Source organism: Vipera ursinii (genome assembly GCF_947247035.1).
Source record: "Vipera ursinii genome assembly, chromosome: 1".
Taxonomy (NCBI): domain Eukaryota; kingdom Metazoa; phylum Chordata; class Lepidosauria; order Squamata; family Viperidae; genus Vipera; species Vipera ursinii.
The window spans coordinates 289,377,895-289,449,983 of record NC_139512.1 but is presented as its reverse complement, the minus strand read 5'-3'; the positions used below and the strand labels follow the sequence as shown (position 1 = coordinate 289,449,983).

Below are 72,089 nucleotides of genomic sequence, written 5' to 3'. Positions count from 1 at the left end.
CTCCCTTTTTTCAGAATTCCTGCAGACCCGTATCTAAATCCACTACCTGGAACCAATTCTGTAGCCAGCTCGGAACACCCAGGAAAACACATGCCTGGCGTAGATCCTGGTCCAGGCCTGCCCGGAACTGGTAAACTAGGAGATGTTCTGGCCAGGATCTCAGTCTACTGGCCACCCGCTGAAAGTCACAAACATACTCCAATGCTGACTGGCCTTGCTGCTTCAGTGCCAGTACCTCTGCCTCAGCTCGCAGGACTCATGAGACATCCTCAAACCTGGACCACAGGGCCTCCAGGAACAGACTAGCATCGGCCACCTCCCTGGTGTGGTCGCTGTAGAGGCCTGCCACCCATGCCGCTGCTTCATCCTGTAGGCCTGCCATTACTGCCACCACCATTGCCCACTGAGATGGATAGAAGCAGGCGTACCGGTCTCAATGGCTGATGACATGACTGTTCACACCCAGATGCATCAAAGGGATGAAGAACAAACTAGAGGCATCCCCTCATCCTAACAGCATGGTAGAACAACCTCCCCCTTCCCAGCAAAATAGCAGTGGTCTGGAGAGGAGATGGGTTTTTATATGATTTTGGGGCTTTGTGGTTTCGATTTCCAGGTTTGTTGCAAACTGCACTTTAATCTGTAGACGAGTGTATCTTTTAATATTTTAATTGTTGTTGCCTGACTCCTATTATGGCTGAGGGGTCATGCTCCGTTCTTGAGGTTGGGTGGGGAAGTATAAACTTAAGTGTCATTGTTTTTATATCTTTAATCTGTTCAGTTTCAGCTTCTTGTGAAAGCTATAGCCGGTATTGCTTTGCTTATGAATGAGCTGCAGCCCGCAGCACTTTGTTTATGAAAGTCTGGATACTGAATATCTATTCACAAGGAGCACTTTGCCTTTATGAGTGGATCCCCAGCTGATCTTCCCTTTTGGGGGGTCCCTACATAAGAAAGGATCTATATAAATAAGAGTATGCACAATTAATGGAAGAATGTATCTAAAAGCAAAGTGAAGTAGTGAATAAGTTAAGTACAAAAAAGGAAATCAATTTACTGTGTAAATAACATTTAATTTAATGGAAACTATCAGCAAAGTTTGTAAAATAAGGCACCCTCTCTCAGAATGATACAATCTGCTAAGAAGACAAGAAACATGTTTTAGAAAAACAGTGGTGAATCTAGAAATTTACATCCTTGTGTCCACTGTTTCCTATCAGACAGCAACAAAGAATATGTTTTGCCCTTCTGCGGTTAGTTAAGAAATCGTATTCTGTGTGCTGCTGTCTCTCAAAAATGCTGGATCTGCAGTTTTCAATATACAGTCTTTCCTTTCAAATCAGAATTAAGTAAGGACTATATGGTGTGAATCTGGTTTTTCAATCAGATTGCTGTCTTTTATGCCCTTTAGGCTTGCTGGGAGGAATTCCCCCATTCAGGCTCTTCCAGCCGGGATTTTTGCAAATGGCGCAGAGAAGAACAAATAGAATGTGAAGCCCGCTACCAGAAAGAGTGGTTTAATCATGGAGATTAAAGTTGAGTGACAATTCAGCATGAATCCCTGGCTAGCTAGAAAGAGTGGTCCCAAAATGTGAGTTTTTATACCTTTTCTTGGTTTTCAACACTGTCATTTCTGATTCGCGGTTTTAAAACTGTCATTTCTGATTCATTGAACAGTGTCTATTGATGAGTTAATTTATCAGATATTGCTCAGGAAAAGGTTAATCCTTGCCTCCGGAGAGGATCTGATGTATTCTTATTTGTTATCTATTTGTTATTATTACATTTCTGTCCTCATCCTATCGGTCTTCATTGTTGATAGCCGGTCTCACATTCCTGGTGTTTCAGCTTATCTTGAATATTTTAAAATTGTTACTTTTGCATTGGAGTTCTTCTATAATGGTTAATGTAGGTTTGATAAAATTGTATTCTTTTATTGGGGTGAAGGGGGTTTCTCATCAGGCTCATTTTAAACATTGGGAAATTACTGTGTGTACAAGCACAATATGGTGATGAAAAAGGGTATTATATGTGTACATGTATCACAAATCAATGTTGACTCTTGGTATCTGTCTAGACAAGTCAATGCCATGTTATTGACTAGTTTTGTGGAAGTGGTTTGCCCTTGCCTCCTTTCTTTCACCTAATACCTATTCCTTTGTTGTTGTTGTTAGCTGCGAAGTCGTGTCCGACCCATCGCGACCCTATGGACAACATTCCTCCAGGCCTTCCTGTCCTCTACCATCTTCTGGAGTCCATTTAAGCTCACGCCTACTGCTTCAGTGACTCCATCCAGCCACCTCGTTCTCTGTCGTCCCCTTCTTCTATTGCCCTCGATCTTCCCCAGCATTAGGCTCTTCTCCAGGGAGTCCTTCCTTCTCATTAGGTGGCCAAAGTACTTGAGTTTTAGCTTCAGGATCTGGCCTTCTAAAGAGCAGTCAGGATTGATCTCCTCTAGGACTGACCGGTTTGATCGCCTTGCAGTCCAAGGGACTCGCAGGAGTCTTCTCCAGCACCACAGTTCAAAGGCCTCAATTCTTTGGCGCTCAGCCTTTCTTATGGTCCAACTTTCACTACCATACATTGCAACTGGAAAGACCATAGCCTTGACTATACGCACTTTTGTTGACAGGGTGATGTCTCTGCTTTTTAGTGTGCTGTCTAGATTTGCCATGGCTTTCCTCCCGAGGAGCAAGCGTCTTTTAATTTCTTGGCTACAGTCCCCATCTGCAGTGATCTTGGAGCCCAGGAAAATAAAATCTGTCACTACCTCCATTTCTTCCCCATCTATTTGCCAGGAATTGAGAGGGCCAGATGCCATGATCTTGGTTTTCTTAATGTTAAGCTTCAACCCAAGTTTTGCACTCTCCTTCTTCACCTGCAACAAGAGGCTCTTTAGTTCTTCTTCACTTTCTGCCATTAGAGTGGTATCATCTGCGTATCTTAGGTTGTTGATATTTCTTCCGGCAATCTTAATTCCAACTTTTGATTCATCTAGCCCTGCCTTTCTCATGATGTGCTCTGCATATAAGTTAAATAGGCAGGGCGACAGTATACAGCCTTGCCGGACTCCTTTCCCAATTTTGAACCAATCAGTGGTTCCGTGTCCAGTTCTCACTGTTGCTTCTTGACCCGCATATAGGTTTCTCAAGAGACAAATAAGATGGTCTGGTACTCCCATCTCTTTAAGAACTTGCCACAGTTTGTTATGATCCACACAATCAAAGGCTTTAGCATAGTCAATGAAACAGAAGTAGATGTTTTTCTGGAACTCCCTAGCTTTCTCCATGATCCAGCGTATGTTGGCAATTTGATCTCTAGTTCCTCTGCCTCTTCGAAATCCTGCCTGCACTTCTGGTAGTTCTCGATCCACATACTGCTGAAGTCTAGCTTGTAGGATTTTAAGCATGACTTTACTAGCATGAGAAATGAGTGCAATGGTGCGATAGTTTGAACATTCTTTGGCACTGCCTTTCTTAGGAATTGGAATGTAAACTGATCTTTTCCAATCCTGTGGCCACTGTTGAGTTTTCCAAATTTGCTGGCAAATTGAGTGTAGCACTTTTACTGCATTGTCTTTTAAGATTTTGAATAGCTCAGCTGGAATACTGTCACCTCCACTAGCTTTGTTGTTGCTCAGCTTTTCTAAGGCCCACTTCACTTCACATTCTAGGATGTCTGGCTCGAGGTCAGTGACCACCTCATTGTGATTATCAGGGACGTTAAGCTCATTCTTGTATAGTTCTTCTGTGTAATTTTGCCACCTCTTCTTAATCTCTTCTGCCTCTGTTAGGTCCCTGCCATTTTGGTCCTTTATCATGCCCATTTTTGCATTAAACGTTCCCTTCATTTCTCCAATTTTCTTGAAAAGATCTCTGGTCCTCCCTATTCTATTGTTTTCTTCTATTTCTTTGCACTGTTCATTTAAGAAGGCATTCTTATCTCTTCTAGCTATTCTCTGGAATTCTGCATTCAATTGGGTGTATCTTTCTTTTTCTCCCTTGCCTTTCGCTTCCCTCCTTTCCTCAGCTATTTGCAAAGCTTCCTCAGACAGCCATTTTGCTTTCTTGCATTTCTTTTTCTTTGGGATGGTTTTGGTTGCTACCTCTTGTACAATGTCACGAACCTCTGTCCATAGTTCTTCAGGCACTCTGTCTATCAGATCTAATTCCTTAAATCTATTTGTCACCTCTACTGTATATTCAACAGGGATATGATTTAATTCATACCTGACTGGCCTAGTGCTTTTCCCTACTTTCTTCAGTTTAAGCCTAAACTTTGCAAGGAGAAGCTCATGGTCTGAGCCACAGTCAGCTCCTGGTCTTGTTTTTACTGACTGTATAGAGCTTCTCCATCTTTGGCTGCAGAGCATATAGTCAATCTGATTTCTGTGTTGACCATCTGGTGATGTCCATGTGTAGAGCCGTCTCTTGGGTTGTTGGAAAAGAGTGTTTGCTATGACCATCGTATTCTCTTGACAGAATTCTATCAGCCTGTGCCCTGCTTCATTTTGCACTCCAAGGCCAAACTTGCCTGTTATTCCAGTTATCTTTTGGCTTCCTACTTTAGCATTCCAATCCCCCATGATGATAAGAACATCGTTTTTTGGTGTTAGTTCTATAAGGTGCTGTAGTGCTTCATAGAACTGGTCAATTTCATCCTCTTCAGCACTGGTGGTTGGGGCATAGACTTGGACTACTGTGATATTGAATGGTTTGCCTTGGATTCGAACTGAGATCATTCTGTCATTTTGAGGATTGTATCCCAGTATTGCTTTTCCTACTCTTTTATTGACTATGAAGGCTACTCCATTTCTTCTGAAGGATTCTTGCCCACAGTAGTATACCTGATGGTCATCTGAATTAAATTCACCCATTCCTGTCCATTTTAGTTCGCTGATACCTAAGATGTCAATGTTCAGTCTTGTCATCTCTTGTTTGACCACGTCCAGTTTTCCTTGATTCATGGATCTTACATTCCAGGTTCCTATGGAGAAAAAATCTTTGCAGCATCGGACTTTCCTTTCACCACCAGACACATCCACAGCTGAGCGTCCTTTCGGCTTTGGCCCAGTCGCTTCATTCTTTCTGGCGCTACTAGTACTAGCCCTCTGCTCTTCCCCAGTAGCATATTGGACACCTTCCGACCTGAGGGGCTCATCTTCCAGCGTCATATCGTTTTGCCTTTTGGTACTGTCCATAGGGTTTTCATGGCAAAGATACTGGAGTGGGTTGCCATTTCCTTCTCCAGTGGATCACGTTTTGTCAGAACTCTCTGCTATGACCTGTCCGTCTTGGGTGGCCCTGCACGGCATAGCTCATAGCTTCATTGAATTACGCAAGCCCCTTCGCCACGACAAGGCAGTAATCCATGAAGGGGACCTATTCCTTACCAAGAAGAAAAAAGCCAGATCAAACAATATTGTGGAATTTAGAGGATCACACTTAACACCAAAAGCATGTAAATGTAAAAATAAATATTGTACCTTGAATACACTGAAACATATAGATGTTGTGTTTCCTTATGCTATAAAAACATGGAGCTAGGGCACAGATTCAAATATACTTTTTAAAAATATGGTATGCAACAAATCACAGTTAAATCATTTAATATAATTTGTGAAACGATGAGTAACTATGGGGCAATATTTTGGCTGGGGAGTACCTGCGTCTGTGATTGCTGCTGTGCAGCCTATGGATATCTATGAAAATGCATGTAATCTCCTAAATAATTGAGTGATTGAGAAAAACAAGGCTTTGTCCAACCAGGTCCCCTCCAGATGTGAGGCCAGTATGATGGGGCATCAGAGTGGGGGAGGTTATTATCACTAGTAATGGATTGCTACAGTGAGGGGTTTTGTTTTTTTTTTGCTAATTTGATTTAAAATAATTAACTAGTTTAAAATTACTCTATCTTTTGCAGTAGCACAGTGGTAAAAGAAGCTATTAACTTTTATGCTTCCATCCCTGAATAGACTGAAGGTTATTTTAAAAGATCAATGAGGATGTTTCTTTTTCATAAAAAGAATAAACTTTGTTTAACTGTACATTAATTTGAGACATTTGTCATTCCCAGGATTATTTATTTATTTTTTTATTTATTTTATTAATATTTCTATACCGCCCTTCTCCCGAAGGACTCAGGGCGGTTCACAGGGCAAGAATAAAATACAAAGTTACAAATATTAAAAGGAGATTAAATAGTTGCCCGTTAAAACAATTAATATACTACATTTATAAAAACCCCAAAAATACAACAATAAAAATACAAGAATAAAAACTCCACCAATCCCCCATCAGGCCAGGCCGGCTTGTACAAACAAAAACGTCTTCAGATCGCCTGTTTCCTAAATACTCTTATTTGAATGAGTGATGTTTGAATTTATGTGAATCATGATGGTGTTTCTTTGTAAATTACTATTAAATATTTTCAGTATTGCTTTTCACCTAAACTGATCTTTTTTAAACTTCCAGACTAGGTGAAATAACTGTTATGCCAAAACTAACAGAATATTCTGTAATTTCCACTTAATCTAAATATCTATGGAGATTATCAGTTTTTTCACCGCAATCTTGTAGGTGGTAGAATTGATGCTGCTGATAATTGGTATGAGTTGAATTCCCTCTTTGTAGATTTTGGGGTCCATATACACATGGAGTGGCTTCCCCTGGCTAAAGACAGTGTGGCTTGTTAATGGCATTGTCGTTCAGTAGTTGTTGCAAGAAATCAATGACCTTGTTCTTATAAATGCCGTTGGATCTCTCTTCAGAGTCTTATACGTAACAGTGTCCTTGTGAAAAGCGTTCACCTTGGCATTGTGTAGTTATCTGTGTTCAGGATAACTGTACATCTTCCTTTACCAGCCAGCATAGTTATCATATACATAGGATTATACATATGTAAAAAATATATGGGATTGCTTGAAAAAGTTGTTTTGAGAAATATTTTCATTTGTATGGGATTACACATTTTTGTAGTACACTCAGTAAAAACCAACTGCAGTAAACTCATAAAATGAAGTAAACTCAGCAGTTTCTCTCTTTTTTTTATATGACAGAATGTATTTGTTATGGCTGATGGCCTTTCATAATTCAAATTAAATGTGAATGCCGGTATTTATTGTTGCTTCACTGAAAATAAAATTGTGAGGTCCATAAAGAGGCTGCTGCTTTGTTCTGACATATTTGACTCAATTCTTCTTTGTAGCATGATTGAGAAGTTTAAGTTTAACGCATATTATTGTGAAGATTATTAATGAAGAGTGTAAAATATAATGCACATTGATCATTCATGACTTAGACAGGGTATTTAACCTTTTTGGCCCAGGGACAAATGGCTGCCATAGGAGACATGGCTAGTCACAAAACATTCATTTCAAAGAAAGACAGACTAGCGAGGTCTAAAGATTATGAATTGCAACTTTTCTGTGTGTATTGTGCTTTTGAACACTCTCAAGATTGACATCAGAATCAATTACTGAGCAAGGTGCTGCGTTCACGTTTGCTAGATGTGTACAAGCAGAGCTTGAATAACCACCTGCCAAAGATATTTTAATTTGGATTCTTGTATTGAGCACGGGTTTAGGCACAATGACATAAAAGGCCCTTCAGACATTAGGATTATGTAACAGGCTGACCTGCCTATTGGCCCAGCCATAATTACATTAGAATTCTGGGAATAAACATGAACTGACATTGCTTCTTTAGTTAGTGATTGTGTCAATCAGTGCTATGGTTTCATTAAACAGTAAAAAATACTAAAGTTAGGCCACAAGATGAGGAGGCTAAAAGATGATAAAACCTTCAGCATATATTTTGGCTTCTCTTGGGTGATCCGGCCTTCCACAGCAATATTCTTTCAGATGTCTCATCCTGTGTTGTCCCCATATTTTAGTCAAATGCATTTGTGGGAGAATCAGGTTGGAATACAGCCCTGTTTTTTAAAGGATAAAAACTAAGAATGTGGAGATTTATAAAGGTGGACAAATATACCGCCAACTATGTAAGACAAATAAATAAACAAATGGGGAAAGAACAGAAAAGGTTCTTGACTATAAAACAGATCAAGGGGAGAAAAGAGACAAGTATGACAAATATGTCCAAATTCGAGCCCTGAACTATTGTAACTTTCATAGCAGAAGAATACAGTATAGGAACTAGTAATGCAAAATATATGTTGCAGTACCACAAGGAACAACAGAAGTGCAGAAATGCAAAAAAAAGTTCATGTCTGAACACGGGCCAGGACATTTTGAAGGACATGGTGAAGGACAAAATGATATTTTTTACCAGAAAGAAAGAAAATGGTCTCATGATAATTGTAACTTTGCTCTAATCTATGTGCTATTAGCACTGCGTGGATCGGACTGTTTACTCTCATATTCAGTTTCTTCAATCATAATGGTGGCTGCCAATAGATTTTAATTTTAATGTATTATTACACTGATCTCTGTTTTCCTTATTTTCTCTTCTATGACATTAACACATTTTTCTGTTAAAAAATGTGTGAAAGATTAATTTGTAGAATGACGGGATATGTGGGTGCACAGCAGGGGACAGATGGAGGGGGTATAACATGATGGTTTCTTCTGCAGCATCATTTTCATTTTTGCTATTATGAGTGAAGCATATCTAAAATAATTTATTCTCTGAGGAAAACATATTGGGAAATCAGTTGACCTTTCCATCTCCTATGTCATTCTTTTAACCAAATGCAACAGGTCTGAGTTTTTTATCTGAAGCAATGCAACTGTTCATGGTACAGAACAATGGAGTTCACTTCCAATGAATAAACTGACTAATGTGAATGCTGTTAAAAAATAGAAATCCCACTGATTTTTATCAGTTTGTTTTGTAGCATGCCATGTTGCAACACATACTTGGATAAAATTGACATAGATGCATGATTTTCCATTCCCAGTATAACAATTTTCTTTCCTTTAATGTCTGTCTGAAACCAGAACAATTACACAAATCAGAGTGCATGCAAGTTGTTTCAAGCCATGAATATGCAAAGGGACATTTAAATGAATAGAATATGTGAAAGGTAATAGTGGTGATTTGTGGCCAACTCTTAAATACACACATACGTATAGTAGGAGTCGTGTTCTTTCCAAAGAATAAAACAGATGAGGAATTCATTGTCATCTGGTACAAAGACAGTCCAAGAAAAAGTAAAACTTGGGAAGAGAAATTTAGGACACAATGTGGGAGAGAAATATGGAGAATATGCCATTTGAGAAAAGCAATGATGACAAATGGTGATTAAATAATTTATCAGTTTCTTGCCTACTAAAAAAAAAGTTGAATGGATAACAACTGGAAGCAAAGATGGGAAACTTCATTCTCATATGTGAACATTACTATGCAAAGGAAGAATTTCAGATGGGAGGAGTCCGGTTACACTGGTGTGCAGAGTAATGTCGAGTTAGGATATTGGTGAATGTTATGAGCAGTTGTAAACAAATGTTGAATTGGTCTGTCAGCATTTTTCTAAACTGTCCCCCACAAAAAGCCAGCAGACCACAAACCACGTGATTTATCTGACTCCTTATGGGCTCATAGAGTGGTTCTAAGTTGATATGTTTGTTGAGTGACCTGTTCATTGAAAACCAGGCTTCAACAAATTCACGTGCGTGGTGTGTGGTGGCCTGGCCAATGATTTTTGTTCCACCCCAGTTGAACTGGTGCTGCTTGGTGTCAATATGGGCTGAGATCAAGCATTTGTGGTCATGTCGGTTGGCTGCTAATTGGTGTTTGTGGATTCTTGTTTTCAGTTGTCCTGTTTGCCCAACATAGAATTGGTTGCAGTTGTTGCATTTGATTTTGTAGATTGCTGTCGCTGTTTTCTTCTTTCTGTACTTTGTCATTGGTTCTGGACAGCTCTAGTTGGAGTGTATATATCTGTTTGTGAGCCACCATTATTCCCAGTGGTTGTAGAATTTGATGATTGTCTGATGGCAAAAGTCTCCCAGGGATGGGCAAGTTTAAGCAGCTAAATTTATCTAAGAAGATTAAAGTTTATCTGTTGTTGAAATGTAACTTTGGTTATAATGTCAGAAGAATCATGCAGGATCATACCACAGGCCCTTGAAGTCTAGCATCTTATTTCTCAAAGTGGCCAACCAAATACAATTGGAAAGTTCACAAGCAGAATTTGAGGACAACAGGCATTAGAAATGTGCAGATTAATTCACCTCAACGTGATGCTTTACTTATTGCACCAGATGCATGGCAGTTGTACGTCAAACCTACTTTGATTTGCAGATCTGCCACATTGTAAACAGCTTTTGTTCTTGCAATGTGTATGGGCATTGCTGCTTTTGCAGACCAAAGCAAAGGTGCGCCAATCTTTCTCTTCACTGGTTAAAGTAGATTGACTCAGCCAAGATCCAACATAGATTCATATGTGACAGTGGCAAGATTTATTTTATTTCAAGTGTTGGCCCAAAAGGATGGAATTAGTCAAACCTCCCTGGAGTTGACTGGCCCTCCCTTCCCATTCTTTCTAACTATTTAATTGCACGCATATTTTAATATTTTCGGTATTGAAATGCTTTACAGGAGAGGGATGCATATTCCTTAACGGTGATTTTTGTACATTCATACATATTTCAATAGTTTGTGGTCCATATACATTTATTCTCTGCCTACTTTCTCCACCCCTTTGCCATATGGTTATTCTGACTCTTCCGGAGACTGATATATAGTATTATCTTAACTGCCTGCTGAAAATAGTATTAGTAATTAGCTCTGTGAAGATTTTTCTAAATACAAGCAGAAGGAGGGAAAGTCTAATCTTCCTTTGGCTGTTTCTACTAAGAATATGTAGGATCTGCCATTCATAAATTGAAAAAGCGCCAATGAATGACATAAAGATCACACTGTTAACAGCTTTCATTTATATTTTCACACAAAAGGACCACGGAGGAATGGGTTATAAATGTATGTATATATTGTTCATTTCTGCTTTGACAGGAGTTCCATCAATAGAAGAAAATGTGTATCTTTACGTTGCACAGATAGAAAGAAAAGCCTTCCTTTGGAGTGTTCTGTCTCAGGAAATTGCTGAGTTTCTCTATTCAGGTAGTATATCAATAAGATGACAAAAAAGTCAGAATCAAGGAATAAATCCTATTTTATTACATTGTTTTCACCAACCAAATTTAGGATTGTAAGTTTTTCTTATTGCCATTTAAGTGTATATCTATTCACTTGTAGCTTGTTCAACAATAACCAAAGCATATTAATAATCAAGAAAATTAAATAAAATATCTATGAAAGACTATTAAGAGAATGGCATTACAAAGAGCCAAATTCAAATTCTAATGCAATAATTGATTCAGCTAAGTGCTTCTGGTTGTTACAAGCTCTATTTGCACAACAAGCTTACCCATGCAAACATAATCATATTTTACTCTGATTGCTTACTTTTATATATCATAATGAATTATCAGCTGTATAGCCTGAGTTCATATTTTAAGCTAAAATGTGGTTGCCTGATTGGTGGTTCACTTTTTCACACAAATTCAGATCCAATCTTATCAACTAATCATCTTTACAGATAAAGGAAGACCTCCACAAGTGTTGCTTTATGTTTCTAGAGAAAAATTAGGAGACAGCTATGGTTCACACAATAAATAGTTAAAATAACATTAGAATAACCATGAAGTGATTGTTATAATTCAAATATATATTTATCAGTCACAGACAGCTACTTACTTCCCTGTATTTCCATCACCGTGATCCTCTGTGTTAGAGTAGTTTTGGGATTGTAATATGTTCGGGGTCTTCCCATATTATTTATCAGGTTTTTAACATTATAGAAGATTAAACAGGCTGATGTGATCTAGAAGTCCTAAGCAAAGGTTTGATTAATAATCCATACAACTGATTAAATAATCTTTGAGAGTAATGATATATAGAGTACTTAAATAATAAAAAGATAACAGTGGATGAGGAATGCAGCCCCCAAAATTTGAAGATAACATCCAAGCAGTTTGTAATCTACAAGAATTTAGAGTGCTGTTTAACTGAGCAAGGGAAAGGGAAGAAATTCAGAATAGCAGATGAAAAATTTACTGTGTCTCTATACAGACAAAAGAGAGAAAAAAGAATTTTTGCCACCATAAAGATTAGGATTTTGGAATTTCCTACTATAGTAAAAAGAGAAAATTACAAGATCCAGCAAACAACATATACTTTCAACTGCAGAGGGCCCTGGATGATGCGGATTATCTGGACCCTTTTCGGTCTTCGTTCAGGCCAGGTTATAGTATGGAAACAGCATTGATTGTGCTGATGGATGAACTCTGGTGGTCTCAGAATGGAGGTGTTTGTGACTGTCCTGACTGATTCTTCTGTACTGGCTGTGGGGATTGGCAATGGGAGACACAGTTTTTCAGTGATTCTCTTTTCCAATCACTATTGCTGGTAGGGGAAGAGTCTAGCCTAGTCTGTCCTATGATGAGGATATCTCATCACCTCATTAACCGCTTGGTGAGCTCATACAATGACATGGGATGCAATGTCATCAATATGCGGATGATACCTAGCTATACTTCTCTAGCCCTGTCAGGTAGGTGATGTTGTTTCAATCCTGATCCAATGCCTGGAGACTGTGAGGGTCTGGATGGGAAGCAAATGGTTCCAGCTCAACCCTAGGCAAACAGAGTGGCTTTGGCTCTCCCCCCACCCCACCCCAAACAAGCCCAGTGGTGTGATAACTTTGACACTTAGTTGGGAAGCATTGCTCTAAACTGGTATGGAATTTGGGAGTCCCCCCTGCATTGATAAAGCCTGAGGATCTCAATTAGTGATATCAGCCTGAGGTTCACTAATCAGGCTAGGCTGAGCAACATAAAATAACATGAACTCAGAGTTGGTGGCGCAGTGGTTAGACTGCAGTATTGAAGGCTAATTCAGCTCACTGCAGGAGTTCGATCCTCGCCAGCGCAAGGTTGACTCAGCCTTCCATCCTTCCATGGTCAGTAAAAGGAGGACCCAGTTTGTTGGGGCCAATAGGCTGACTCTGTAAACTGCTTAGAGAGGGCTGTAAAGCACTATGAAGCGGTATATACGTCTGCTATTGCTATTGTGCAGAGTTAATGCAGGTTTGTTCTGTTCTGTAATTAAGAACCTTTCATTTCTTGAGATCTTACACAAACGACACTTTCTTGGAAGCTAACTGCTATTGAAATACTTCTTAATATTGTGATAGCCATATTTTGGTGTTTCAAGGATGTATTAATGTTTGTGAAATGCTCAGATATTACAGTAACATTCACAACAGAAAATCCTATGGATCTATAACATTTATGAATATTCGAGCTCCCTGAAACACAGAGAACTGCCAACAGTAATCCAAAAGAATTACACACTTTAGGCCTGAACATAACATACTGTATGCATAACTCACATCAGATCAACCCATATGCTACTGTTAATGTGCCAACTGACACATGTTAAGCCACAAACACAGGGAAGGATTGGAACTAAACTGCATTTTTATATTCGGAAATGCAATACTTTATTTTAAAGAATAAGAATTAGTATAAGACACTTATTTGCCATTACTTCATTGTGGGTAGCAGCATGATGGGCACAACCGGCGGGATTGAGATGAGGCGCTGTTCTGCGAGGCTTCCAACGCGTCCAGCCCCATTCTTCCTTCAGAGACCTGGTGCTTTTATCCAGCCTGAACGGGCTGATTTGGAGAAACGCCATGTCTTTCAAAATGTCTTCCTCCTTTCTTTTCGGTTTGACGGCAGGAGGCTCAAAGAAAGTGTCTCTTTGGGTCACCTGGGTGCTTTTATCCAGCCTGAGCATGCAGTTTCAGAGAAATGACATGGAATCATCACTTGAGAAATCTGACTGGGTGAGTTTCCTCAGCCTGAAGGTATTCTCTTTGAGATACCACCTCTATTCCGGGCTCAGGTCCTCCTCCTAGGTCCTGTTATCCAGCCTGAATGGGCTGATTTGGAGAAAGGCTGTCAAAATGTCTTCCTCTTGTGACTGATGGTCAGTATGAGCCAGGTTCTAAGCCGTAGTCTCCTTGAGACCGAGGCCTTGGCTGAGTTCCCTAAACTCCCTTGACAGCTGAACTAGATGGAAGGAATACTGAGCAGCATAGTTTTCTGAAAACAGAGGAGCTTCCAGGTTTACTGCGAATATGGAATTGATTTTCTCCAGTATCTCAGCAGTCTGACTGGCTGCTTCATTCTTCTTGAGGAATGAGTCGTCTTTCTCCATCAGAGTGGTTTTCTACAGGCTTGCCCTGAAGCCCCCAGGTGCAGCTCCAAAAACCACCCAAAAGGGAAACAGCGGGGGATCCACCCCTCGCTCGCCCAGAATTCTTTTATATTCTGATTATTCTTGGGGTCTACATATTACATTTTATTTGAATGTTGTATTTTCTCCCTTCTTCCTTAAATATTTTGTTTAAGTTACTGCATTTCACACATCCGTTAGCAGAATTCTTTTGGGATATGTATAATATCTCCTGATGATTATATGCTTCAAATGAATTAACTTGACCGCATCAGTTTTTTTAAAGAAAAAACACATGCAAACCAGCTTCTTACAATAACTATATGGGTCCATTTAATTCCAGTCCTAATCACTATTATATTTATTGAATAGAATAGAATAGAATAGAATAGAATAGAATAGAATAGAATAGAATAGAATAGAATAGAATAGAATAGAACTTTATTGTCACTTTAAATGTACATTAATCAGCATACATTAAAATGAGATTTTGTTGCATGCAGCTCAAAGAGTAACCACCTCCAATATATACTGCATAAACATGACAAAAATAATTATGTATATACCCTCATACACACACACACATATGACCCAGACATGACAACAGTCTAGTTTGGTTGTATACATATACATGGTAAGAAAAATGAATCTTGTGAGTTTATCAGACATGACATAGGGAACAAAGCTGTTGCAGAATCTGGTAGTCCTCTTAGAAATACTTCAAAATCTCCTCCCAGAGGGGATCAGACCCTGAAGTGGGTTTGTGGGGTCTCTAACAGTCCTTCGAGCTCTAAGCACATAGCACTTATAAGCATTGTCCTGAATAAAGGGAAGTGAGCTTCCTATAATCTTCTCAGTTGTCCTTATCACTCTCTGTATGGACCTTCTAACTGAGGCACTACTACTGCCAAACCAAACAGTGACAGTTTGTTAAGACGGTCTCAATTGTGCCTCTGTAAAAAGTGGCCAGGATAGAAGGAGAAAGATGTGCTCTCCTCATCTGACACAGGAATTGCAGGTGCTGATTTGTATGCTTCACTAAGGATGACGTGTGGAGAGACCAAGTCAGATTGTTAGTTATCTGCACCCCCAGATACTTGATACTGTTGATCACCTCCACAGCAGCAGCCTTGACACAGAGTGGGGTATGGCTATGCCAGCTCTTTCTAAAATCTACAATGATCTCCTTTGCTTTATCAGCATTCAGAACCAGGTTAATTTTATTGCACCAGTCTACCAGAGCCTTCACCTCTTCCCTATAAGCATCTTCACTGTCATCCTGGATGAGACCCATCACTGCCTTGTCATCCTCATACTTCATAATATGATTCGTAGCAGATTTGGCACAGCAGTCATGAGTCATCAAGGCGAACAGTAACAGACTCAAGACACAGCCCTGTGGGGAACCCTTACTCAAGGAGATGGAGTTGGAAACTTTTCTTCCAACTCGCACAACCTGGGGCCTATCAATAAGGAAATCAAGTATCCAGTTATATAAAGGAGTATTAAAACCCAATAGGCCCAGTTTGCTCGCCAAATGCTGAGGAATGATTGTGTTGAACGCCAAATCAAGAAACAGCATTCGCAAATCAGTATTCTTCTCCTCCAGGTGTGCCAAGCTAAGATGAAGGACACTGGAAAGTGCATCATCTATAGAGCACTTCTTCTGATAGGCAAACTGTAATGAGTCAAATGTAGGGGGAAGGCATGAAACGACATAGTTCTTTACCAATCTCTCAAAAACACTTCATCATAATGGAAATGAATGCAACTGGGCAGTAATCATTAAAAGGCATGTGATTATAGATTTTTGGGGGCATTGGTACAATGATTGCAGTCTTAAAACATGATGGAACCACGGCCTGATTCAATGAAAGATTGAAGATGTCTGTAAGAACAATAGCCAACTGGTCAGCACACTCCTTAATTACTTGCCCAAGGATATTATCAGGACCAGTAGCCTTTCGAGTGTTGACTTTTGGCAGGACCATCCAAACAGTTGTTTAAAACCTGAGCACCTGTTCATCATGAAGGGGAACAGCCTTCTTGCTGGAACATTGTTTGTGGCCTCAAACCGTCCAAAAAACATGTTTAGCTTATTTAGAAAATCTACGTCACATTTACACGTTAGGGAAGCTGGCTTATAGTCAATACTAACCCGAATATCTTGCCACATCCATCTAGGGTATATAAGATCTTGAAAAAAAAATCTGTACCTTCTGACTATGGGCCCGCTTTGTTTTTTTTTATAGTACATCTCAAATCATCTCTTGCTATGATAAGTGCTGCCACATTGCCTGATTTAAAAGCAGCGTTTTTCACCTTCAATATCGCCCAGGCCGGACCTCCTGAGACATGCAATGTTTTTCATTTGCCCGCATAACAATAGTCTTAAGAACACTGACATCCTTCATGCACTTTTGAATATAAGCAGACACAGTAGAAGCATACTTGTTCACATCAGTATGTTGTTCATTCGTTGCAGCCTCTTTAAATATGTTCCAACTTGTGCATCTGAAACAATCTTGTGGAGCTTCCACAGCTCTTGCTAGCCACACTCTCACCTGTTTTCTAGTTGGTCTCTCTCTAATAAACAAAGGCTTATATGCCGGCATAAGCATCACAGAGAGATGATCTGAGGAGCCAAAATGAGGGTGAGGAGCAACCTTAAATGCTTTCTCGTTGTTAGAGTAAGCTAAATCCAGAGAATTCACACCTCTACATAGTAGCAAAATCCACGTATTGATGGAAATTAGGGAGGGCTGCTTTCAAGTCAGTCTCATTGAAATCGCCTACCACAATGAAAAACCCCTCCAGATGGATAGTTTGCAAGTCATCAATAGTGCAATAAAGAGCACTCAGGGCTTCATTCTTGTTGGCACTGGGGGGAATATACACAGCTATGATTAGAATGACAGTGAATTCTCTTGGCAGATAAAAGGGTCTATTCTACATTTAACAGCCAAACATTGGACATCAGCAGAGCACTGGCTGGAGACTACCTTAGCACTGGTACATGGAATCAACCAACCTAGGTCTTGCCACGAAGATAAATCTGGCTCTGATACTTCTTGTAAATCAGCATTGATAACATTAATATTTTTCTCTATTTCTGGGCCAATTCAGGTAAACAGAGCTGCCATTACAGTTTTGCTCAGAGTGATTCCTTATTAAAATCCAGGACTTGGTACAATAGGAAGGTCAGTATTACTTGAAGAGCAGGGGATAGTTTCTGAATTGTTAAAATCATCAGACCTGGGGTGTGATTGGAAATGAGTACTGCACTGTCAGATTGTATATGAGAAAGAGCAACATGGCAGGTTTAATCTGAAAGCAGGAAAAAAAAAGAATAGAAAAAGATGCAAGTTGGCTGAAGACAGACTTGTGGGGAGGGGAATTTATGAGAGGTAGTGAACGTGCTATCCTGTTTTTATTCCAGGGCACAAAATGTCTTTCATCCAGAGGAAGAAAACCTAGTAATGTTACATCTGGCACCACTATGGGTTGTGAGTAAATATAACAGTGCTATAATAAATTTTTGTCTGCTGGGCACATATGTATATATTAATATAAGCTGGCAGACATGCATTAATTTGTTCATCACATACATATCCCATCTTTATTGTAGTTATTTGCAAGCTTCACTTCCTAGGATTCTTTTGGAGAAAAGTTGCCCATTAGGCTATGAAAACCCTAGTATCTCAGTCTGGTTCCCAACTACCCAACATATGGGGTCAATTCAAATGAGTTTGTGCCAGCTTCTTACCTTTCATTTTGCAAAGTCCTAAAATGTTACTGGGTGTTTGCTTTGGCCAGGCAAGATGGATTTTTTTGGTGCACTACAAAAAATATTCCCTTGCACAAGCATGTCCTTGTGGGGAGAACTGAGTCAAGGCCTTGAGCTATATGTTTTTTCTTTTTTTTTATTGAAAAGTTTTAACATACATTTTATCTTTAACAATCCCCCCTCCCCCTCCCCTACCCATCCCTCCCTACCCCTCCCCCCCCCGACTTCCCAGAGCTAAGTACAAGGTATAAAAACAAAAAAAAACCACAATCATAAACATCCATTTGCTAACAAACATAAACTCTAAAATCTATCGCTCTCTAGCTCATATAGGATAACTACAAGCACTATTAATATTAAATATAAAAAAAAGAAAAAAGAAAAGAAAGGAAGACTTATTCAAATGCTACATGAAACTTTTTAGTCCCATATTTGTTCTGGATATACTCAATCCATTTTCTCCACTCCATAATATAACGTTCTTGCGAGTGATCTTTCAAATAAGCCGAGATCTTCGCCATCTCTGCCAGGTCAGAAATCTTTAGAGTCCATTCTTCTATAGTCGGCAGTTCCTCCTTCTTCCAATATTGACCTATTAAGAGTCTTGCTGCTGTAATTAGGTTCAACATCAACTTAATGTCCACAACCGTAGCATCTGTAATTATACCCAACAAAAAAAGTTGCGGACAAAACTTTATCCTTTGCTTGAAAATCTTCTGCATGTTCCACCAAATTTTTATCCAAAAGGCCTTAACCTTTTTACAAGTCCACCATATGTGAAAATATGTTGCATCTTCATCGCCACACCTCCAGCATTTGGGCTGATAACTCGGATACATACTTGCAAGCTTTTTAGGATCTAAATGCCACCTATAAAACATTTTATAAAAGTTCTCTCTTAAGTTTTGAGCTTGTGTAAATTTTACGTTCCTCACCCAGATCTTTTCCCACGTGTCCATTGTAATAACTTCTTGGATGTTTTGGGCCCATTTTATCATACAATCTTTAACAAGTTCTGTTTCTGAGTCAATTTCTATCAATGCAAGATATATCCGTTTGATATGTGCTGGACCCTGATTTCTAATTTGCTTTATCAGATTTTCATCAGTCATTGTAAAACCAGTTTTCTGATCTTCTTTCCACCTGGCCCGTAGCTGAATATATTGAAACCAAGTTTGAACAATCTTCTCATCTCGCAGGAGGCTGTATGGTTTCAGACACCAGACATTTCTTTCCAAACTTAAAATCTCCTTATATGTAGTCACATCATGTTTAAAACCAACATTTATATTTTCTATTGCGTGTTTTGGGATTGCCCACAATGGTATCTTACAATCTAACTTATGTCTATACTTCTTCCAAACTCTCAACAATGCCTGTCTTAAAATATGCACTTTAAACACATTATCTACCTTCTTATCATACAACAAATATGCATGCCAGCCAAATAACAAGTCGTGGCCCTCAAGATTTAATAATCTCTCTTGTGTCAAATTAATCCAATCACTTATTCCTGCTAACGCAGCAGCTTCATAATATAATTTAAGATTGGGCATTTTAAGGCCACCTCTTTCACGAGTATCCTGCATAATCTTAAATTTAACTCGTGGCCTTTTCCCTGCCCAAACAAATTTATTGATACCTCGCTGCCATTCCTCCAGATTAGAATCTTTCTTAAGAACCGGTATCATTTGAAATAAGAATAAAAATTTAGGCAGGACATTCATTTTCACTGCTGCGATTCGCCCCAACAAAGACAATTGCAATTTTTCCCAGCTCTCCATTTCTTTTCCCCATAATCTTTCATAGTTATTTTTATATAACTTTGTATTAGAGGGTGACAAAAACACCCCCAAGTATTTGACCCTCTTGACAATCTCAAATCCAGTTAGTCCTTCTAAAAGAGCCTTTTGCGATACTGTCATATTTTTGGCCAGAATTTTAGTTTTTTGTGCATTAACTTTAAATCCAGAAACCTTCCCATATTGCATTATTATCTCCATCAGGTGCACAACAGAGTTCTCTGGCTGGGTCACCGTAACAACCAGATCATCTGCGAATGCTCTCAATCTATAATCCTGATCTCTAATTTGTATACCCTTAATTCTTTCCGAATTCCGTATTTTTACCAATAATATCTCCAATGTTAACACAAATAACAAAGGTGATAACGGACACCCTTGCCTTGTGCCCTTCTCAATATTACAAGCTTCAGTCAGACTATTGTTAACTATTATTTGGGCAGTTTGTTTTTGATATAATGCCCTAATTGGTTGCAGAAATTTATCCCCAAAATTCATTTTATCTAAAACCTTCATCAAAAATTGCCAATTCAATTGATCAAAAGCTTTTTCAGCATCTAAAAAAATTAGCGCCGCAGGGATCTGGTTGTTCCTTTCCAAAAACTCTAACACATCAACTATATGCCTCACATTATTTTTCATTTGCCTACCACTAATAAACCCAGTTTGATCCCCATGAATCACCTGTTGCAGAACCCTCATCAGTCTATTAGCCAACACCTTAGCAAATATCTTATAATCTGTATTTAAAAGTGATATCGGTCTATAATTTTTTACTTGAGTAGCATCTTGATCTTCCTTCGGAATCAAAGAGATAAAAGCAGTTCTCCAAGATGGAGGCACCTTTCCCCCTCTCTGAATTATCTGGAACAGTTCCTTTAATGGTTTTATCAACTCCATTTGTAAATTTTTGTAGTAAACCGCAGTCAAACCATCCGTACCTGGCGCTTTATCCAACTTCAATTCCTTAATTGCTGTAAGAATTTCTTCTTCTGTTATCATTTGGTTAATCTCCTCTTTTTGTGACTGCGTAAGAACCGGGATGCTAGCATTCTCCAGATATACATCAATATCTTTTTCATTAATCTTCTCCTTAGCATATAATTTAGAATAAAAGTCCAGAAAAGCTTCCTTAATAAGATCCTGTTGAAACACAACCTTTCCCTTATGTTCAATTTTATCTATATTAGAAGCCCTTTGCTTTTTCCTTAGTCTATATGCTAGCCATCTACCTGGCTTGTTAGCATTGCAAAAAGTATTATGCCTAGCAAACCGCAAATTAGTTGCCACTTGATCAGCCATTAATTTGTCAAATTGTCCTCTTAATAGCTTAATAACCTCCTTAGTCCTCACATCCAATGGGTTCAAAATCAAGGCCTTTTCTTTTTCCCTAATTTCATTCTCCAATTCTTTCCTTCTGGCTTCCAAAGTACGTCTGTGTTTATTATTCATATATATCAACACCCCTCTCATATAGGCCTTGCTAGCATCCCAAACCATGTCCATAGAAGTATCCTTGTTCATATTAATTTCAAAAAAATCCTTCATCCGCTGTTTACATTCTTCCAAATTTCTCTGATTTCTAAACAAATTCTCATTTACGCGCCACGAGCGCCTATCTCTATTGTCCTTATTAATCTCTAACCAAACTGGACTATGGTCAGAAATAGCTCTTGCACAGATCTTTACCTTCTTAATCCTAGAAAAAAAGTCATTAGTCAGCAAAATAAAATCAATCCTGGAAAAAGATTGATGTCTATCAGAAAAAAAAGTATAATCCTTTTCATGCAGGTGTGTGTCACGCCAAATATCTCGCAATTCCAAATCGTCCTTCATTTCAAAAAAAGATTTAGGCAATCTGGCATGACTCGGAGCATGTTACTGGGTGTTTGCTTTGGCCAGGCAAGATGGATTTTTTTGGTGCACTACAAAAAATATTCCCTTGCACAAGCATGTCCTTGTGGGGAGAACTGAGTCAAGGCCTTGAGCTATATGTTTTTTCATTGCCCTCTCTACACAGCGTCCCAGATGACTTTTATATTTTATTTACAAATTTCTTCTACTTGGCAGTGCTCCTGATCATTGTTTAGATATCTCTTTCCAGGTAGACCAGTTGTGCACCACTGTATGTGCTATCTACCTCTTCTTGACTCTAAAAAAACCTATTAATTTATTTCTTTTTTAGCTTTATATATATTTTTTAATTTTCATCTATTCTACTTGTATCTGGCTATAATTTGGATTGAGTTCTGTCTTTGCTTCAGCAGCAAAGGCAGTATGCATGCTATTCCTTCTTCCAATTTTCCCTCATTAGCACAGCCCCACGAGAAAGGCTGGACTGAGAAATAGCCACCCAAAGTTATCTGGTAAGCTGCCACGGCAGAGAGTAGACTTAAACCTACATTTTCTGTTTCCAAGTCCATCAACTCAACTTACAATACTTTATCCTTAGCATTCTTGTGATAGACTATGCTTTGCTAGGCTTTCTAGTGCAGATGGGCTGGTACATACAAAACTGACTTGTGCTTGGGGCCAGCCAGCCTGCCTTTCATATGGCAGCAGAACTGAATGTCTAGAGAACTAAAGCTGGCAGCTTCCTGGATATTTAGCCTAACTTGGTAAGTTTATACGTTTTCATTGGCCAACTTTAATGATGGCCAGAAAGTTAAGGAGAGAGATAAACTTTGCTTCAACTTGGACAAATTTGAAAACAATTATTCTAAATGTTAATCCTCAATTGCAAAAATATGTACTTGGAATTAATAGTGCATCTCCTCCTTTAATGTGCTCAGGGTTATAGATTTACAATCTTTTCTTCCTCTTAATTTGGTTTAGTAAAAATTGTGTTAGAAGCTGATGGCACTATATTATATGGTGAGGAAATATTATATTGTATAACAAGCTTATTTTACATTCTCCAGTTTTAGATTGGATCTAAAATGTAGATATAAACCATAACCTGATTTTTGGTCTTTTTTAGTTTCTCCCTTCATATCCTGCTTTTCAAACCATCTCATTTACTAAAGAAGTCTGGGTTAGTTTTAATAAAGGCATTCCTTAATTAAAGATTCCATATTTTGGGTTTTTCAGATCAATGAAAAACAGAAAAATCAATCTTCTTTTATTTCATTGCAATACATAAATATCCTATTCCTTTGTTAAAGCATTTCTCCATCTCTAGATAGCAGAGAGCCACTGTGAGGCAAAACTGCTGGTTGACTCAATTCTCACTGAAGAGGAAAAAGGAAATAAATAATTTTGCCAGAGAAATGTTTTAGATATCACCTATTGTATTATGTCAAGAACAGTATGATCGAAAGAAATCGGAGGTATAGCTGTGCTAGTTGGCTATAGCAATAAACAAAGAATCATATGCACATTAAAGTTTAACAGATAGCCACAACAGTTATGCTACAATAGGTTTATTAGTCTTGAAAGCACCACAAAACTCATTTTTAAGAAGAGGAGTAATTCTTGAGAATGAAATTGTATTGCTAACTAGTGCCAATAATGAAACTATGCTGAGAATAGATTGCTCAAGCAGTTCTGTTCTTAATAAATTCAGAAGAAAAATGGAGGGATTTATGGATTACTATGAAGAGAAATTCAGATGAAGGATAACTAAAGAAACTGAATGTATTTAGTCAAAAGGGTAGAGTGGGGACAGTTGTTAATCTTGTCATTTTCTGACTAGACAGCAACAGTGGGTTCAATTACATGAATGTAGAATTTATCCTCCAGGCTGGGAGCATAAATCTTGGTTCCTTCACTCTTAGAATTACAGCATGAATCCAAGTTAATGGATAAGCTTTGGAAGTTTCATATACCAAAAGACTGAGTTTGCATAACTATGAAGAAACAATTGCAGAGAGAAATAACTTCCATGGAGATTAGTGGAGTTGTGTCCAAGTATGGTTTGGGATTGAAACCTTTATTGTAGAAATACCACTCTAATTCCATCCTCTTGTTATCCTTATTGAAATTCGTTGGTCTGAAACCCTGTATCTAGAAATACAATTTGGCCTGGACTGTTATGGATTAAGACCTTCATGCTGTATTTAACACAGTTTTCTGAATTAGAGTAGATAGCATATCCAAACCTCAGACTTCAACGTTCCTTTAGTTGCATGAAAATTCATAGCACTGCAAACAAGTGCTAACATATGAAAAAAACGGTATGCAAAGAAACAGAGTTCATGTCACGATAAACAGTTGGAACTTTGATCCAAATGAGCATTTTCAGTTTGGGAATAATTATCAGAATGACAGGTTTTTTTTCCTTGCAACTAGCTTTTACTTTACAGTTTTCCTACAGGAAATCCTGCAATGTTTAAACGTCTGCCTCATCAAGTTCAGTGCTGTTTTAAATAAACTAATGCCACCAAGCTGGCATTTGAACGTCATGCACCTATATAATCATTACAGTGAAGCAGATGCAGAATATAAGATTGCTTGAACAATAAGCACTGCAATTTCCACAGTAACATTGTTTTAAATCTAATTGGCGTTTGTGCAGATCCCTTACAAAAATATGAAAATTACACGAGGATATTTAATGAATTTTGTGCAAAGCTTATCTGCATAAAATCACATTTCAGCAGGGGGAAAAAAAAGCCCCAAGTTCAAATGCTATTTGCTTAAGAGCCAAAACATAGTGAATTTTGCCCACTCTGTTTTAGCCTTGGTAGGCTGGCTTTCATATTTTAAATAAATACTACAAAGTTAAAGCTTCCAGCTGCAGAACCACCCATCTGTACATGTTGTTTGGGATATTTGGCAGTTCTAAAAGATTATTTCTCTTCCTACCAAAAATAACACTGGAAAAAAAAGATTTATTAGCCAAACAAAAACTAAACACACACACATACACACACAGACATGCACACACAATCCTCCATACCACCTTCTAAATGGAAACACTTGTTAGCCAAATTACGGAAACCTTAAAAGTGCTTATAGGAGTCAGTTGACAGGACTGTTATTACATCAAATTCTCCTCTCTCCCTGGTCTGGCGTTTGAATATGGTGAGTTTCTAGGTCCAGTGGAACTACCTGCACATTATCGTAGATATGCATCAATAGGAGGATGATCACCCTAACAAATCCACGTGGCATTCCATCTGAAAAGCTGGTACCAGAGCTGCAAACTTTTCCATCCAAATATGTTAAATGGGGATTCCTATTAGACATACAATTCCCCCCCCCCCCAATGTATAAACAAGCTCTTTCTCTATGTAGGGCTTGCATATGCTAGCAAATATGTGCTTGGCCTGACTGATCTCTCTCTCTCCCCCCCCCCATTTCTTTTTGTTTCTTTTCTGTCCAGCAGAAAATAAATGCCATGGGGTAATTAGTTCCCCTTGGTTTTTTTACAGACTGCAACCAAACTGTTAATTTACGGGGGAGGTAAAGTTTTCTACCATCATTTTTTCGACACCCAGTTCTAGTGAAACAGTTCGGCCTTGTATATAGGTTTGAGTTTTAGCATATGTTTGCCTACATTAAGGAAGAGAAAAGGAGTGGAAACTTCAAGCAAAAATTGTGGCTACTGTGAAAGGGGAAACAAAAGGACATCTGTGAAGTAGGCCACAACTGGCAGAAGAGTTATTTTACCTCCAGCGCCAGCTGCTAGGGAAATCTATGCTCACTACCCCCACAAAGACATCTTTGTTTTACAACATAAACTCTGGAGTGACTGGAAACTTCTTAACTGATACAAATCAAAGGCTGAAATCTTGCTTCACATATTTATTGGAGCTATTCTGCTTTCTTTATCTGATTCTCACTTCTTTATTCAAAATGGACAGGGCCGCTGTTTTTTTTTTGAAGGTTTTAAGGAAAGTTCTAGTGTAGCAGAGAAGGGTCATTCATTCATTCACCATGGTGGACTGTATGCTTAAAAACATTTGATTTCTCTGGGAACTATAAGCGAACACAAATGCTATTCTAATGTTTTCTCTTCTTAATCTGCCCTGTAGTTATTCTTGGTATTAGCCTGATCCTTTTGTGCTTTTGCTGCTGATACATTTCAGAACATAGCACTTTTAACGTTAATGGAATGTTATTCTTTTTCCCTATTATAATCCTCAGAATGGTGTCCCTTGGATTAGTTCTTGTGGCAACAAAGAAAAGTAGAATGTACTTATTTGGGGCCTTCCTGGTCCAATTTTGCAGCCTCTATGTACACTTCCTCATTAATATGTAGATTCATATTGATCTAATAGTAATCCCTTCTCTTGGAGATATTCTTCTTGCTTTTATTAATATTTTACTTATATGAATTAAGCTCTGGTTGCTAAACAATTCGCTGGGCATTTGCACAAAACCAACTTTACCTCATTTATCTTGTGCTGCTGTTTCATATCATGTTAGTGTCTTTGCTGCTGTTCCCACGCTTGGATGGATGAGGAAGCAGGAGGATGGAAGAGTCACTGAAGAAATAAGGTAGAGTTAGGATTAGTGTTTCATTTCACAGTGGGAGACTATATTGGGGTGGGTGGGAGCAAACAATCACCCTTTTGATTCCTTGTGTAGAACTGACAGACATGGGGCAGAAATCCCAGATACTGAGCTAGGGCAAGAGTTCCTGCCGATGCCCCACAACAACAAAGAGAATGCTGAAAAAATACCTTTGCAACATTTCCTCTGGAGCAGGGGTCTCCCATCTTGGCAATTTTATGACTTGTGGACTTCAACTCCCAGAATTCCTCTGCCAGCCATGCTCTAGAGCAGGAATGTACCCTCTGTCCGCTCAGCTTCACAAGTCCCCTGCAGGCCACATGATGCCATTGGGTTAAGGGGCAGGTTACTGTTTTTAGATCCATATATGCAAAGGGCCTCAATTATTCTGAAAAATGGGTAAGGCGAATTCCTCAGCAGAACAATTTGTTTATATTTCTCTCTTCGCATAATTTTTGAAATATATTCCCAATTAAAAGTTTGTTAAGCAGAAATATTGTGGTATTGACCTATTGGACTAAAGTACAAATAACATTTAAAATCTATGCAGAACACTCTTTTACAGTTCTCAGCTCAGTCATCCATTGTTAAATGGAATAATAGGCAAGATAGGCAGCAAGCAAATCAAATCAATCAGTCAGTCAATCAGTCTTATTAATTTGATTCAGTTTTGGCAATGCCCAACTGTAACTGACTTTGTGTGGCTTACAATATAAAGAACATCTAAACACAATGAAAACTAAGTACAATAAAAGAAAAGCAAAAATGTACAAATAATACAGAAGCATATGCAACCAATATGAAGCACAACAACATTTAACAGCATTAGAAGGATTGTGTTTATTTCTGAATATTAGCAAGCAAGGCTCTTGGAGACTCAAGAACTTTGAAAGATCAAGCCGTAGTCAACATTTATTATATGTTGTTGCCATAAGAATACATAGTAAGAAAAGTCAGGCCCAAAAGCCAATGTTTTCTTTCATTACTAAAATTACCTCCATTGAATCTTACTACTGGACAGCGAAATTTTCCTACATTGCTTTCCACCAGTTCTCATTTCACTTCAAGGAAGTGATTTTGTTCTATATAAGATTTTAAAGTAGAGAATTTTGGAAAAGTCTTACGGGTAGACTATGATTTTTCTTATTTAGTTCTGAACTGAGTGAATAACTTGTCTGTTTTGACAATTATCTCTCCAGTGGACTATAATGCTTCTGTTCTACCCAATGGCTTCCAATGCTTCTATTAAATCCCAAAGGAGTAAAGTCCTCCTAATGTAATTTCTCATTTATTTTCTATTTAGAAAATAGTTAAACTATATCTCCTTCTCTATTGTACCCAATTTCTCTGCTCACAAATTTGGTGGAAAGTTAGGCCATTTATGACCAGATCTAATAAGCCCAACTGCTACTTTTCACCACCAAAACAGCACCAAAATAGGATATATGTGCAATAAAAATCCAAGTATGAATATAGAGCAAGTTGTTTAAAACAAAATTGCCAATAGGATAAATAAGCAGTAGCAAACATTTACTGACATGTGCTAGTTTATTGGAAACTAAAGACATAGTTTTTTTTCCAACCTGAGACATTCAGTAGCAGCTGCTGCATAGAATTCACCCACTGGCGTTTGTCTTTCTGGATATATGTATGGAAAAGGAGGGGGATGAGTTTATATTTGCAGTTGCTAAAAGGGATAATAATGCCAAACCTAGCACATTCCAGAAGTTGACTGACTTGCTGAAATGCAAATGTCATTGTGAGAGTTATTGAACTAAATCTGACTTTGCGAACTTAGTTTTTCACTGTGTTTCCGAACCAGTAACAAAGACCGTTGCTTCTCTACGTTCCAGAGATTGATGAAGAAGAGGTAGCACTCTAATTAGCTGAGGAATGTGATTAGGCTGATATTCCTGAATTATCTGCTAAGCTACCCTATCTTTTCATTCAAATAAATAAATTCTGCCAATCTTTATCAGAATCTATGCTGGGTTTGACTGCCTGTATGAAATTTCTTCAGATGTTTGCTGTACCCCTTGATTCCGTGCAACGCCAAACATTTTTATTGGTCTGAAAGAGCTATCTGAGCTGTTCCATTAGAGCAAAGTTCCATAAAAATCATCCTTTGCTTACATAACAAACAGAGTAAATTATTGACAGACATTTGACTATGGCAGAACAAACGTAGGTAGGCCCAGGGTTTTGGGTTTTGCTAGATATTGCTGATTCGTTTCTTTTTGTCATGGAAAAAGTGTCTAAAGTCTATTTTGGAGTTTACTTGATAGTCTTTTAGGATGTTGGTTTAATGGAGGACTGGTCTGCAGGTTGGGAATGATCTTGATTCATATACTACTGCTGTAAGGATGAAAAATAAAATATAGGCATTAAGCACTATGTAAATGTAAGATTATAATAGAATAATAGAATTCCTCTGTGGTATCTGTCACAAGAAGGTTAGGCTGTTGCCCCTGGAAGGTCATACAGCAATAGCACTTAGATTTATACACTTTACAGTGTATACTCATAGTGCTTTACAGCACTCTCTAAGCGGTTTACAGAGTTAGCGTATTGGCCCCAACAATCTGGGTCCTCATTTTACTAACCTAGGAAGGATGGATCAAACTCCAGGCTGTGGGCAGAATTAACTTGTAATACTGCATTCTAACCACTGTGCCACCAGGGCTCTTATGCATTGCAAAACATCAAAACCTCTATGCCAGCAATAAGTGAGAACTTACTATGGCTCTGATTTGATCTGATATCTGTGTTTTGGCTGTTTAGTTTTCATTCAACTTCAGCAGAATGAAAATATAACATCTTACATAGTGTTTTGGCTCTGTGGAGTATTTCTTCAATGATTACACAGAGCTAACGTGCGGCTCTGATTAGTGGTTGTTAAATGCCAGGTCCGTGGTTAATAAGGCTCCCCTTGTGCGGGATTTGGTGGAGGGTGAGCATGCGGACCTGGCTTGTATTACCGAAACCTGGTTGGGCCCAGAGGGTGGGGTCCCTTTGGTTGATCTTTGCCCACCAGGTTTCCGAGCGTTACACCGGCCCCGGGCTCATGGTAGGGGCGGGGGAGTGGCGGTAGTTATTAGGGAGACCTTATGCCCGCGGGAGACCACCGTCCCTCAGATAGTCGGGTGTGAGTCTCTCTTTTTGAGGTTTGGTTCGGGGGCGCAGTTGGGCTTGCTGCTGGTGTACGTTTCGCCTAGTCACACAGCGGCAGCCCTGCCTGAGCTACTCGATGTCCTCTCCGGTTTGGTGATTGAGTTCCCCAAACTTTTAGTTTTGGGTGACTTCAATCTACCATCCCTGGGAGGGTCATCTGAGTTGGCTCGGGAGTTCATGGCTTCCATGACGGCCATGGACCTGACGCAGGTAATTTCTGAACCAACTCATGAGGGAGGCCACACCCTGGACCTAGTTTTTTATCTGGACGTTGGCTGGATGATCTTGGTGGGGGCTCTCCATTTATCATGCCCCTGTCATGGACGGATCATCACCTCCTGCGGCTGGTCTTCCGTTTTACCACCCCCCGCCGTGGGGATACGGAACCAATTAGATGGTACCGCCCCAGGCGCTTAATGGACCCTGATGGGTTCCAGGCAGTGCTGGGATCCCCACCTGCTTCCGTTGCTCACAACTCGGCGGATGCCTTAGTGGAAGCCTGGGAAAGGGCGGCCACTGAGGCACTGGACCGAGTTGTACCCTTGCGGCCCCTGACCCGGCGCAGATCCCAACGAGCTCCATGGTTCTCCGCGGAGCTCCGGGAGATGAAGCGTCGGAAACGGGGCCTAGAGAGCTGCTGGAGGTCCAGCCGATCCGAATCCGACCGATTGCGGTTAAGAACCTATATTAGGTCTTATCTCGCTGCGATGAGGGTGGCGAGGTGTAATTACTTCTCCACCCTCATCGCGTCCGCAGATAATCGCCCGGCCGCCCTGTTTAGGGTGACTCGCTCACTTCTTAATCAGGAGGTGAGGGGGGATCCCTTACAGGGTCGTGCCGAGGAGTTTGGTCAGCATCTGTCGGACAAAATCGCTCGGATTCGGACCGGTTTGGACTCCAGCTGGGCAGAGTCTGACGATCAGGACACGGGCGGTCTTGTCAATGTTATCTGGGAGGAGTTTGATTCTGTGACCCCTGATGAAGTGGACAGGATTATGGGGAGGCTGAGCTCCACCACATGTTTATTGGACCCGTGCCCTTCCTGGCTGGTTTATGCAGCTAGGGAGAGGACACGAGGCTGGTTCCAGGCGGTGATATCTGCTTCTTTGAGTGAGGGTAATTTCCCCACCGTCTTGAAGGAGGCGGTGGTGAGACCCCTCCTCAAGAAGCCTGCCTTGGACCCAGCTGTGTTGAACAACTTTCGTCCAGTCTCCAACCTTCGCTTTCTTGCGAAGGTTGTTGAGAGTGTGGTGGCGCACCAGCTCCCTCTGGTCCTGGATGAAGCGGATTATCTGGACCCGTACCAATCGGGTTTCAGGCCCGGGTACAGCACGGAGACGGCATTGGTCGCTCTGGTGAATGATCTCTGGAGGGCTCGGGATAGGGGATGTTCCTCTGTCCTAGTCCTATTAGACCTCTCAGCGGCCTTCGATACCATCGACCATGGTATCCTGCTGCGGCGTCTCAGGGGATTGGGAGTGGGAGGCACGGTTCTTCGGTGGTTCTCCTCCTATCTCCTGGGACGTTCGCAGTCGGTGTTGGCAGGGGGGCAGAGATCGGCCCCTAGGTCTCTCGTTTGTGGAGTTCCTCAGGGGTCGGTTCTCTCGCCTCTCCTGTTCAACATCTACATGAAACCGCTGGGTGAGATCATTCGTGGTTTTGGAGTTGGGTATCATCAATATGCTGATGATACCCAACTTTTTATTTCTACCCCAAACCACCCCAGTGATGCCCTCGCTGTGATGTCCCGTTGCCTGGAGGCGGTTCGGGTCTGGATGGGGAGGAACAGACTTCAACTCAACCCGGACAAGACTGAGTGGCTGTACATTCCGGCATCCCGGGACATTCAAATTGTTCCATCTCTTTCTATGGGGGGTGAGCTGTTACCCCCCGTGGATAGGGCTCGCAACTTGGGAGTCCTCCTAGATTCACGACTTACCTTGGAAGATCATGTAGCAGCTGTGACTAGGGGGGCTTTCGCCCAGGTTCGCCTGGTGCGCCAGTTGCGGCCCTATCTGGACCGGGATGCCCTGTGTACGGTCACTCATGCGCTCGTGACCTCTCGCCTTGACTACTGTAATGCTCTCTACATGGGGCTTCCCTTGAAGACCACTCGGAAGCTCCAACTGGTACAGAATGCGGCCGCGAGAGTTGTCTTGGGAGTTTCCCGGTACTCCCATGTTACACCTTTGCTCCGCGAGCTACATTGGTTACCAGTTGTCTTCCGGGTGAGGTTCAAGGTCTTAGTGACGGTTTTTAAGTCCCTACATGGCATGGGTCCGGAATACCTCGGGGACCACCTGCTGCCGGTGTCAACCCCCCTCCGCCCTGTGCGTTCCCACAGAGAGGGCCTCCTCAGGGTGCCTCCAGTCAGAGAATGTCGGCTGGTGGCCCCCAGGGGGACGGCCTTCTCTGTGGGCGCCCCGGCCTTATGGAATGAACTGCCGGTGGAGCTCCGGATGGCACCGGATCTCCGCTCCTTCCGGCGCGGGTTAAAGACCCATCTGTTTGAACAAGCTGGCCTGGCCTGATGGGGAGTTAATTTGGGTTTTTAAATATTTGTATATTTTACTGTTTTATCTTGGGCATTAATTTAATTCTATTTTAACTTTTGTAGTTTTGTACTTTTATTATCTGCCCTGTTCACCGCCCTGAGTCCCTAGGGAGAAGGGCGGTATAAAAATTTAATAAAAACTAAACTAAACTAAAAACTAAACTACATTGTGTCAAATGCTTATCATGATTATCAGAGGGAATTTTGGTGCACTGAATCTTTCTACTCTATATGCAAGGCTCTATCAGCTTCCTACTGGATCCCTGGCCTGTATAGGGAATATATACAGGCCTTAAATCCTTGGCATTCTTATTTTCTTAATTTTAGGGCTACTAGAGCCAATGTGAGGGATGCGGTAGCTCAGTGGGTTAGGACGCTGAGCTTGTCGATCAGATGGTCGGCAGTTTGGCGGGTCGAATCCCAAGTGTTGCATAACAGAGTGAGCGCCTGTTACTCGTCCCAGCTTCTGCCAACCTAGCAGTTCGAAAGCACGTAAAAATGCAAGTAGAAAAATAGGGACCACTACGGTGGGACGGTAACAGCGTTCCGTGCGCCTTTGGCATCTAGTCATGCCGGCCACATGACCACGGAGACGTCCTTGGACAAGCGCTGGCTCTTCAGCTTTGAAACGGAGATGAGCACCGGCCCCTAGAGTTGGAAACGACTAGCACGCATGTGCGGGGGAACCTTTACCACTTTTAAATGTGGATGTCAAAAAAATAATCTACACTTGCCTCCAGAACTTGTGGGTGCTCCAACACTGGAGGTTTTTAATAAGAGATTGGACAACTATATGTCTGAAATGTTATAGGATTTCCTGCTTGAGCAGAGAGTTGGACTAGAAGACCTCCAAAGTCTCTTCCAACTCTGTTATTGAGTTGTTTTGAAACCGGGTCCTTGTTTTGTGTCTTACTACTACTGCCAATTAGCACATATCAGCAGTCACCTTCTGATGAGACGGGTACCAAACAAATTTAATAAATTTAATAAATAACTATCATTAGGATGCATTGTGAATTGATGGTTGTCTAGGCCAGAGGTTTGTTTCACTGCGGGCCCTTAGGATTCACTGAGAGATCAAGGGCAAAAGGCAAAGAACAAAAAAGTCCATTCATGTACAGCCAATTTTCTTTTAAGTAATGTATTCCACAGCCTGAAAGAAATTGAAAACCCTTAATCTAGGCAGTAATAACCAATTTCTTCAAACCCACTTGAGATTTCTTTAATGAGAATATCCTATGAAGCTTAGATACATTTTAAATGAATTCACCTAAATGTGCTGGGTCCAGTCTTTTAAAGGTGTTACAATCTGCCTGCCAGGCAGAAAGTGCTGGATCCAGCCTAAACCAACCATGCGTTTTTCTTCCTGAATAATGTAAATCTCATTGAAATCAATAGAAATAAAGAACCACCAACAAAGTCTGGATCTAGCTCCTAGGGGCCATATGTTAGATTTGGATGAAACTTTTGAGAACTTCCATATAATATCATCTAATTTATTTCTTCAGCCTGCTAGGAGTTACTTGTAATCTTGTAAAGGAACACTCCTTTTTCTTAATTTAAAAATAATAATTTTTCTGCAGTAAAGAATAAATCTTCATATTGCATGTAGTTCCATTTTTAAGCAAACAGGTAACATATTTTTGGCAGAAGTAATCAAATGCTATTGTGTTCACATTGGTGATTGTCAGCCTCCATTTAATTACTAAACACTGTGCTTTAGGAGAGTATAGGAAACTATAACCCACCAGTTTGATTGTAAACAAGCTCTGGCATTAAAACAAAGCTTGCATTAATCTCTACAATCAGGATATAGAACTGAGTATGTTTTTCAATAGAACTCTTATAAAGAAATCCTGTCCATGATTATTAGCTGTATAAGAATTTAAAAAGTCTAATTGCCTTCTATTAAATCTGTATTTATCAATTGCATCTTTCTCTGGGAAATTATAATGTGCAAAAATATTCTGCATTCCAAGCTTTAACAGTTGGAGGTAGATGTCCTTAAGGATAGGGGTGGGGGGAGTTCCTTTTCAAATGGCACATTTACTAATTATAAAATGCTCTTATCTCTCTGCAACCAAAGCCAAAATGAACATGTGCCTTGCACTAAGAAATCCCAGGATTGTCACAACTTGTGCCAGCTGTTGAGGTTATGACACCTGTGCCAGCATCGCCAGCTCTGCCCACTGTCATCTGTTCCAACTGTTCCATCTGCACTGTTTGTACCAATTCTCCCATTTCTGCATCTGTACCTTCTGCAGAAATGGTTCCAACAATGCCAGCTGTGTCATTGGTGCCAAATATGCCAGATGTTCTATTTGTCCACCCTGGGCCAAATCAATGTAGTTTTGTGCTCATTAGTTTTAGCCGGTGGATTCTATCTTACTTTTTTTTAAAAAAAAAAAAAGATGAAATCATTACTAAATCACAACTATAACTGCTTAACATCTATTTAACCATCTTCTATCTTGAAACACAACTTTTGTCACTATGCATTCTTTTGATCATATTAACCTATGTGAGATGATTGCAAGTTCTGTCTCCGTGATTTTTCCCCCTTCCTAAAGATTATATAGATCACTATGGGGTGATGGGTAGAAATAAAGCTACAGCATGTCATAGGGCTTGAAATTGTTTTAATGATTATGTAGATTTTTCACCAATATTTATGTAACATTTATGTAACTCTGGAATTATTCTAAGAAAACAGACAAATTTACACCAGGACAGTCTTCACTTAAAAACTGTAATGCTTAAGTGTTGGAATCATAAGGCATTTTAGACTGCCTCATTAGATATATCATTTCCAATTTTTAGGAGAGAATAGTTTCTATCTCTTCTATCTCTATCTCTATCTCTCTAAAGTTGTCTATTCTGTTCCGAGCACCACATTTCAAAATGATCTAAACAGAACCTGGCTCAAATAACAGCAAGAATGACAGACAGAATGAAAACTAACTCCTACACTGAGGACTGGTATATGCCGCCTTGAAAAAAAGAAGGGAAGAGATTCAGTATATGATAGTATTCTTAAAACAGTTGAAGGCGTACAGTAATATACATAAGAAGTTTAAGATGTATACTTCATTCTAAAATGCAAGATACAAATAAAAGACTTGTTAAAAGAGCAAATTCTGTTTGAAAGTTAGAAATGTAAGCCGCCCAGAGTCACTTCAACGTGAGATCAGTGGCATATCAATTTAATAAATAATAAATACCTCCCTAACAGGAAGAACAATTTGGCAAGAGAACTTAAGAGAAATAGACCTAGATAAGTAGTGAGTGCCTTCTCACTAGATGAGTTTAAGCAGAGGTTGAACAATAATCTTTTGAGATAACTGTAATTCTTGCCCCACAGGGATAGCTGTAATTCAAGTACTATGGCAGGAATTATTTATAAGAAAAATTGTTCAAGGTGAGTGGGAAATCCTTGAAAAGGTGACACAATTGTTTATACAACTGCAAACAGTTCTGATTTAAAAAGAAACACATAACCAGCAGTGTGAGTACATGTCAAATTAATGATTTGAAGAGAATAAAGGAGACATATAGTAGGTGAAAAGAATAGGTCATCAAGAAAGAATGCATACAGGTAGCCTTGAATTATGTAGAGTTAGAGAATGCTCAGAACAAGCTGAGTAGTGAAGAACATGAACAAAGGAATCCCCTTGTTTTAATATATTAAAAGGATGAAAGAAAAATCTATTGTCAACTCTACAAAGAACCTGGCAGAAGCCATCTTGCTCATTCTAGATTGCCAGAAGAAAGGGGTGCTGAGAATTTTTGCTAGTCTAAACAATTCTGGCTCCCATGGGAACCAAGGTCAATCTATCAGTTAGCTTGGAAGGCTGGGCGTCTTGTTAGAAAGCTTGCCAATCATTCTATTGGGGAACGTAGCCAATTGCATAGTGCTGGAGTGGGAAGTTTGACTCTGTATTAGTGTAACACTTTGGAGGGAATTTCAGACTTGGTTTCACTTTTGACCATGCCAATATTTTGTAACTAATAAACATATTTTTGAGGAAACCTGTAGCCTCAGAATTCTGATTTTGTTGGTTGTAGCATTGGAACCTTAACATTGCTTGATGAAGAAAGAAACACAAAACTACTTTTTGGGGGACCCGAATTATTAACTAATTGTTAAATTAAGCTAACCTGTCCTATTTCGGCTCAATCTTGTCTGCACAGAAAGCTTGTGTTCCATTAGGCAATTGTGAAGAGCAGGATGAAGAGCATGGAATAGAAATTTCAGGTTCATAGAACAATTGTCAAAGAATATCAATTTGCTTCTTGTATATTTAAATCTCTGGGCCCAGATAAAATATATCCTAAGATGTTGAAGTGATTTGCTGATGATTTATGGGATAACCTGGAAAATGGATAAAACATTGGGATAGATCTTCTTCTTCTTCTTCTTCTTGTGCCATATCCATTATCGGATGTTGGCGATCATGTTGGCCATCCTGTTTTTAGCAGCAGCCGCACGAAAAAGTGCTGCTGAGTTTTGTCCAAACTAGTCCCTTAGATTTTGAAGCCATGATGTTCTTCTTCTGCTTGGACTTCATTTGCCTTCAATCTTTCCCTGGAGGATTAAATTGTTGTGATTCAGGGTCAGCCTGTGGGTTCGGCAGTTGGGTCGGATGACTCAGATGAGGGGGAGGAGGGGGGTGTTGAAGAACTTGCTGATGATGGCTTTGAGGCTCCGCAGAGCCCCCAGCCAGGCCCCTTCTACCTGGTGGAGACCCAGCTGTGTGAGCCTGACAGTGTGGATGAAGATGACCCACAGCTGGCCCTGTTCAAGGACGCCTGACGCAGGAGGCAGTCAAGTAGGAGCAAGCAGAGGAAGGCTGTGGGGCTTCTCGGAAGGAGGCAAAGAGAGGCCACGCCCTGAACTCTTTATAAAGGGAATGTTTGGGGAGGGCTGGTTTGCTGAAAGCAACCGCTCCGATAGTGTTTCAAAGCTCCTGTATCTTGGTATGTGTTTTGTTTGTTTTTGTAATAAATTTGGCAGACGTATTCCAGCCTCTTGCCGTTTATAAAGGGGTTGCCTTTTCTGCAAGGCCGGTAGCAGGCTGGTACAGAACATAAATGGAGTATGCTGTATTTTTCTGGGTGTCGCATCACATGTCTGAAATATTCTAACTTTTGTTTTTTAATTGTTTTGATGATTTCCCTTGGCTTTCCCAGGTGGCTTATCACCTCCTCATTTCTGATCTTGTCAACCCAGTTTATACGTAACAGCTGCCTGTAAATCCACATTTCAAATGCTTCTATTCTCTTCAGGTGGCCTTCTGTCAGAGACCAACTCTCTACTCCATAGAGCAGGATAGAAAAAATATAACATCTGACAAGCCTGAATTTCAATTTTAGGCTTATGTCGTGACTGCAGAAGACCTTTTTCATTTCGAAGAATGCTGTTCGAGCTTTCTCTATCCTTGTTTTACTTCAGTGGTCGTGTCCCAGCTTACATGTAAATTAGAACCGAGGTGTGTGATCCTTTCAACTTTTTCTAATGATATTCCTTCCGAATTTATTGGTGCTAAATTAACGGGTTGTTTGCTGACAACCATGATCTTGTTTTTTGAGGTGTTAAGCTTCAAGCCATATTTTTCAGATATTTCTGTAACTCTGTTGATGAGGAGCTGAAGGTCTTCAAGCTTACTGGCAAGCAGAACTGTATCATCAGCATATCTTAAATTGTTGATCCAAACACCGTTTACTTTGATGCCAGCATCGATGTTCTCCAGTGCCTCATTGAAGATTGACTAAGAGTAGATATTGAACAACAGTGGAGACTCCTCTTCATATTTCTGCATCAGTTGAGTATTTTTGGCTTGGTCTCACATTTGCTACCTGATGCCAGTATAGATTCTTTATGATTTGGATGTCTTTGTCATCTAGTCCCCCCTTGTTTCAGGATTTCTAATAGTTTGCTGTGTCTTATTTTATCAAATGTTTTTTCAACATCAATGAAGCACATGTAAACACTGCGATTGACATCTCTACAACGCAGTACAAGAACTTGAATGCTGAATAGCGCATCTCGTATACCAAGATTGCTTCTGAAACCAAATTGTGTGTTACCTAGATGCTCCTCAATTTTGTTGTATATTCTTGTGTGAATTATTCTCAGGAATATTTTCAGGGCATGACTCATTAAGCTTATTGTTCTGTGTTCGGTACACTTCTTTGCATTTATTTTTGGGGGGATTGTCAAAAAGGTTGATTTTAGCCAATCATTTGGTATCTTTCCTGTTTCATATATTTGATTGAAGAGCTGCAGTAAAAGATTCTTCCCATTGTCTTTCAGCAATTTAAAAATTTCTACTGGGATATTATCAGGTCCTGTGGATAGATGGAAAAGAAAAATGATTGCTCCTATCTTCCCAGACAGGGGAAAAGAGAATCTTGAAGAATCAGTCAGTCTGATGTTCCCTCCTGGAAAGATTCCAAACCAGCTCATGAAGAGATTGATCAGTAAGTATATTGAAAACAATGCAACAATTGCTGGGATTCAGCATGGATTTGTTAATCTTTATCTTATTTTTATATATACAGTAGCCATCAAATCATAGGGCTACGTTCCTCTTTGCTCTATGCTGATCATCTCTCTTCTTCTAGACACTATTATATTTATTCTTAGGCCTGAAAATCTTTGAGAATGATGCAAACAAACAGGAACAGGATTAATTGGGAACTAGAACTAAATCATATCATAAGAGAAGATACTGGAAACAGTTATCTTTGGGAAGATTATACGATAGTACTTTTTAAATACCCCCAAATACGTCACATAAAAAAACATCAATAAAATTATGAAAGTGGATTCCAACAGAATGTTGGGAAAATTCTCTAAATTTTAGTGCAGTTCAACACTATAATCATTGTCTTAGAGAAGTAATAATCTCCTATACTGGAGGTGGTTGGACAACCATTTGTCAGGGATGCTTTTATTTGGATTCCTGCACTAAGCAAAAGGTTGGACTTAAAAGTCCTTTTTAATTATAAATGCCTGTAATTTAGGGAAAAGTCATTTGTCAGGGTTAAAGTATCTGATTTGCAGTTTGATTTAGTGTAGGACACTTCTCATATTTCTATTAGAGCATCCTACCTGAAAATTTACCAGATAATTATCTCTACATAAAGAAATACATTTTTCAAAATAGTAAGTTAGTTATCAACCCTCATGCACTCAATGCCCCCCCCTACTTTTCACCTTGGCTTGAAATTCTAGAGATGTTGCTATCAACCAAAATGGCTAAATGAAATTCTGGATCTTTGTTCTTTCAAATTGTGGTGTTGGGAGATAAGAGAAAATATCTCTCTTAGCAACTGCATATAACTTCTTGTGGAGTTCTGCCTCACACTTTTTCCATTACTGTTTTTGTGGCATTTTCCCCAGGGTAAACTACTTTTAACCAAGTTAGCTGCCATCTGCCTTCCCATTAGATCACACATAGTTCTTAAATATCCCCTGCCTAGTCAATCACACTTAGCTATAGTGAATTGCCTTTATTGCTAAAGCTATGCCTATACTAGATCTGTAAGTACAACTGGTTCCAAATCACCTCTTTCTATATCTTTGAATAAAGGGAATTGTAGACATAAGAAGGTGCTGGAAAACTCTACTAAATCCCATGGAACCTCAAAACAATGCATATTTATTCAGAAACAAGTCCCATTATATTGAGTGAGGCTTACTTCCAGGTAAGTAGGCATAGAATTGCAGCCATAAAATAATGAGTTTACTTTCAAGATACAAAGGAATTAAAGAATGGAAAATTTTCATCTTTCAATACATGCATATGAATACAGTGGAGATTTTAACCCATGCTGGAAATAGTGATTATGGAAACAGAAGGTGGTAGATAGTTATATCAGGTTAATTAAAACTGCTTGCTTGCTGTTACAGAGAAAATTAAGAATTCACACACAAAAAAATACACACTCCAAAGTATTTTGAAGATAAACTGTGGTTGCCATACGTTCATTAAACTGGCTGTGGTTAAATATATATTTAGAGGAAAACTTGCAAATATCACAGAATAGAGTTACTAATTGTACAAGGCTATGCGCTATGAATAAGTAATTCAAGCATTGGAGTAGCCTCATCAAAGCCAATAGCATTAAGTTTTCTGAACTGGCATAGGTCCCAGATCCTAGTAGAATAATGCCCTATATGGCATAATCCTTTAATTCTTTTCCTATTATGATTTTAATCTTTCCATTGATTCAAGGGATTCCTAAACTATTTATCAATGCAAACCTGAAAACAAACATAACAAAATACATTTGCAAATATTTCAAAAACAGATGATCTTGACTAGAAAGAAACCCATTACTACATAATTTGGGTGAACAGTACAATCAGTCCAAAGCTATTAGTTATTTGTATCACAAATTCTTTTAAAATCCATGCCTTATTAGTTTGTACCATGTTCCTCAGATTACTATAGAATATATTTGCCTGATCCTCTATGTTTCTTCCCGCCCCCCCTAGACTGTGAACTATGTAGGCATATATATCTATGTTTACACCTCTAACAGTACAAACTAATAAGGCATGGATTTTAAAATAATTTGGTAGACAGAAATATGAATGCCTCTCAAGAAGTTCTACTATTTTTCTTAAAGAGGCATATTTATCTTTTTCCCTCCTAAAAAATAAAGAATTAAATATTTTTGACTACAGAAGTTTATATCACAAAAGTTATTTATCAAATTAATAAATAACTCTGCTAATTAATAAAAACAATGCTTGCAATATTTTACAACCTTTGATAGGCATTTATTCTCATTTTTAAAAATGATGCTGTAGCAGGAAAGGTTCTGTCTTGTATTTACATCGAGTGAATCTCCCCAGATGATGGGACATATAACATGGAAACTGAAAATTAATATATAAGGGGATTCATACATAGTAGGAATGGAAAGTGACATATGTTGAATATGTTATTACCTGGGGCTATAATAAAAATATGGACTTGACCACTTGATGGCAGCAAAGAATTGCTGAAAAATTATGTTTATTCTCCCACCTAGCTGTGAGCTAGGATTTTGCACCTGAACTATGCTATACTTAATATTATCCAAATTTGTTTGAATATTGAAATTATTTAACAACCATTATATTTAACATAAAACTAGTATCATGTAATTTAGCAAAAAGCTCAACAAAGAGACCAGTTTGATGGATGCAATCTGAATCAGCTGCATTTTCTACAATTGATTCCTCAGGCCCAAGCAAACCTATGTAAAGCACATGACAGCAAACTAACCAAAAGGTAAGCAAGGTATGGATATGACTGTGGTCAGATGCATCTTTCCACAAAAGAATTGTAACTGATACACCAGTCGTCCCCCCACCAAAAAAACCCCCACAATCCCCACCCCAAAATGGCCTCCTTGGTCATAGCAACTATCTGAGTTCCCAGAAGCGACGCTAGATCTGGACCATCCCAAAAGTGCAAGTCTGGTGATATTTCTCTGGGGCATTGTACCCACTCTCAATTAGGCTCTAGTTTCTTTTTCAGATTAGCTCTGTTATCATTTCTTAGTATAGTGGAAACACAAAAGTCCACCAACTTCAAACAAAACAGAAGCAAAACAAATTCATATATTTTAAGAATGCTATTCTACTTGAGTGGCAATACCAAAAAGCAGGTTAAGTGTTTCTCAAGTTCAAATTGTGTACTGATAAAGGCCGTTTCAGCGCTTTCTTCCTTCTCTGCCATGTTCTCCCATCTCTAGTTTCTTTCCTGGAGGGGGGAAAATAATAAACATTCTATAATAGAAGGATTAAAAGCTATCTGTCAGACTTCACCTTTTCTTATACAGTACTGACATTTTCCTAACAGGCAATAAACAGGCTATGACTTAGTTGGTGAGTGCTCACTGAGAACGGAGAAGTCTGACTGCTTCAGTGTTCCATTCAATAATTTTGATCGAGTCATTATCTCTTAAACAAAGCAAACAAACTTTTGCAGCAGTTTTGAAGCTCTTTAGAGAAACAGTAATCTAAATATGAATTTTAGATGTGAATGTCACATTGCATACTTAATAAAAATGTCTTCTTTCCTACATGGTACAACTCATCAAATTAAGAATAAAGTAATATTGTGACTCACTTCACAAGCATTATCTGATAGATGCAAGTAACATTTGTTCTGATATCTTTCTTCCCTAAACTGATTGGCTGTTGTAAACTGTATCACCTACCAGTAGATTGAGCTCAAATTCTGCTCCCTTTTGCTTTTTTATACTTATGGCTTTTGATTCAGTCCATCTTTAAGTCTAAGTCTTTAAATTACTGTTTGCTGAAAGAAAATTGCATTGTTTTAAAAGTTTCATATCTTGGCTTAAATGTTGAGAACAAATAATTAAAGGGAAGGAATAAAAATTGATCACCCGCAATAAAAGGACAACAAATGTGTCTTTATTTATATCAAGGATACAATATATTTCCAAAGGTTTTGTGAAATGTTGTGTTTACTTAACAACTTTTAATATTGGAGTGATTGTAGAGAATAAGCTTGTACATTTTATCCAGATTCTGCAAACAGTTTGCCAACATAGAGACATAATATTGTATTGTGAATGAACAAAAACGTTTGTCTAAATGCATCCTGCAATTGCTTCAAACCTGTAGAAATCAATAGAACTAACACCTTATCCACAAAAGAATCCCAGTGAAAGAAAACAAATAAGCAGGGAGATTAAAAAAGGCAAGATTTTTTTTAGAGTTAATGAAGAAACCAAAAGATAGAATATGGAAAATCAGGAACTGATTGAAGTTATGCCCTGTTTTTAAGCAAATACAGACTCCATTCCCCAAGGATATGGTGTGGAGAAAAATATGGATCTAAACAAGGGTGAAGCCTATTCTTTTCAGTGCCAGGAAAATTGCTGAAATGGAATGCTGTTTATCTCATTCTTTTGTGGCAAATGCTTTACATGCAGAACATGCTAGTTTCAGTCCCTGGCATCTTGACACGGCAAGAAAAGACTCTTGTTTGAAACCTGGAGAGCTGCTGACAGTGTGTGTTTATAATGTGTGTCTAAATGGATCAAAGGCTTGAATTATGTAAGGTAACTTCCTCTGTTCCATCTAAGCATATCTAGAGAAAAAGGTCAAACCTGTTTGAGTGCTGAAACTCTATAGACAGATGTAACAAATATTTTCTTTTTTTAAAAAAAAACCCTATATTTTATGTTTCAATTTCTTCAGTGCATCTCTTACAACTCTCCATCCTAAAGTCTTTTTGACCTTTCTTGGATATACCTAAAATACCAAAAATAAAATAAAGGAAGAGTCTTTTGTGTAAATATGCTGGATAATTATTTTAAAAACTAATAATAGGTAGGCTGCATGATCATGAAACTACTCCTCTAGTGTAACAAAAACAAAACGAAAACAAAAAAACCTGCCCATAAATCAATCATTTAAAAAAATAACTGTTAATTATGCACTCCACACATCTACATAATCTTATGTTCTTATTACTGCTACACATGCCTTCTCCTCCCTTTCCCTCCTACTGTCATATGCCACATCCACCTGTTATGTCTTACTAGTATTTAAATTAAGTTATCTGAAGGACCAGTCCCTAGCACAACACATGGAAAGAAAAATCATAGTTCAATAAATGTTAGGACTACTTCATTTAGGTTGGAAAAAACTGAATGACAAGATGGCAAATTGAGTTATTTCTCTTTGCTGAAAATGAACTTCTCAGTATTTCCTGCCCCGACATATTAATCCTAGGTCTAGCAAGGTTGAGTCATGGTCAGCAATGTAGAGTGAGTCAGGAATTGTACAATGACTAAACAAGAAGATTAAGACACACGAGTCAATTTAAATACAGCTTGTGTCAATGTCATAAGTCTTTCTGTATTTGGTTCTATAAATGTTTTCAATTATTAACTGTTAAAAATCTGCATTCATTTTTTAATAGACAGAGATATGTACCTGTCTGTCTGTTTGTCTGTATTACACACAGACATTTTTAAATGTAAATTCCTCTTGGGATACAATTTTCCTAAATATACAGGCATTTTTTTAGCAGAGAATGGCATTTACAAATGCTATAGATTCCATTCATTGCTGCCCATCTCTGCCATGGTTGAATCTCTCTGGATGGATCATGCTATTTCAGTCTTACTGATATCTTAAAGCCAGAATAACAAAGCAGAAAGCAGAATCAGAGAACAAATTGGAAGCAAGGGCACACAAAACAAATTAATAGATTAGTAGTTAGGACTGCAAACCAGGACCAGGCATATGTGCTAGAATTCAGTTAGACCTTTCTAATTCTTCACAACTTTGTTCCAAGAGATGGACGGAGACAAAAAATAAAATCAGTGTCATGCTGAAGGGTGCTTCATCATGATGTTGCACACACATATAAAAAAGTCAGTGTTGATGGTCTTACACTATTTTGTCGTTTTGATGAAAGTGGTAGATCCTCTGAACCTTTTGGCTAGGAGGAGTCAGTAACATGTACTGAGAACAAAAGGCATACAGTCAAGAGAGGAAAAAAAATCCTCAACTTAAAGACAAAGCTCCAGAGAAGAACAAGGAAAGATAAGGAAATATGATGCAAGAAAAAAATTGAGGAAAGCAAACATATGGGAAGGATAAGGGACATTTCATGCAAAATGGTATGATAAAGGACAGGAAAGACTTCTGTAAGAAATAGGCTATAAAGAGGATCTAGCATGTATATATAGCAGAATTGTATGAAAACAAACCCAGAATTATTGATGTGCACAAAGTTTTAACTGCTGAACTAGAGCAGTTGAAATTAAATGGGTCCTAGAAAATATTGATAACAACAAAGCTGCAGGAATTGATAAAAATACCAACTAAAGTGTTTAAAATATTGCAGCATCATGCTATTAAGGTGCTATGTGCAATTTCTAACCAGATATGGAAAAAACAGCAATGGCTGAGGGACTGGAAAAGATCAATTTATACCAATCTCAAGATATGCTGCAATCCAGACTTTAACAATACAAGAAACAACAGCTGCCAGTTGTACAAGCTAGATTCAGAAGCAGGACAAGACTGATAACATCTGATGGATAATGGAAAAGCAAAGGAATTCTAAAAGACATTTATTTTACTTTATTATTACACTCACAACAAGCTGAGGATAGATCTTAAAAATATGGTTGTATGTCGTCTGATCTGTCAATGAAAGTCTGATGACCAGGATACAGCAGTTAGAGTGGAACATGGAATGATTAATTAATTAATGATTAATTGGAAAGAAAAAGAGCTGATGTTTCATATAGTTATCTCACTAATTTACACACACACACACACACACACACACACACACACACAAACACAGAGAGTGAAAAATTCTGTATTATACGAAATAGACTAGGTGTGAGAAACTTAAACAATCTCTTGATGAAGGGGAAATAAGAGATATAAAAGCTAGCCAGCTGGTCAATACTAAATATATATATATCAACAATCCAAGGAAAGTATATAGGGAAGAGGCTGAAGTAGTTACCGATTTTATCTACCTAGACTGAAAAATTCAAACAGATGTTGATTATAGAGCTGAAATAAAGTAAAATCAGTTACTTGAGAGAAGTCTAGACAAGGTATTAAATGCAGAAATACCAAGTGACAACAAAGTTAATTTTGTCAAGGGTTTCCCCAGTTGTAACACATGGCTGTGAAATGTTGAATGAAGAAAAATGGATGCTTTTGAATTATAGTGCTGGAGGAAAAATGTTCAGAATATTTTCAATTTCAAGAATAATCATTCAGTACTAGAGAAAAAAAAAACCAATTTCCTCACTGAAAGCACTAATGCTGAAGCTAAAAGTAGGATATTTTGGACATAAAACGTTAAGGCAAGAGTCACTGGAGAAGATTCTGATGCTTGGAGAAACTGAGGGCAATAGAAAAAGTGACTTACATAGAACAAGGCAAGTAACATTTTGATGTATCAAAGATAAACTTATAATAACGCTGTTATGTGCCAAATCCTGGAGCATTGGGGAACTACCAGAGGATTGGAAAAGAACTGATGTAGTTCCCATCTTCAAAAAAGGAAAAAAAAATGGATCCAGGAAATTACAGACCTATCAGCCTGACCTCAATACCTGAGAAGATTCTGGAAAAGGTAAACAAACAACGAATCAGCGAGCACCTAGAGGCAAACAAAGTCATTACTAAAAGCCAACATGGGTTTGTCAAAAACAGATCATGCCAGACAAATCTTATTGCATTCTTTGACCAAGTGACAAAATTAGTAGATAAGAGGAATGCTGTGGATATAATTTACTTGGACTTCAGTAAGGCATTTGATAAAGTAGATCACAACCTTCTACTTGATAAGATAGAAAAATGTAGGTTAGACAGCATCACTTATGGAATCGGTTGCCGGTCGAGCTCCGGATAGCGCCCGACCTTCGCTCCTTCCTACGCGATCTGAAGACACACTTATTCGAACAAGCCAGCCTGGCCTGATGGGGAGATGGGTTTGGGATTTTATTGTTTTTTAATATATGTATTTACTGTTTTAGTTTGGGCATTGTATTTAATTCTTTTTAACTTTTGTATTTTTGTATTTTTATATATTTGCCCTGTTCACCGCCCTGAGTCCTTCGGGAGAAGGGCGGTATATAAATAAAATTATTATTATTATCACCACCAGATGGATTCGTAGCTGGCTGACTGGCCGTACTCAGCATGTGGTCCTCAATGGAACCGCATCTATATGGAGGGAAGTGTGTAGTGGGGTGCCCCAGGGCTCTGTTCTGGGCCCAGTGCTCTTCAACATCTTCATCAACGATTTAGACGAAGGGATAAATGGGGAACTCATCAAATTTGCAGACGACACCAAGCTGGCAGGAATAGCCAACACTCCAGAAGACAGGCTTAACTTACAGGAGGATCTGGACAGACTTGAACACTGGGCGCTATCTAACAAAATGAAATTCAATGGTGAAAAAAGTAAGGTTCTACATTTAGGCAAGAAAAACCAAATATACAGGTATAGTATAGGGGGTACCTTGCTTAATAGTAGTAACTGTGAGAGGGATCTCGGAGTCCTACTGGACAATCACTTAAATATGAGCCAGCAGTGTGCTGCAGCAAAAAAGCCAACACAGTGCTAGGCTGCATTAACAGAGGAATAGAATCAAGATCACATGAAGTACGTGAATGGCGAGGGTCCGGGATATCTGAGGGAACACCTGCTGCCGGCATCAAGCTCCCTTTGTCCAGTGCGCTCCCACAGGGAGGGTCTTCTCAGGGTGCCGATGGTAAAAGATTGCCGGCGGATAACACCCAGGGGGAGGGCCTTCTCAGTGGGTACGCCTGCCCTTTGGAACCAGCTGCCAGTGGAGCTTAGGACTGCCCCCAACCTCCGTTCATTACCCTGGGACCTGAAGACCTGGCTCTTCGAGCTCTCTGGCCCAGGCTGAGAATTTTAATTTTAATTTTAACTGGGGTTTTTATTTGTTCAGGGATTGATATAATTTTTTAAATTGTTTTTAACTTTTGTATTTTTCATTTTAATCACCCTGTAAACCGCCCTGAGTCCTTCGGGAAAGGGCGGTATATAAATATAATAAAATAAATAAATAAAATAAATAAGTATTAATACTTTACAATGCCTTGGTAAGGCCACACTTGGAATACAGCATCCAGTTTTGGTCACCACGATGTAAAAAAGATGTTGAGACTCTAGAAAGAGTACAGAAAAGAGCAACAAAGATGATTAGGGGACTGGAGGCTAAAACATATAGGAACGGCTACTGGAATTGGGTGTCTAGTTTAATGAAGAGAAGGACGAGGGGGGACATGATAGCAGTGTTCCAATATCTCAGGGGCTTCCACAAAGGAGAGAGTCAAGCTATTTTCCAAAGCACCTGAGGGCAGGACAAGAAGCAAAGGATGGAAACTAATCAAGGAGAGAAGCAACCTAGAACTAAGGAGAAACTTCCTGACAGTTAGAACACTTAACCAGTGGAACAACCTGCCTCCAGAAGCGGTGAATGCTCCAACACTGGAAGTTTTTAAGAAGAGACTGGACAGCCATTTGTCCGAAATGGTATAGGGTTTCCTGCCTGAGCAAGGGGTTGGACTAGATGATGTCCAAGGTCCCTTCCAACTATTATTATTATTATTATTATTATTATTATTATTATTATTATTAATAATAATTATTATTATTATTATTATTATTATTATCATCATCATCATCACATTGACTTCTAGTGACCACAGAGATAGATTTGCTAGTAAAGAATCCTAACAAAATGAGGGCCATCAGATCATGAATAGTCAGAAGTGAATGAAGAATTGAACAATATTATGGAACAGAGGTCAATAATAATTGACACAGTGGTTTCAACTGTAATGTCTTAACAATTTTAGATATAGGATATCTAGGCTAAGATAGTTCTCAGCTGAAGACTGAACTATGTTTAGTTTTTAAATCAGACTACCTGAAAATAGCTTTTGATGTGCTTACGCCATCATTTCTCATGTCCTAATTCCTATTCAAGTAGCACATTTTTCATCCATTTAATATTGAGGTGATTAGAAAACTGGAAGTAGTGAAGGATTAAAATCTCACAAGATATTTCACTCACTCAAACACACATACTATAAAATAACAGCTGATCCTAGATTATTTTAAAAAACAACAAACTATGTTGATCTATGAGAAATAACGCAAAACTCATGGCTGAAATGATGGATTTATTAATGAATAATGAGTCTTCAGAATCCTTTATTAGATAAGCAAGGGTTGGAGGAAAAACAAAAATCCAAAAAATTAGGTGAGATGCTGTATCCCTTTCTGAATACATGAAAGCTTACTGTATTTATTTCTTAGGTAAACAAATGTTGATAAATAAATCTGAGGTTAAATATTATATGTTGCATTTTATTTGCAAAAACTCAACTGAAGCTAAACACTGTTTTTTTAGTGACTGAAGGATTCTCAGGTGATATAAAATTCTTTCTATCTCACTGAACACTTATATTCAATAGTTTCAAGGCATATCAAAACAAGAACAACCATGTTCATTCATGAAAAATCCCCTTTCTGCAAAATCCATGGTTGGGAAATATTTTTATTAGGCCCAATGAGCTTTAGTTCTAAAGTAGTTTTACCTTAATTAAGCTATGGGATTTCACAATGATATACATTGGCAGAAGAGATTCACTAATGTAGAGTGTGCAGGCATGAACATTTCTATTTTTCACTCTAGAGAACTAAATTTGAGATCACTTGTATTCTTCAGAGAAAATTATTTGCTGGCATAAGCAACAATGCTAAATAGTAGAGCTCTATTGGGGCTGCCAATACACTTTCCAAAATATTCAGATGCAATAGATTGTGGAAATTAAATGAAGCTATGAAGTGATGAGAATGTGGGGAACAGAAATTTATTTTGTTTCTTGAATTTGTACTTCACATTTCACCCAGGAGTTCAAGGCAGCATACGCAGTCTCTTCTCTCTTTCCTTCCCCTGTCCTTTGGTTATCTTAATGAAAACTTTCTTTGGTAGTTTAAGCTAGAGATAACAACTGGTCCAAAGTGCTTCATAACAGAAACAGGTTTTGAAATAGGTCTCAGTCCATCATTTAATCATTGTACTTACGCTGGGTCAGATTGCATGTGAATCGGTGATAGCAATTTGTGCAAGGAGATCTTCATGGTTTTTTTCTCATCAGAAAAACTTTGGAATAAATTTGTTGATTGAAGTGAGAATGTTTGCCATGGTTAATTCTCAGATTCTTTTGGTCATTAATCTTGATCGATTCTGTCAAGTTCTACTTAATATGTAAGAAAAAATACCTGCTGCAAGAAACAACCTGCTTCAAAGGAGAAATTATTTACTGTCCATTTCTGTCAATGTGTATCAAGAATAGCATATTTTTAATAGAGAAACTTCCTTTTACTTGACAAAAGTTATGCTGGCATGGAATTCAAGAATGTATTGTGCGATATATGAGGATGGTATTTATTAGGAAGACTTACAGAAGAGTTGCATTGATGTCTGCATATGTTAAAAGTATCTGTAGTCTATCTACACTAAGTTCTTGCTGAACTGCCAAAGAACATATGGATGGTTGCAGAGCTACTGCAGACCCATTAAGCACAGAATATGCACTTAGAAGTATTGCAATGGGAATCTGAATATTTTCCCTCCAGAGATAATTTTGGCAGAAGGCGCTGGCCTCCTCACAGAACTGAATAATGTACACTAAACAATTATAGCATGCTTGAACAAATGTTCTGAATACAGGTTCTTCTTATCTCTGTGTCAATGAACAGGTATTAATAACCAACAGCACTTGAAATTTCAAGGAAGAGAAAAGGTGTATCCTTCGATGAAGAACATTTGTACTATTTTAGTTAAAAAAGAAAAGAATAAAGAAAGCATATTGTAGAATGGCTACAAATGACTGAGTGAATGAAATTCTACACAGAACCTTTCAATTTATCATGGGTATAATGGTTCAAAAATTCAAATAATATATTAATGATTATCTGCAAACACTGAGCACATTTATTCATTTATATCCTGCCTTTATTGTTTTTTATAAATAACTCAAAGCAGCAAAAATACCTAATACTCTTTTCTCCTCCTGATTGCCCACAACAACCCTTGAAGTGGGTTGGCTGAGAATGACTTCCCTGAAATCACCTAGCCATCTTTCATGCCTCGGGTGGGACTAGAATTTATGATTTCTCAGTTTCTGTATTGCCACCTTGAATTATAGTAATTGCATACCTCATAATTCTTTTATTACTTAGAAATGGATGATTTCTCCCTAGGAAAGGACAGGAGTTCTGAGATACTAAATTTTTCAGTGACTAGAAACTCTCTCTCTCTCTCTCTCTCCCCCACCCTCTGTGTCTTATAGAGAGAAGAATAATGGTTTGATAAATTTATTTTTAAGCATGGGCTACTGATCATTGTAAAGTTCATATGTAATATAATAAAGATTATCCCTAAACCAAATCTAAATTGTAGGTCAGAGTATAACCAAATGAATAATAACTTCTTAGTTTTTAATTTATTTTAAAATAATGATGGCACCTGTGTTTTTAAAGTAAAATTTTTAAAGTAATGGCAAAAATAATGTTTCTAAAGTAACATCCCTGAACCAAATCTAAATTTATAGGATCCAATGTAACCAAATGAATGAATGAATGACAATGAATCCTTGATTTACTGTATGACTATAATTGAGCCTGGAAGTCATAGCAGTCATAAATCAACACATCACATACCTGGAGCCAATTTTCTGGCATTTTTTGCCACAGTTGTTAACTGAATGCCATTGTCTTTAAGTGAATACATTTTACTCAATGGGCAGTATCTTCCAGAAAGCAGAAATAAACCCTGAAAACTGCCAATATATATATATCACACTCTAGTAATCATGAGCCCCTGCAAATGGTTTCCAAGCACCCAGAGTCTAATCAGGTGACTCTCTCTCTCTCTCTCTCTCTCTTTCTCTCTCTCTCTCTCTGCTCTCTGTGTGTGTGTGTGTGTGTGTATAGTGATCATAACTTTGAAATCAGGTTGTAAGTAGTTTTGGGAGGATCTGTTGTAACTTTGAATGGTTGCTAAGTGATTGGTCGTAAGTTGACCACTGCAAGTTGACCATAATAACAACAAATGAATCAATAACAACTTTCAACTTTTCAGTTTTCCAGTTATACATACACACACACACAAACATATAGATACAAGTAATGTTTTGCCTTGACCTCTAGAAATTTATTTAACTCTTTTGAAATCTTTTCTATCAAAAACCCCTATTCACTTCTGTGATAAGTACTTTCCCAAGGCATCCATGAATATTTATTTTCAAGACTTATTATGTTTTAATTTTAAAATAGGTTCAGAATTTCCATCACTTTAATGCTAAATTGCTACTATATTATGATGAGTCAAGTGCTCTCCAAGGTACTGAAATATTGTGATACTACTTAAGCTTTGTACTTGGCATTAATGTTCACAAACCAAACCAAGAAAAAAAAACCCTAACAATATTTTGTTCATAATAAGGCAGCCAGTCTCAAAATAATTCCAGATGTTTTTTCTTTTGTTTTAGTGGAACAAGCTTCAAATACATTTGAGTTTTCCATCATAGGAAACAATGGGAGCATGAAAGAAAACTTGTATTTCCTTATTCTTCAGCCTAAAAAAGCAGGTATGCTGGTAGATCAAGCTCAATGTAACCTATCATTAAGTTTACATAATAATTGGTAAGGAGATGTTTTGTATAAGATTTAACTTCTTATATAAAGTAATAGAAGGTGAAATTATGTTTTTTGCAATCAGTGCCTACCTAAACAGCAATTGTAAAACTGAGAACAGCTAAGAATTAATAGACTCATTTCAGTCAAACATGTCACCTTATAAAACAAATGTTAAAAAGAAACCAGTTTCTAAGCATTCACACATATGCGCACACATGCGCGCACACAGCATGTTCTTCTGCAAAGCTTACATAACAAGTATTCTGCAGTAAGAATGTTACTGTATTCAGTCCCTTTAGTGAAAAATGATTTTACTATACTAAGATGCATGTCTAATGACATTCTTGATATAAGATGCAGACTTAGAGAGTGTGTGTTTACCTTATTCAGTCCTTTAATGTAATGTTAATGTATATTTACATGTAACTCTTTGGACAGCACTTCATAGCAAAGACAACTGCATTGTTTCAAAGGGATTTACTTACAATCAACTTTATCTGAATTAAAGCTCTAGCACAGGGGTGTCAAACTCAATTTCATTGAGGGCCGCATCAGCATTGCGGTTGCCCTCAGGGGGCTGGGTGGGCGTGGCCTACTGGGTGGGCGTGGCTAGAGTGCGTATGGCCTACTGGGTGGGCGTGGCCAGCTCTACATGGTTCGCATCAAGGGTGCCTATGGGGGCCTGGGCAGGAGTGGGACAGATCTGAGGGTCTCTGGCAGAAGGAGGGTCTCTGGGCCAGGGCCAAGGCAGGGGGGGGGCGTTCCCTCACTGTTTCCAGGATGGCTTCGCGGGCCACATGAAACCACTTCGCGGGCCGGATCTGGCCCCCGGGCCTTGTGTTTGACATGTCTGCTCTAGCATGTGTGATCCTAATGAGAATTCCAGTAACAGTTTCAAGACATGAATACTAAAACTACTTTTATTAGAAGGTTACAGTAACATAAACTTGCAACTCTGAGTGTGCCCCTCTCCTCTCTATCTTTATCTTAAACAGAACTAGGGAGTGTCAGTCCTGAGAGCTTTCCCAAATGACATTCCTGCTTTGGGCTGAAATTTCTCTTATGTCTGTTGCCTTGGCTGCAATTCTTGCAGGTATGTAATGAGCTTGCTCACACAGCTCATTACGTACCTTGAGTTTCTTTGGTTTACTGTTTCTTGCCCCTTTCTGTACTCTTCAAACCACTGCTTATTCAAAAAGGGAACAGCCTTATGGTTATGTAGGCATGTATGTTATATAATAAATTATATTGAAATAGTTACATAATTGAAATTAATATTTTCTTTTAAAAATACAGGTCTGTGGCTCACATTTGCCTAGAAAAATGGACAATTTTCATATAAAACATGTAAATTCAAATAAAGTGGAAGACAACACAATACAATAATAAAGATGCTTTCAAGGGAAATGAATGTACTGAGGATGATGATGATAACTTTATTGTCACTTTGAATGTACACCAATTGGCATACATCAAAATGAAATTTCGTTCCATACAGCTCTCAAAGGGTCACCACCTCCGATATATACTCCTTGTTCGGGGCCCGCTCAAATTTCACATTGTCCATTTTAGTCTCTAGGGAGTGAACGATGGCAAACAGGACAGATGGAAATGGGGCTCCATGTGGATTAGCCCTCAAATTCGCTTGTATTCTGACAACCTCGCCTTCTTTCCTTTTTCTGATCCTAACTCTTCCACCCTTTCCTTAAAGAGGCCTTGCTTCTTTTCGCCCCTGGAGCACGCTGCTGCCGCCACAACCAACTCCTCCAAAAGCCTCTCTCTCTTCCTCTGGACCTGCCGACAGCCTCATCCAGTTCCTTCACTCCATAAGCTCCAGGACCTCTCCTCCTCTGGAAACAGCTCTGATTTGCAGTAGAATCCATCACTGGGCCAGCAGTCAGATCTTGCTGCTGGCAGAACAAATTCAAACAGCGCCAACGACTTTTAACGGTCTCACCAACAGTTCCAAAACAACTAGAAACTCGCCAGGCCAGCAAAGATTGTCGGTCGTATGTCATATGTTACCTTAGTTCCACCATGTTGCTCAAACACGTTGAAATCTTCCTGATCATGTGGCCTATAGCCCTTACTATCCCTCCCAAAACTATTCACCTTCAAGAGCCAATGCAGCCACAGCCATTCCAGGCGCCGCCATCTTAGAACAATGATGAACAAGCATATAGTTTTATACACCTGGTCGAAAACGTGGAAAGAATGAATACAATCAACAAGAACTTTTCTGGGCACTTCTTCATTAGGAACAGTTAACACATTGGAAAGGCATATTACTGGCTAAGAATATTCACCATCATGAAATTAAGTGCAATTGGGCCAAAGTGCAATCAGAACATGTTTTATGAGATGACATAGACAATATTTGCTGTATCAAAAATCATAATTACTTCCATAATTCTAAAACTAATTAAAAATCATTTATTAACCCTAACCCTCTTTAGAAGCTGAAGTGGATAAAAAGAAAAAAAAAAAGAAACATATAGATCTACTGTATTTGTAAAAAAATAATAATGCAATATCCCAGAATAATACATTCATTATAATATGGGATATTTCTCACCTGCTTATCTGCTTTTTTGCTTTGGAAATGACACAAATGTTTTCTCCTTCAGAAGAGAAGAAAGGATTCCTCAGTTTTATCATTTTTTTTCTCTCACCATACATCTTTGGTGAAAAGGTTTTAAAATTATAACTCTGCATTCCAAATATAAAGTACATCTGGTCTGGAACAGTCTGAAAGATACATATTTGCAAAAAGAAATGTCTACCCAACCTTGTTATTTAGCTGAAAATGAAGGAAAATTAGGAAACTCTCTCCAACCCCAACAAAATCTATTGGGCTGGAGCTAACATTACACAGATTATGTAATAGGATTTAGTTAGCTATAGTTACACTAGAGCAGGGGTGTCAAACTGCCGGCCCGTGGGCCAGTTTCATCATACTGAAGCTTTGCCCACCCCATTTGCCAGCAATGCAAAAAGAGTCACGATACGTTGCGAGACGTGATGTGGCAAGTTTGACACCCATGCGCTAGAGCTAACATTACATACAGTTCATATGAGTTCCATTATGTCTCCTATTCTTTCCATTTCCCCATATTCCCCCCAAATCTGGTTCCAAGAATTCCTTAATATTCTGGAACAGACTTTAGAGATGCGCTGGCAGTAGACCAAGATAGACCACTGGTAGATCTTCACCCATCAGTACAGACTTACTGTTTCTAGAAATTTAGATTGCTGCCCAACCCTCTATCCAATCTAATAATCCAGTACTACAGCATCCCTAATGGATAGCCATTCAGTCTCTGTTTGAATACCTCTAATTGATTCTTGAAGCCGTCAGTTCAATTGTAGTATTATTTTTTGTCTTTTAATCAAAATCAACTTCTTTGTAATGTAAACTTTCCTGTATTTTGAAACAATTGTGAAGCCTATATTCTATATGGCAGCATTTAGTTACACGAAGACAGTTATGTTTCCCTGTAGTATTCTCTTCTGCAGATTGAATGTACCCAACTGTTCCTCATATATTTTTTTCTTTGAAGCCTGTTATAATCTTGGCTGCATACTCCAGTTTGTCAATGTCCTTCCTAAAATTTTATGTCTAAAACAAGATGCAACAATCTAGATGAAGTCCAACTAATACAGAACTGAGAGGAATAATAATATCTCTGCATTTTATTGATGCAGCCTAGAATATTTGCTTTTTTTGTAATTGCATTATATTGGCTCACATTTTGTTGATGATACATCAAGACATGTAGCCATTTTTTTACTAGAATTTCATGTCATAATTTGCTGAAATCAAGGTATACTTTGTTCATTGCATTTAGATAAAGTAGATATGACCAACTAGCTGGTGCAAATACCAAGATGGATGCAAGTGAAGTGGGGCTGGCCCATTTAGTATGATCTGCTGCACATCTTGATCATATTTCATCATGACTGAGCTGTCTCTTAATTGGGTTCCTGGCAGAGCCGGGTGGTGGGGATGGTGTCAGAAGCTCAGGATCCTTTGAGGGATGGAATCAGCTGAGCTGGTTGCTTTTTCTAGTAGTAGCTTGAATGGGTTTTTTTCCCCCTGAAAGCTTGCACCAATTATTTAAGTATAGCCTCTCTGCACAGCACAGCGTCTTATTTTTTTTTGTAAGTACAAAAAGTGTTATGAGTGATGCTTTGTTTCTCCCTCATAGTCATTCTCTCCAAAAAGATTGGATTAGTTTACTGTAATTTATTCTGTATAAATGCACACTGCTTCTACCAAACAATGCATTCTTTTCTAAATGGCCACAAACTAAGCATTTAGTAAACTACTCAAGTTTTGCCTGGTATAAGCTTGAGAGATAAAAACTGACACCAACTAGTATAAAGTAAGGAATAAAGAAAGAAATCAAATAAAAAGTAAAAAGTGCAAGAAAAGAAAAACAACTGAAAAATAGAAAAGAAAGAAAAAAGATATATAGAAATGGCTTCTATATATGCTTCACAGCAGCCAAAGGGACAAATATATTCTAATTTCTCCTTCTAAAGTGATATCATTTACTCTTCTTTCTATAATCTATCCTATATAATCATCAAATCATCATCCTATCTAATAAAACCATACATCACAAGAATCTTTGCATCTCTGTGCTTACAGCAATTTTGCCACCGTGACCATATATTGAAATACTCTTGCATAGCTTTTTTCTAATTGTTTATCCATTAATCCTAAAAGGAAAATCAATTGAATATTGATCTTTAAAATTACCTGTATCAAATACGTACTTGAATCCATTTTTAAAGCTTAAATCCATTTTTTAAACTCCAAGCATAATAAAATGCCCTTTTGTTTTTCATATTGCCAACTTGTATTTGAACATATCTAGATATTTTTTCTGGCATCAGGTACCAATAATATTACCTTATGAAGGTTTTCCTTCAGATCATAATGCAATGTTAAATAATATTTTATATGTTCTTCTTGATTTTACTTATGTATTTTTATATATTTATTAAATATGCCACTCATCTGTGGGCAACATAGAATTTTAATTGTACGCCTCCCAGAGTCACTCACTCTGTGAGGGAGATGGATGGTTTCTACATTTGATAATAAAATAAATAAAAATAAATAAAGTTCAACCCTTTTAACCACACATTTCCCATTGATCCATCTATATATTATAACCAAAATTCTTAGTCTACTTTATCATACATACTTTAGCCTGTTCTTCCTCTGTTCAAATTTCAACAAAAGTTCGTACATTTTTAATCTGTGTATGTAACGGTACTCCTCAAGCAATAATCACAACTGAGTCCAAAATTTCTGTTGCTAAAGGAGACATTTGTTAAGTGAGACTTACCCCATTTTATGATTTTTGTTGCTACATTTGTTAAGTGAATCATTGCAATTGTTAAATTAGTAACACAGTTAAGTGAATCTGGCTTCCCCATTGACTTTGCTTGTCAGAAGGTTGCAAAAGCTGATCACATGACTCCAGGACACTGCAACAGACATACATATGAACAGGTTGCCAAGCATCTAGAATTTTGATCACATGACCAAGGAGATGCTGCAATGGTCATAAATGTGAAAAAAGTCATGTCACTTTTTTCAGTGCTGTTGTAATTTTGAACGGTTACCAAACAAACTGCTGTAAGTCAAGTTTACCCGTACATTAATACATTTTAAATCTCTTTTTGAACACAGGGGGGGAAAAAGGCTTTTCTTAGTCCTCTAGCATTATGCTTGGCCTTCACAATTCCTCAAAGGTCACTGAAAAGATGTGGCAAGTTGATAACCAGAAACTCCTTCAAAACTCTTGAATGTAACTGATCTGGTTCTGGAAACTAACTCATTCTTGGTAACCTGATACTCTCCACCTATCATTTTACTTTGAATTGCCATTCACTTTTACCATCTGTTCTGTTTAGGACCATTTGGGATAAGACTGAAGCAAAGTACAAGCTGAGGAGCTAAATACTCTCCCAGTCATCTGTTTCTCTCCTGTCACTCAATATCTTCTCACAGGAAGTCAGAACAGACAGATAAAAATGGAGGCGTGTTTAAACTTCACCAACGAACAGATGGAACCAGGGGAAAGGGAAGAGGCTTCTGGAAGAGATGAGGAGAGATTGAGAATAGAGAGAAAAAAGCTATGATGGTAAGCTCTGGAAGGTGAGACACAAGGAGCTGGAGACCAGACATAACCATTTTGTAAAAAAAACAAAACCAAAAGAAGGCAACTTGCCAGCCTGAGAAAAGGAATATAAGCAGGATGTTACAAAAGGGCAGGAGAAATAAAATCAAATTTTAAATGTGAGTTTACATGTTTATATGTGCAAGTGTGTTGTGTGTGTGTGTGTTTGTATGTGTATTGCTTCAGATTCTTAACCTTTGTAGAAGTTCACTGTTACTAAGGTTGCTTGTATCTGCAATAAAGTATATTATCTACTCCAGGGGTCTTCAAACTTGGCCCTTTTATGACTTGTGGACTTCAACTCCCAGAATTCCTCAGCCAGCTTTGCTGGCTGAGGAATTCTGGGAGTTGAAGTCCACAAGTCATAAAAGGGCCAAGTTTGAAGACCCCTGATCTACTAATTTTGATTGTGGCCACATAGGAGAGGCCAAAATTTGAAGTACATATAAAGACTGTCTTGCAATCCCACTACTGTGCATCAGAATTCAGAGGTAACCCAGGTAAACCAGAGAGCCCAGACAGTGAACTAGTGAACCTGAGCAGGAAGAACAAAATCCAACACAACTAGTGATCCCTATACTAACCCTTCCCCAAGATTCTGTAAGCCTTGGTGGAGCAGTGGGCTAATGCCTCCTTAAGTAACACCAGCTGCCTGCAATTAGTGCAGGTTCGCATCCCACCAGGCTCAAGGTTGACTCAGCCTTCCATCCTTCCGAGGTAGGTAAAATGAGGACCCAGATTGTTGGGGGCAATTAAGCTGACGTTGTAATAATGCCGCTTGGGGTGTGTGTGAAAGCCCTAACAAGCAGGCATATACATAGAATGAAGGCTACTGCTAAGCTTGTAAGCCGCCCTGAGTCTTCGGAGAAGGGCGGGATATAAATGGAATTAAAATAAATAAAATAAAATAAATATTGTTGAAGTGCTGTAGCTCTCCCATATGAATAACTTCTATGTTCAACAAGTACAATGGGAATCTAAGCAAACTTACTGCTTTCCTCACTGAGTGTGAACAATGTTTCTCTGAGACCAGATGTCTTCCTCACTGACTGAATACACACAGAATTTCTAATTAACACAAGTGAATAAGCTGTGAAATGGGGCAATTCCACTTCTGATTCATAGCCTAGACATGTATAACCAGACTAATTTTATGGCATGCCTGAGAGCTCACTTTGATGATCTAGTCAAGCAAATGACTACCAGCCCTGAAAACCCATTGCCTACAACAATGTAGACATCTGTATAAGAGTATGCCGCCTCGTTTCAGTTGGTAATACAAGATGTGGCATAATGATTAGTTCAGAGATACTATCAGATGAAATATGGGACACCTTTATCAATTAAGGCACCCTAGAAGTTATGACAGTATTAATCAGCATCTGCTTAGGCACTTATAGTATGGAAGACTGAAGGGAATGCAGCAGAGTATTTTTCTGATTGGAAAGGAAGATGCCTGATTTTTTTTATTGCTCCTTTTTCCTCTATCTACATATGTGAAGTAAAAATTACTTGTTTGTTTGTATCCCATCTTTATTAGTTTTACAAATAACTGAAGGTGGCAAATATATCCAATACACTTTCCTCCTCAAAGCTGAACCCATGCATTTGAGTTACAACATATCCTTGAGAAAAGTTGTAGCACGTAAAGGCTATTTATATTGTGGAGAACCTGACCATTTTGTATATGAGTGTTAAGAAACATGCAAACACAGACACCCAGAAATTAAGACATATCTGTGGGGAAGGAACATATTTTGCAAGCAAAGTCCAAAATGCTCCAATTCTGACTTGTCTGGAAACAAGGCAGTCCAGCTCCCAATGGTTCACAAGCAGAAGAAATCAGAAGTTGCAGAGTCCAGTCATATAAAGGTATATACAGCAACACATCAATGTTTAATCTTTCCTAATGCTTTATAAATCTGGTCTGTTCTTGAAATATAGGCTCAGGCTTTAGTTAGTTGGGACTCGGTGGCAATATCATTGAATTCTCTGTTATGCCTACTCATCATATCCAACTAGTGATACTTTCCAACAAGTAATTAAATTCACAGCACAAATTATGAAATTAAGCATTTTTTAAAAAAAGAATTATATCTTACTCATGAACTTATTAAAACAATTAGGCGAAGTGCATAATTGTTAAAGGTCATATACAAAGGTTTTGTATACTTATATTTCTTGACATTTACCTGTATTTATTTTAACACATCTTCTTTTTAAAATCATTTAACATTGTAATAAATCAAGGAAGTAAATAACAGGCATTGAAGATCACCAAATTAATGCTTTAGTCTGTTAAAGCATCTGTTGAGTGCCCTATTTGAATGTTGGCATTACTAGAAGATGGCTGAATCTTTTGTATTAATTGTGCTAGTTTCAAATATCTATTCTTTGCTAAGAAATACTCCTTATTTTAAGCTATGAAGGAAAAATATTAAAAAGATTAATAATTGAGCCAGCTTCGGCTGTCATGAAAAATCTGTGCCAAAGAGACTGATACACGTTGGCAGAAAACCTTACTTTTTTATGTGACTCACACACTGTGCAACCTATTACAATATACAGTATTATATATGGAAGGATAGTTGTATGTTTATATAAGAATGTGTCGGCATCACAATGTAAGTTCTGTTAATTCAGAACTCCTGCAAATTTCACTTAATTGGCCCAAGTGGAGCTCAGAACTGCCCCTGACCTACGTTCATTCCGCCGAGACCTGAAGACTTGGCTCTTTGAGCTCTCTGACCCAGGCTGAGAATATTAACTGAGGTTTTATTTTCAGGGATAATTTAATCTTTTATTTGTCTTTTAACTTGTATTTTGTATTGGTATGATTTTAAAATGCCCTGTAAACCGCCCTGAGTCCTCCGGGAAAGGGCGGTATATAAATCTAATAAAATAAAATAAATAAAATAAATAAGTGATATAATGCAGCTGATATCCCACAAAAACTTAACAGCCACCTATAATTTATTGATGGAATTTTCTTGACATTATTACAAATCCTGACTAAAGAAACCACTAAAACAATGATTTTTTTTTCTACTGATAAGGAACAAAGAAATGAAAGTTATCTACCTTCAGTATATTTACTCAAGTTCTTCAAAGGCTTTATAAAAATTTTAAAAAGCTAACAATTAAAATCAATGAGTGTCAATCATCAATTAAACATTGAAAATTGCATAAGTCCTCAAAACTTTCACTGTATAGGTCTGCTATTTTAGGAATAAAGTTCAAAAGGGCTATGTTTAATAACAAAGCTCAGTCTTGAGTAAAAAGTGAATACTGAACCAGTCTTTCTAACATCACAATGTTTAAGGTTTGTTTTTTATTCTTATTAATTATGCTATGTAATTTGCCTAACATTGCATTTATATTTACAGTGACACAGAAGCTGATTAAGTAAATAACCCTTGCTGTCACTTGGAGCAGGCAAATGATAGCCAATGTGCACAGGAAGATTCATGTTGTAGAAAATATTTAACAAGCCATGAATATTGAATTAGAGTCATGATTACGTATCTTACTTTAGAACAATAAGAAGTGGGAAATGAGTTGACATAAACGCATAAGTGATGAGTTCTGCGCAAAAGAATTACTTGGAAAAGTCTGAATTATAATGCTAAAATGTTAAGTATGCTGAACATGCACATCTTTAAATGATCAGTCTTGACTTATTTCCAGCAGTGACAGTGTAATAGTATGTGGGAATGACCTTGAGGGATGAGGGGAAGAGATGCTGCCTAGGAAATAGATAAAAATATGTGTGTGTTTGTGATGTGTAGCTTGCAGCTGCATAATGGATAGAGAATGTAACTTAGAAGGGTCTGTCCCAACTTCTTCTCAGACTGTAAAAAGAGAGATAGGAAGATTTGTACCTTCGTACTTGTAAGAGTCTGTTAATTAATGTAGCTCCACAATAAAGTAGACTTAGATCATATGGTCCATTTCCTGTCTGGTCTACTGACAAGCTGACAGACATTCACACAAGCTGTCCTGCTTACTAGCAATCATACTTCTCTCACTATCTATGTGCTACTTGTAGGCATAGGCATACCACACTCTTTCCCTTGCTATCCAAATCCACCAGATCATGGATTTATTCCTAGTTTATGGCTAGGGGCAGTTGGAAGAGGAGTGTTGTGCAATCCTGGTCTACAGAGTCGGAATTGATATTGATATACAAGCACTCAAAAATTTCTCATAAGATATGCAGAAACAAAAAAATATCTAAGAAAAAGAAAATGTATTAGCTAACAAAACTAAATAGAATTCTACACAGTCATGTAATATTCACCTTACACACAAACCAACTTCCTATAACAGGTTGATCAGGCATTGCTTAGGGGGAATGAGAACCATCAGATCTTGACACAAAATAAAGCATTTGGACATAGGATGAACCAATGGATAAAGAGACATTTGCTTTCTTTCCAGGCAGAATTGAAGGAAACTTAGCCCTTCCAAAATCCTAGCTTTTATATAGTCTGTATTGTTGGGTAGACTTCTGCTCTTGGCACGCAGCTAAGGATCCTGAAGTAAAATTCCCTTGGCAATTTTAGAACTCTACCCAGAAATTTCAAGATGTTACCTTAAACCTTATTTGGAACCTTCACATCCCTGCAATGTCACTGATGAAATTTCCTCGCCACCTCTGTGCCTGTATCATAGTGGTTTTCAGACTATTTTTTTTATCACAAAACTAATTTTTATCAACGTACTATCTTATCAGCTGATTCTATGATAAATCATTTAAAATACAAAGATCATGTATACAGAAATAAAACAAATCACAAATATCTCTCATTAAAGAAGATTTTCAACTTGGTTTTGAACCATCTCAGAAGCAAGGGAATTCCAGACCTACGGTAGATAGTTCTTCAAAATATTTTTATATCACATAAACAATATAGTTAGAAAAGTTATCTCAATGGGGCACAAGTGAGAGTACAGACTACAATATATGAAAAGTTTAAGTCTTCTATGTAATACCTTGTGTGGAAGTGCTTTGTCAATAGAAGGGAGGATGATGGTTTCCTTCTTCCTATGTACTCTCAAAATCTTTTCTGAAGAGTTGAGAATCTTCAGGATAGAGAATGGAAATCACAGGGTGAACGAAAAAGTATTTCACTTGAGTGTCTTCAGTATTCTCATACAACTTTGAATTTCATCTACCAGGAAATCAGTAAAAACACTACAGCACTGGTGTAATTTTTTTACTATGACTCATCACACTGGGATGTACAGTAGATCCCCATTATCTTCATGTTATCAAGTCCATATTATGCTAGGTTGATGTGGCATTAATTATGTTCACAAAATCTGAGAAAAAGTTTACCCTCATATTCATTAGTCGAAAGTGCTTTTGAATGGTGCTGCAATTGTTCACCAGCTAACTTATCAAGGAAATATCTAGATTATGAATCTAAGAGGTCAGAGAAAGCTGAAATCTATCCATTTATTTATTCCTCACATTTCTATCTCACAAACATTCAACAACTGTCATTTGACTGAACCCTGGAAAATGCAAGATCTACTGATTATTATGCTGTCAGAAAATATTTTAGAGGTATTACAGATAAGCACAGAACTTCCTATCCTTGAACTTGTTTTGAACAATTACTACTATTAATTAATACATACATCTAGCATTCTAACCTTAGTTAGACCAACATTCCTTTAGCTATCAGTATGTATGTATTTTGGACAATTCCCCAATTAAGACATGTTTTCTGAACATGGTTGGTACAATTTTAGCTGTTAGATATTAGCTCTAATTGACTAATCAAATAAAGCTGGACATTGCATAGGGCTTTTGTCCTTGCTTATGATTTTTACATGTATTCTTTCTTTTTGTGTAAGATTGACTTAAAATTTAGTTATCTTCCTTATGGATAAATATAGTAGTTTATCATATTAATTATCTATAATCAATTCCAAAGTTTACCATAAATGCTATTTCCCCCCATAAACATAGTTTCCAAATTTAATTTCACTATCTCTTAATTTCAGTGGATAGAAAAGAATGAAAAATGCATAGATTTTCTTAAAAGGAAGAAATAAAGGACTACAGTATATGTTAGCTTTCAAAGCAAAAAGTAAAATAATTAAAATAGATTTTCATGAAAACTAGTTGATCTGTAGAGAAGCATGAGAATTAGATCTATCCATTCATCTGTCAGGCTATCTCAAAAACTTAGGTTTGGACTTCTGATTTGGTATGGCAGCATTCTGATTCGTAGTCTCAATACTTTAGCTGTTAATAGGACTACTCATATTTTCATTGCTTTATTGATTAATTGGTAAACCGAAAATACATTTTGCCTTTTTTCTTAACCTGTTATTCTATGGAGAGAAATTATGGGTTAAAATTTCATAGCAAAACCATCTTCTCTCCTCTGTTTGAAAAGGAATGGCATTTCAGAGAAATCCTACAGTTGAAGAAGAGCAAAAAATTGTATTTATTCCTGGCTCACAAGAGGTACAGTCCTATCAAGATGATGTTATTAAAAGCCCTTGCTCATAATGTTGTTTTTTCAGAATAGCTGAATTTATACAAATTGCAGTGGATGAAATGATATAGAACTTTTTGGAGACAAAAAGGAAATTTGATTTTCTAGAGCACAAAGTATCAAGAGTTAAAAGCTTTTGTGATAGATTTGTAGTTTAAAAAAGTCACCTAGCTAAAACATTCTGAAAAACAATACTTTGTTTCACAAATGTTGATAATGTTGACAATAAATTAACCTGTTTAATATGAAGTGATCCATGTACAGGCTCAACTTTGTAGACAACATTTATGATTTCTAAAAAGTAATTACTGTAAAATGCTTAGCAATATTAGTATTTAGCATACTTTATGAAAGAGATCATATATATTTTCACTGAAGTTGGAATAGAAGTAGGAAATTGAAACTGCTTATAGTGTGAGCTTCTCATCCAGAAACTCCAACTGTGGTTAGGTTTTTGAAAGATTTACAACTCTGTGTTTATCTTGGCAAGCAGGATCATTGGGATGGAACGTAAAGAAGATAATTTTTCCACATCTGCCTCCATAAACAATTCAGAAACACAAGCTATTTTGGTGTGAAAAAAATACAGTACAGGAAGTCCTAATCTTACAACCATTAGTTTAACTACTGTTCAAAGTTATACTGGCACTAAAAATGACTTACGACCAGTCCTCATACTTACAACTGTCACAGAATCCCCAGTTTCCAAATCATCTTCAAAGGCAGCCCTCATTGCAGTAGTCTGTGAGAGTATAAGAATGTGAATCAGCTTTGTAGCCCTACCAAGCTTATAATTGATGTAGCAGCTAAGTTTGGGCAAAAGCCCTTGTAGCCATGGCCTCCAGCAGCTACTCCACAATTTTTCAGAGCAGTAAAACCTATTCAGAGCCAATGATGAAATCAGAGTAATATTATCACAAACGATTGGTCCATTAATGGGAGAAAGTGGCAAGAAGGTGACAAGCAACAGGGAGAAAGCAGAACTGCTTAACTCGTTTTTTGCATCAGTCTTTACACAAAAGGAAAAAAACAACAACAGTCCAACCTACCAAAAAACAGTATTGTAAAAAAACAGATTAGGAATACAAGTTGAAATAGGCAAGAAAATGGTAAGTGAGCACTTGTTCACCCTAGATGAGAGGTTCCCAACTGGGGGTGTGAGATGATATTCCAGGGGGTGCGAAAACTTGGGTTTAGAAATTTCAAAATTATAGTGTATGTGCATAATTTATTGCTGTTATTTTGAACTTTTGTAAGGGGTGTGAGAATATATCAAAAGTGTTCTAGGGGTGCGGGGTATAGGAAAGGTTGGGAACCACTGCCCTAGACGAATTCAAATCACCAGGACCAGATGGATTACACCCCAAGGTTCTCAAGGAACCGGCAGATGTGATCTCAGAACCACTAAACTGTATCTTTCAAAGATCCTGGAGCCCCAGGGAACTACCAAAGCTGATGTAGTTCCCATCCAGGACCTATAGACCTATTAGCCTGACCTCAATACCTGGAAAGGTTCTGGAAAAGATAATCAAGCAATGAATGAAATAAAGTTATAGAGGCAAACAAAGTAATAACCAAAAGCCAACATGGGTTTGTCAAAAACAGATCATGCCACACAAATCTTATTGCAGTCTTTGACAAAGTGACAAATTAGTATCCAGAGGAGTGCTGTGGATATAATTTACTTGGACTTCAATAAGGCATTTGATAAAGTATATCACAACCTATTACTTGATAAGATAGAAAAATGTGGGTTAGACAGCATCACCACCAGATGGATTTGTAACTGGCTGATCAACCGTACTCAATGTGTAGTCCTCAATGGAAATGCATCTACATGGAGGGAAGTATGCAGTAAGGTATCCCAAGGCTGTTTTAGGCCCAGTACTCTTCAGCATCTTTATCAATAATTTGAATGAGGGGATAGATGGGGAACTCATCAAATTTGCAGACAACACCAAGCTGCCAGGAATAGCCAGAAGATAGTCTTAAGATACAGAAGGATCTTGACAGATTTTAACATTGGGCGCTATCTAACAAAATTAAATTCAATGGTATTAAAAATAAGGTTATACATTTAGGCAAGAAAAACCAAATGCGCAAACCAATTTTGAAGCTGTTGTCCTTCCTTCCGGTCCATGAGCCAGGAAAAGTTGGAGACTTCTGGTTTAGGATTTCCTGCCTGAGCAGGGGGTTGGACTAGAAGACTTCCAAGATCCCATTCAATTCTGTTATTCTATTCCATTCTATTCCATTCTATTCTACTCTATTCTATTCTATTCTATTTTCTAAATGACAACTTTTCTTAACGTCATTTGACTTCAATTTGTCCCATCCAGGTCTGCAAAGGTCATACCAAAACCCACCCACTTGGGCATAAGTGTCAGAACTATGTCAGCATCCTGAACTTAGTCTGGTGTATTGACATACTAATGATTCTTAATTTCAAACTGATGGATGACATTTTCCAAGAATTGCATAAATAGTATTAAATCACATGATAGAGGCAAGTAAATAATGCAGCTATGCATTTGGGTTCTCTGATAATTTTAAGATACGTAATATCTAGGTGTGATGGTGTATTTGTTTTAAGTATTATGGAAAGATTTTATTTTCTTACTTTTTCCTTCTTTCATTTTTTAATGTTTCTTTTCTTGGTCAAATGTAACTATTTTGGATGTTCTACTTGCAACAGAATCAGTTCAGTGATTGTTATAGTTGCATAAGATCCGGGAATTATTTAGAATTAATGTCATCTCAGACCCATTGTAAGTTGAGGATAGAGGAAGAGATAAGCAAGCCATGCAGAGGCTTCAAATTTTCAAGTAAAGAATACAACTAGTAGCATCTATGGATATTCAATAGGAGGAGAAAGTACATGTAAACACCTGTCAGGATGAGGGTTCTGGTTGAGAATTATGTAAGAACATAACCTTCAGTTTTGAAATTTAAGTTTGAAATTGATTATTTCTAAAGCAATAACCTGTAAATCTCCTTAAACTGAGGAAAGTTATTAATCATATGGTGGTGACTTTGGTGACTGTAAATTGATTGAGGTTTTAAAATATACCAGCAGGCCATACAAGGCAGCTTGGCAGGCTGCATGTTGTGCAAGCCTGTTCCTAGATAATTGGTTCTATTAAGTATACCCAAATTTAATTTCTTCCAACATTCAGCTGAAATGTTTTCATTTCAATGTCTCAGTCTTAAAGAAGATACTATAAGCTCTTTTCTCCTTTGAAAATAAGTATGGAACTTGAGCTAGTATCTCAACTTGAAATAGAGAACGGTGTCCCGAATATGCTGGTGCCTCTGAATTGGTGTGGACTACTGGGGACTGCCTGGATTAGTCCCTGTGGTTTTCTTGGCAAGATTTCAGAAATGAATTGCCATTGCCTCCTTCCTAGGCTGGGAGTGACTGGCTCAAGGTCACTCAGCCGGCTTTGTGCCTAAGATGGGATCTAATAATATCAATATTCAACCCTTTTATAATAAATAATTTATATCAGTTAAGAAAGGGTTAATGAAATAAAGGCTTCAATAGTCAGCAGTACAGAAATAGTGTAAATAAATAATAAACCATAGAGAAGAATAGTACTAAGATTACAAATACAACACAAATATTTTTAACATATATCACAACCATAATGATTAAAGTATCTATTTCATAAAAATCTAGTGTCTTAATTAAGCAAGCTAAATATGGCCACAAATTGCAACCAAGTTAATTATTTGATAGGCTGATAAACTACTGTTGCAAATATCGACAATATTGACAATAAATTAACCTGTTTGATATGAAGTGACCCATGTACAGGCTCAACTTTGTAGACATCATTTATGATTTCTAAAAAGTAATTACTGTAGAATGCCCAGCAATATTAGTATTAGCACACTTTATGAAAAAATTAATACGTATTTTCACTGAAGTTGGAATAGAAGTTGGAAATTGAAACTGCTTATAGTGTGAGCTTCTAATCCAGAAACTCCAACTGTGGTTAGGTTTTTGAAGGATTTACAACTCTGTGTTTATCTTTCTTAAAGAGCTAATGAAACAAAGGCTTCAATAGTCAGCAGTAGAGAAATGGTGTAAATAAATAATAAACCATAGAGAAGAATAGTACTAAGATTACAAATACAACACAAATATTTTAATATATATCACAACAATAATGATTAAAGCATCTATTTTGTAAAAATCTAGTGTCTTAATTAAGCAAGCTAAAAATGGCCACAAACTGCAACCAAGTTAATTATTTGATAGGCTGATGAACTACTGTTACAAGTAGCATCAGTTATACCATCCATTTAGAACACTTATGTTCCTAAGTGAGAAATTTGTTAAGTGAGTTTTGTCCCATATTACAACTTTTCTTGCCACATTTGTTAAGTGAATCACTGCAGTTGTTAAATTAGCAACATGGTTTTTAAGTGAATCTGGTTTCCCCATTGACTATGCTTGTCAGAAGGTCACAAAAGGGGGATCACATGATTTTGGGACACTGCAACCATCATAAATGTGAGTCAGTTGCCAAGCATCTGAATTTTGACCATGGGGATGCTGCAACGGTTGTGTGAAAAATGGTCATGTCACTTTTTTTAGTGCTGTTGTAACTTCGAACCGTCACTAAATGAACTGTTGTAAGTCAAGCACTACCTGTATTCAACTATAACCAGTAAGCATTGGTTAAGTGTCCACTGATGCTGAAAAATACTGTATGGATATTAATTGTCACATTATCTATCTTTCAGAACCCTTTTCGTTTGGAGGAAATGAGTTTTAAAATAAATACTAGAAGGAAGAAGTGAATTATGTATTCCTATACCACTATCTGTGCGTGGATATGTTCACCTATAACATATAATGTTATCAGAGAACGCCAATAAAAAATAATAATCTGGCAACAGATAATAATTTCCCTTCCAAGAGCCACCCCCCCACCCCGGATAAATTTGTGGCAGGCGGGTTTAGGTTTACAGAGATTTTTGAAGTCATAAATGTTGTTGCTTGCCCGTCCTGCAAAGATTGCTGAAGCGAAATTAATGGAAGGCCGTGTACCGATTTCTCATTCGTGATTGAGAAGCTGTTCTTAAATCTGACACCAGATTTAATTCTTTTTTAATTTCTGTATTCTGTATTTTTTATGTGCTCTGTTCACCGCCCTGAGTCCTTCGGGAGAAAGGCGGTATGTTGTTGTTAGTTGCGAAGTCGTGTCCGACCCATCGCGACCCTATGGACAATGTTTCTCCAGGCCTTCCTGTCCTCTACAGCAGCGTTTCCCAACCTTAGGAACTTGAAGATGCGTGGACTTCAACTCCCAGAATTCCCCAGCCAGCATAGCTGGCTGGGGAATTCTGGGAGTTGAAGTCCACGCATCTTCAAGTTCCTAAGGTTGGGAAACGCTGCTCTACAGTATACAAATATAATAAATGAAATGAAATGAAACTTAATTTTCCTAAGTCCTGCTTCGGAGAGCGAGCCTCCAGCGGTCTGAGCCGCCTGGTAGGCTCTCGCCCACTTTTCTTACTCCGAAACAGCATTCCTACTGAGGCGCGCCAACACGACAGGTTCCCCTTCGACAGGTATTCCCCCATCACGCGGACTGCGCTCTTCCCACCCGCCCGCCCGCCCGCCCGGCTTGCCTTTCATCTTCGCCTTGCTATAACCACATGCGCGTCGGTTGGTCAGCAGCCCCGACGCCTCCCGCCTCCCTCTCTCATTCACGCCTTCACCTCCGTCTCCCTCCCTCCCGTCGCCCGCCAGCCCCGCCGCGCTCTCCCTCTGTCTGGCGGCCCCCACCCTTTCCCTGCTTGCTCCGTCTGGCAGACCCTCCCCCCTCCTTTCCCCTCCCCCGCTCCATTCCGCCCGCTGGCGCTTCTCGCGAGATCTGGGGGGGATGTCGACGTTACTGCTGCTGCCGCCGCCGTCGCCTTGGAGGGGGAGACACGGGGCGGGCGGGGGGGGGGGGAGAGAGAGCCAGTGACGTCGGGAGTTTTCCTCAAAGTCAATAACGAACCTGGCGAAGGAGGCGGCAGGAATCGAGGCGAGCGCTGGGCCCCGGGGGCCGCTCCGGGTGAATTCAGTTGGGAACAGGCGCCGCCGCCGCCGCCGCTCCTAACTCCCTGGATGCTGCGGCCGAGCTGCCCAGGCGGGCGCCTCCCTAAATAGCGGAGGGCAACCGCTCTCGATGTAGCCGCCGCCCCGCCCGCATCTCTCAGGGCGCCGCTAGCTGGAGTCCGAAAGCTTCGCCACCGGCACCGAGGTAGACCGCGGCCGCGCAGGACTCTCACCCCGGCAGGGGGGACAAGGGAGGAGAGGTCGTGGGCGCCCCCCTGCCCGGAGACCCGCTTCCGCGCCAACGGCCGCCACCCGCCACCCGCCACCCTCGCCTTTTGCTGCAGGTAGGCAGGCTGGCAGAGGCGGGGGAGGGGAGGGGAGGGGGGTCTCGCGCGCGCGCGCCCGCGCTGGGGAGACGGGCGGCGTTGGGGAGGCCGGCTGGGTGCCGGTAGCTCTGGGGGCAGCTGAGGCGAGGGAGGAGGGGACGGGTGGGGAAGCCTCGCGTCTCCGGCGACTGCTCCGTCTCCTCCTTCCCGCTCCCCGTGGCCCAACGCGGCGTTCCCCTTTCGTCCGCCGCCATCCTAAACGTGCCTAGTGACAGAGGGAGGAGGAGAAGGAGAAGGAGGAGGCGGCGGCGGCGGCTGCTGCTGCCTCGTTTTCGCAGCTCCTCCTCTTCCTCCTCCTCCTCCTCCTCCTGCTCTTCAACCAGCGCTTGCAGCAGCTTAGATTTAAAATGCAAAGTCCTCTTCTTCTGGGGTGGCCGGGTTGGCGGGGCCTATCGGGCTTTCTTGTGGCGGCGGAAGGGTTATGTAACGTTACTATCTCGTGGAATGGAGGGGGGGGTGGTGAGAGGAAGGAGGGAGAAGGTGTGTGCTTGGCCACGAGGCACATCACAACAACACTGGCGCGCGCAGCCCACCCCCCCACCCACCCCCACGATTTGTGTGGAGCGTTGCTGAAATGCTCTTGTATCTGAGGTGCTTGTTGAGAGGGATGGCGCGTTACAGTTTGCAACGTT

The 72,089-nt window shown here is 38.7% G+C and overlaps 1 protein-coding gene and 1 long non-coding RNA gene across 19 annotated transcripts in view; one reads left to right on the top strand and one right to left on the bottom strand.

Annotated features, from left to right (window-relative positions):
• Positions 1-38,306: 38,306 nt before the first annotated feature.
• Positions 38,307-65,757, bottom strand: LOC310632635. Its single transcript, XR_014490891.1, has 5 exons — positions 65,696-65,757; positions 63,494-63,583; positions 41,697-41,801; positions 40,819-40,930; positions 38,307-38,388 (listed from the first exon to the last, which is right to left on the bottom strand). It is a non-coding gene; the product is annotated as an uncharacterized lncRNA (long non-coding RNA).
• Positions 65,758-70,949: 5,192 nt separating this feature from the next.
• Positions 70,950-72,089, top strand: part of AKT3 (AKT serine/threonine kinase 3) — a 181,080-nt gene continuing 179,940 nt past the window's right edge. For all 18 annotated transcript variants that reach the window (XR_014490886.1, XR_014490887.1, XR_014490888.1 and 15 more), the window contains exon 1: positions 70,950-71,415. The gene's annotated coding sequence lies outside the window, so the exon portion shown is untranslated. The remainder of the gene's footprint in view (positions 71,416-72,089) is intronic.